Genomic DNA, 70,426 nt, shown 5'->3' with positions numbered 1-70,426 from the left:
AAAGGTTTACTAATTTGGTTTCAGGTTGGCACCCCGTGACATTTGTATTCCTGCTGCCACCTCCGGTGCTCACAGCAGACGATGAAAGCGCGGGTTGCTGTCCCCTGTCCCCAAGGGTCCTGGCCACTGTGAGCCGCATGGCCGGTGACTCCGAGCCTTCCCGCTGACTGTCCAAAGCAGCAGATTTCACCCCTGGGGAAGCGGCTCCAAGGAGTGGAGAGCTTGCTCAATATCTACCCAGCCAAGCGATTGGGAAATGACCATGTCCTCCCCGCCTACCTTCTAGAACATCCACCAAACCCTGCTTGAGAATTTCTCCTGTCCTGAACATCTTTGCCAGCCTTCTTCCGGCCCTCGAGTTCCTTCCCCCCCGCTGCCTGTCACAGTTGCGACCCCAAGGGCTACGGCGATGGGCTGAGCACGGGCTTCGCTGGGCCATGCTTCCCGCTTTGCGGATAGCTTGCTGTGCGGTCTGCAAGCCTGAGTCTAAACTCCTCTTAACTTCCACGTAGAGAAATAAGTCGTTCTTCATGAGGACGCTGGGAGATTAAATCACAGAATGTATGTGAAAGGGCCTAGCCACATGGCCCCAGAACAGGTCAGCAGAATACTTCACCTTTGTTCCCTTCTATCTCCTTCATCTTAGGCAAGGACCATCCCCTTTCTGAGCTTCTTTCTTAGTTTCTAAGCCAGGGAGCATAGTAGCAGTGACAGCCTGGCGCTGTCAGAAGCAATCCCTGTGCTGAGACCGTAGCGGCAGTAATGACCTTGACTCACGTGACTGTTGACTCCACACAGACAAGCTTCTGGGAGGTTAACTATACCTCTAAGCCTTCCCAGAGACTTCTGCCATGAGTGTTAATGTGGCAGCTGTGAAGGTAAAGTACGAGAGTAGCTACTTCAAGAAGGCCTGGCTCTGGGCTAGGAATATGGCCTAGTGGTAAAGTGCTCGTCTCGTATACATGAAGCCCTGGGTTCGATTCCTCAGCACCACATATACAGAAAAACAGCCAGAAATGGTGCTGTGGCTCAAGTGGCAGAGTGCTAGCCTTGAGCAAAAAGAAGCCAGGGACAGTGCTCAGGCCCTGAGTTCAAGGCCCAAGACTGGCAAACAAAAAAGAAGGCCTGGCTCTGTCTGGTGTTGGGGGGTTAAGGTCTTGGTCTATAGGTGTCACAAAACACCTATGACCAGGAAATTGGTTAAGAATAAAGGTGTTTGTTTCGTTTGATTTCACCGTTCTGGAAATGTAAGCACAGCCGTTGGTTTCGCTTCTGGTGAGATTCTTGCTGCAGAAAGCTTAAGGGAAGAAAGAGTGTGCGGGAGAGGGGTTTGGTAGGGCGGGAGATGAGAGGCGGCCCGGCTCAGCCTCCTCCTGTGCCCACAGACCGGCTCATCTCCCCGAGGACTCTGTCTCCAAGACCCAAATCCCTGCCTCTGGGCTCTTCTCCCAGCACCGCTGCACTGACCAATTCGTCTCTGCAGAGGGTCCCTGGGCAGCCCCGGGTCCTCAGGGGGCCTATCAGGCCGCCTGGGTGACCTTTGTCAGGTCCTGGGGTCTCTCTGGACCTCGGGGTAACCAACCATGACCGTTTGATAGCATTGGCAAGTGAGTCTCCTGGTGAAATCTAGTTACTCTAGAAACAGAAAAAAAATCCCATGTTGCTGTCCTTTTTTTCCTAGGACAGAAAGTGAGGTAGTGCCCCCCCCATGGGGATTGATTTGACCCCCCGTCTGCCTTTCGTGAATGCACAAATGCCTTGTTGTGTGGCAGAAGGGTGCCCTCCCCCCGCCCCAGCTTAAAACTGAGAATTATGGCTGCCCTGCTTAAAGACTGTGGGTGAGCACCTGTCCTTAAGGGCCACTCGTGTGCCAATTACACATGGCCCAGGGCCTTCTCCTGGAAACTGGCTTCTTCCGGTCCCTCAAGGGACCAGCCACGTGTTGGGAGAGTGGCTGAATCGTGACACTGCTGGTGATCCCGTTCAGCCAAAACAAAACGTGAGCCACGTCACTTCCCTTCCGTGTATCCACGCTGTGCGCGTGGTATGCGCCCACGCGCTTCTCTCGCTCTGTCTCTCTGTCTCTGGGTCTTTGTCTACCGCTGTTTCTCTCTGTGTCTCTGCTCTACACACCGCTCTCTGCCTCTGTCTGTTTCTCTCTCCTCTCTCTCTCTCTCTCTCTCTCTCTCTCTGTGTTTCTCTCTCTCTAAACCTCTTGTGTCAAGCATCTTAGCATTCTTCCCATCAAGGCCTGGTGAATGACAGGAGCGAGCGAGGGGAGGGCCCCAGGCCAGTGCCAGTCCCAAAGCACTACTCTGGCCAGCAGCAAGGAAGATTCCAGAATGGTAGGCAAGTGAGTCCTTCCAGCCATTAGGTGTCTTTAACATAGTAGGATAAATTCCCGTGTCAAGTTACAGGCAGAGAAAGAGAGAGAGAGAGAGAGAGAGAGAGAGAAAGAGAGAGATTTCCCCTCTGCAAAAGAAAATGAAAGGACTAGACCATTATCAGTTACCATGACAACTGAGATCCAACTCATGCTTCCTTCATCCCAACACGGTGGAGAAGGAGAGGGGGAGCACTGAGCTTCTCTCTCTGCTTCTCTTATTTTGAATTTTGGTGGGGGTATTTTGGTAGGGGTTTTTGTCAACTATTTCAAAATGACGTGAGCCTGAAACACCTTTATAAAAGTACAAATAAGATAAGGATGTGTGTGTGTGAGAGGCAGGGGGGAGGGCAGAGGAGAAGAGGGGAGGGAAGAAGAGAGAGAGAGGAGGAGGGGCGAGGAGAGGAGAGGGAAAGAGAGGAGAGGAGAGAAGAGAAAGGAGAGGAGAGGAGAGGAGGAAGAGAAAAAGGGGAGTCACAAGCCCAGCATCTATAGGACATAGTTGCAAACAAAAAAACAAACCTCACTAGGACTGACCAAGTCGGTGCCAAGGAAACTGAGACAGCACTAAGTATTGACTGAGCATCTACCACACACCTGCCACGCTTACCCATTCACATCCAGGGCCTCACGGAGCCCCTGGTGAGGCAGGGAAGCGAGCGGCTACAGCACGAGGGGACACGGCCTTGGGGCCCCAGGACAGCACAGGATGGCAGGTGGTGGGTGTCCTCCCCACAGGAAACATCGACGCTGAGCCGTGGAGAATGATTAGGGAAGGACAGGTGACAGCGTGCAGGGTGCCCAGGGCCAGGGACACAGACAGAGACCTGCAGGAGAGAAAAGGCTGGGGTTGGGAAGACGCCAGAGCTCATTGTAGCCAGAATGGGTGGGGAGTGAGAGGACTTGGCACGGAGGAAGAGTTTTAGCTGGAGAACTTCGCTGGAGCTCAGCAGTGAAGGGGCTTACAGTAAGCCCGTTGAGGGGGGGCGGGGGCACCAGGGAGGTAAAGCATACCTGGAAGATACAGAGTAGTCATTCGGGTGTTGGAGAGAGGTCGGTGACAAAACTCACTCGAGCAGCAGAATGAAGGGTGGCTCTGGTACCAAACAGTAATGGTGTTCGTAAGGAAGGAGCCACCGAAGCCACATCTGGATGACAGATTAGACCGAATTCATGGCAGGAGAGATGGATGTGGATGAATTCTAGAGGCTTGATGAACGTAGGACCCACGGGTATGTTCTTGTTCTAGGACGCAGTATAAAACCAAGCCCAGGGGCTGGGGATATAGCCTAGTGGCAAGAGTGCCTGCCTCGGATACACGAGGCCCTAGGTTCGATTCCCCAGCACCACATATACAGAAAACGGCCAGAAGTGGCGCTGTGGCTCAAGTGGCAGAGTGCTAGCCTTGAGCGGGAAGAAGCCAGGGACAGTGCTCAGGCCCTGAGTCCAAGGCCCAGGACTGGCCAAAAAAAAAAAAAAAAAAACTTAAAAAAAAAAACCAAGCCCAGTGTTGCTGGGTGACCAAGTGAATAGCAGGTCATTTGGTGGACAGGGACCGGAGATGGAGGTGCAGTGCCAGCCACTGGGCCACTTATAAAGAAGCCAAGTCGCCTACATTCTGCTAAGCCTTTCGGATGGCACTAGTTGAGAGACTGTGCTGAGCTGTGTTCAGAGTTTGAAACAGGTCTCGTAAGCATATTGTGAGACGTTGACGGTGTTTAGCTTAGAAGATTTCTAAAAGGAAATTGTGTGGAGACCCCACCAGCAGGTACGTAAGGGCCACCAACAACAAAATAATTTAAAACGTCTTAGTCTGTAACCAAAAATCCAAATGCCCACGGCTCTTACTACTCTGCCTCTACACCAAAGACTGCAGGAGATTGGTGTTGCCTATGCTTGCTGATCTTCAGGAGACTTGCAGACTCTTGGTCAGGTGTGGAGGAATTTCTGGTGATGATAACAAAGGCAGCCTGTGAAGGAATCCAAGGAGGGTGGGATGGGGCCTGGTTGAGGGGTTGACCAGTTGACCAGCTTCCATCTGTCACCATCATCTGTGCTTGTCTGTCTTTGTGCCTCTCTTCCAGCAAATCCAGTGCTGAACTCATCGGCTTCTAGTAGTTTTCCCCCCAGCTTGCTCCAAAGGCTGCCTCCCTCCCTCCATTCAATAGGGAGACTTTTTGGTTTCTGCTGTTTGAAATGCTAAAGATGCTGGCAAATTCAGAGCCATTTGGCTTTGAGAGCCTCTCTCAACTCAAATGAATCAAATATCCTATTGCAAAATGTTTCCATTTTCCCTGTCCTTTTCTCCACTGGCAATAATAGTGTTAATAGTGGGTCCACCCAGCAGGTGTCAGTAAGGAAGACAAGCCAGAGGCAGGAGGCAGGACCTACAATCATAGCATGAAGATAAGAGCTGGATTAAAGAAAGAGGAAGAGAGGCCTCTCTCCACAGCCCTGTCAGCTACTACCTCCCCCCACCTCCATGTAGACCTACAATTTTCTGGGACATGTTCTCTTAGTCATCTGCCTTTTTTAGTAAGAGGGTTCTAAGGTCCAAGAAGGTAGACTTCTACACGTGTTAGAGTAACACACACACACACACACACACACACACACACACACACACACACACACACACGTCTGCCCTCCTATCAATAAGACATTGAATGCATAAACTCCTGTCACTGCCCGGAGTAGCCTACCCGGATGACAGCATTTACAGGGTGTGCGGTCCCGGGTAAGCCACTTGGCTTCTGAGAGAGTCTGTCCCTTCAGCTGTGAAGCAGCAATAATCCTTTCCAAATGTTGTTTTAAAGATTAGAGAAAAACGTATGCCACAGGCCAAGGGTGGGACCTAGGCCCAGAGCTGGTACTCGCTAAGCCACGGCTACGTTGCTTTCAGTTCTAACCACACAATTCTTGGCCACACAATAATTTCCTCTCGTTCTGAGGGAGACATCTGAATTCAGCGGTTATGAAACCAACCACAGTCAGGGTGGAAAACCCCCCCAAGTCTGGCTCTAAATGCCGGGCCTGCTGGAGAAGCTAGCTCACGGGGCCGTGGCTGGCACCCCTGAAATTGGCCCTGGTACTGACAGTGCCCCTGCTGCAGGCAGAGGACAAGAGGCCGGGGGCTCACAGAGCTCTTGGCGGAGCCTCTTCTTCATACTGAGTTGGCTGTGTGAAGGGTGGATGAAGGGTATTTGGTTTTAATTGGGAAATGCTATCAATTGTCCTAGGCTCATTTGAAAACCCATTAGAATCAGGAAGTGGACAGATTAAGTAATGAGGGAAGGAGAAGAGAAGAGCTGTCAGCGGCGCGCTTTGTAGGGAAGGCTCGGGCTGTCCTGAATGCTAAGAAGCCCGCAGAGTGCATCTCAAGACGCTGGGGGAGGGGGAGGAGGTGTCGGGGCCAATTCACATGTCGGCCCGGGCAGGCTTGTTGTCCTCGCAGCTTCCAGAGACGATAATGCTTCCATCCACACTGCAGGCGGGGGCTTCCCGCAGCTCCAGCGAGGGGGGCACAGAGCTGCTCCCCGCTCATCCCGGGAGCCAGGAGCCAGGCTGAGGGTCAGAGAGGAGGAAAGTGCCGGAAGGTGGAGGGGAAGAGGGCCGGGAGGGAGGGCTGGGGGGGACGGCCGGGGGGGGAGGGCCGGGGGGGGGTGGGCGCGCTATCTAGAAGTGGATGAAAGAGATCTATAGGAAGGCTGTGTGCTCCTTGTGTGGCAATTCTGTAGCAAATCACCCCAAACGGGGTGTCTTCAGTGACACAAATCGAGGCTCTTCCTCTCCCACAGGCTGGAAACGTGAACTCAAGGGGGCAGCCGGGCTAGGCGCCTTCAGTGCCCCCAGTCCTGGTGGACATCACTAAGGTCACCCCCAGGCTTACAATCCACTCTAATCCAGTAGGACCCCATTCTCTAAACAATGTCGCCTTACCGGAAACTAGAGGGCAGGCCCTCCACACATCTCTGCAGTGGGCGAGGCACCATTCAACTCTTAACGGACGATTTAAAGGGCGACGGCCTCCTTAATCCAGCACAGCCCAGTAGATGGGGCCGGGAGCTCACGCCTGTCATCCTAGCTACTCAGAAGGCTGAGATCGGAGGATGGCGGCTCAAAGCCAGCCGGGGTAGGAAAGTCCGTGAGACTCTTAGCTCTAATTAACCACCCAAAAGCTGGCAGTGGAGCTGTGGCTCAGGTGGTAGAGTGTTAGTCTTGAGCAAGAAAAAAAAAAAAAAACTCAGGGACAGTGCACAGGTTCTGAGTTCAAGTCCCAGTGCCGACACACAGACACAGACACACACACACACATGCACACACTGCAGAGGCCAGGCAGGTAACATAATAAGCCCTGGGATAATAATAATTAACAATAACAGTAAAGTATTACGATCCCCTGGTCAGGAGCAAAGGCTGCTCAGCTTCTGTTGCCTTCCATGGGCTCAGGATTGTCAGATCACACGAGGAACCCCAAAAATCCAGATTTCCACCTGAAATCTCCCAACTGTTCTGAAAACTCAGGCCGCCATCCACGGTCTATCTGCCAAGAAAGCCAAGGGATGCGTAGCCCATTGGTCGGCACCAGATTAAAATTCTAAGCTTGTCGCTCTCTGTGTGACCTTGGGCGGTTCACCTCCTTTCTCTGGGCCACAGTTTACTCATGAGGGATGCGATGCCTTTATCCCCCTCGCCCCCACCCCCCCACCCCCAGCGGTGGTGAGTGGAACGATGGCACCCAGGTGTTCTGGTCCTTATGTAAGTGGCCCCATTTAAAGTTGCACGAGAAGGCCTCTTCCAGCCCAAGGCCGAGTATGACCTTCCCTGTAACCCGCCGCGGCCTCCTCCCTGAGGAAAGCCGTTCAGCGCCGGGGTTAGACGCATGAGCTCTGAGCATGACAGCGTGCGAACATTTCTTGCAGAAGAGAAGCAGCAGTAGAGACGGCAAACCTCCAGTCCTGGTTCTAACGCTACCAGCAGCAGCCGCCAATCACTAAGTGTCCTGTGCGGGAGGCGTGGACAAAGAGCTCGCGTGGTTGGCTTTTGCTCATTGCCTGGCGCTCTACCACCCGGGCCAGGCCTCCGACCCTCCTCAAGGTTCTTCTGCACGTAGAGAGAAGCCAGGCAGCGCACCTGCCCTTAGTGCACTGATGAGCGAACAGAGAGGTTGTGTTCTAGACTTTTAGGTGAAATCTCCTAATTCCTTGAAATTGGGACAGCTAAGTTATTCTTTTTTCATGGTGAAGTCTAAATTGTAAATCTATCTGATAATTGGGCTCAGCCTCTGAGCCAACCAATACGCGATCCTTGGTCAGGAGCCTTGGCTTCCGGTCCCAACTCTCGTCATTTCCTGTGTAACCTTGGGTGGACACAGAGCTTGCGCAAGGCTACGCCCAGCAGTGGAGCCCACGCAGACCCGCGTCACTAAGCTGGACCACTGTCCAGTGTTCCGTAAATGTTCCTGACACTGTTCTCAAATCCTCCCCCCAGCCACCCCACCGGGATCGTGTGTTGGTTAATACCAAACACCAATGGAGGGCACTGAGCATACACATGAAAGGAGGAGGACACCTAGAGGGGGAGGGTTCCTTCTTGGCTGGCAGTCAGCTGACCTCAGATTGCTTCATGGCCCGCCCCTCACTCCGTCATGTGACAGTGTTCATTCATGCTTCACAGTAAGAGAAAGCCGGCCTTCACACTGCGGATCATTAAAGTCTTAAAAGCTCTCGAAGCTTTTGAAGCTGCCCATTGGTTTTCTTGTATTTATTTTTGGCAGAGAACCATTTGCAAAAGGTAAAGCCTTGCCCAGAATGTGAGCCAAGGAAAGAGAACCGGCGGCGTCTGTTGTGTGCTTGTAGACATGGTCAGAGTGACAATGGCAGCTAAGTGTCACTGGGAACCTGGCCACAGCAGGAAGTTAAAATGGGAGGATCACCGTCCGGACACAGCCCCGGGGACAAAGCAAGACTCTACTTCACAGTAACTCCCACAGGGATAGAGGTGTGCGAGGCCCTGAGTTCAAATCCCAGTATCACCCATTTGCTTTGTAAATGACGCTTGGGGAGTGGACTCCCCACAGGCTCCTCAGCTTTGGCATTCCTCGTATGTGAATGGGTGGAGAGTTCCTTGCTGCGGGGCCGTCCCCTGGGTGGAGAAGCGTGGTGAGAAATACCCCTGGCCTCGGCTCACTCACTGCTCATCGGTGCATACCACACCCGGCCATTCGTGACCAATTAATTGTTATTTATTTATTCATTTCCGTCGGTCGTGGGGCTTGAACTCAGGGCCTGGGTGCTGTCCCTGAGCTCCTTTGCTCACGGCCAGTGCCCTACCACTGTGAGCCGCAGCGCCACTTCCGCTGGAGAACGCTGAATTCGATTATTTCAGAGGTGTTACGTGGTGACAGTCCTGTGACTCCAAAGATATTTTAGGTGATGTTCAATTTTGGGGGGTTAAAAAAATAGCTCAGTCTATTCCTGCGTGTCTGTTAAGCACGTGCTCTGGCCGGCTGCCGGCTGCTGGTCTGAGGTCCGGCCGGCGTGGCTCACTGTTACTCGGCTTTCTCTAGACCGCGACTCAGCCGCTCAAACCTTTTTTAGTTTCACCATCTTAGACTGATCTCTCTCACCAACTCCCTTCTCACTCCCACAGTTGTGACACCAGGAGAAAAATGAAGAGAAGCATCTGGAGAACTCTCCCAGATAGGGGTTTTTTTCTTACTAAAATGCATCCTTAAATTCATTTATTCTTTATTAGTTTGGTTTTTGCCTGTCCTGGGTCTTGAACTCAGGGCTTGGGCTCTATCCCTGAGCTTCTTTTTACTCAAAGCTAGTGCTCCACCACATGAGCCACAGAGCCATTTCCAGCCTTTTCTGAGTAGTTTATCAGAGATAAAGAGTCTCATGGACTTTCCTGCCCAGGCTGGCTTCGAACCGAGATCCTCAAATCTCAACCTCCTGAATACCTCAGATGACAGGCATGAGCCACGGGCGTCCAGCTATCCTTTATTTTTTGATAGACATTATTGTGAGATGAACTTCGGGCCGTGTTTATTTGGGTACTTTGAAATGGTCTCTTTTCCTCCCCTTTCCCCACTGCTTCGTTACTTCAGACGTACATTCTGTGTCAGCACAGGTGTAAAGAGCTGAAATTCATTCATTAAACCACAGTCTAAGTTGGAGTCCTAGCTCATCTGTGCATCGACAGTGCCAGGCCCTGAAACCTTCAACTCTGGTTTTGTTATCTAGGAAAATGGGGACAGTCATGGTAACAGCCCCTGAGGGCTAAGCTATGAACATAATCCAATACTGTGTGCAGAGTGCTTAGGCAAGTACTACCTAGACCGTCAGCATTCCCTGTGTATTGTTACCGCTATCCTCATTACCCATACAATTACTTCTAATTATCCCTTTATTTCCCCTTCCTTCAATTTCAGCTAGAAGTATCTGGAGGTAATGACTTTCAGGCAGCCTGGGGGTTGCTTGAGGAATTTCTGTTGAATTTTTTTTTTCTGGTGCTGGGGCTTGAACTTGGGGCCTTGGTGCTGTCCCTGAGCCTCTTTGAGCACTCTACCACTTGAGCCATAGCACCACTTCCAGCTTTTTCTGAGTGGTTTATTGGAGATAAGAGTCTCACGACTTTTTTTTTCCCCAGGGCTGGCTTTGAACCACTATCCTCGTATCTCAGCCTCCTGAGTAGCTAGGATTCCAGGTATGAGCCACCAGTACCTGGATTGATATTCTATTTTGCATAAGTTCATGAAAACATCCTTGATCTAATAAGAGACCAGATAGTGCTGAGACACTAGATCTGTCCCTGATCAGTAAATTATTTTAATCCACTGTCAACTTCTGCAACATACTGTCTTGTCAGTCTTGTAGTTAAAATCCCCTTCCTATCACGCCCCATAAAGATGGAGATAGGTTCAACGGAGCTTCAGGGCTAGAAAGGACAAAAGATAAGGCCCCCTGAAAGAGATTTGCGGCCTCAGCTGTTGCCATATTTGTTTCGGGGGATAGGAGTTGACACGACAGATAAGCCCCAAGTCTTCTTGCATGCTCCTACACAAGGAGAAGCTATGGGAAGAGCATCCCTGAAGGCAGATCAAGCCAGGGGGTGGATTAGGGACAACCATAGCTCTGACCCCTAGTCGATTCTCAGCCCTGTATGGGAAGGGACCCGCTCCCCTTGGGCCTCATCAGGAAGCTAGCTAGAGCGAGGCAGAGCAGTGGACTCTGTGAGAGGCACAGACCTTCTGTCTGCATTGCTTCAGAGCTGATGGTCTTCCCTTCTGGGGCTGGCGCTCAGGGGGAAGGAGCGTCCCGAGGCTGACAGCCGGCCCGGCAAGGCTGACGGGGCGTGACCACTTCCCGGCCGGGGAGAGGGCTCCGTCCACCACGTCCACCGCGCGGGAGGCAGCAGAGACGGCTTGCGGAATAAACGGGCCACTTCTGCAAGATGGTTCCTGGAGACTGCGTCGCTCCCTTGAGGGAGCCAGACAGAGGGGAGCCAGGATTCTTTGCCCCATTTCTTCCTGGTGGAAAGACGCTTCCACCTGTCTCCATGCATGGAAAGTCTCAAGTCCTGTGCCTGCCCGCCCCCCCCCCCCCGAGTCCTCTGCCCTCCTCCAGACGCTGCTGGCACCGCGAGTCCTGTTGAGCGCATAGTTTATGCAGGTTTGCAGCTCAGTGGCCTGTACAACACAGTCTCCCCCTCGGACCCCATGAAGCCCCTCCGCGCAGCAGGGCAGGACTGTCTTGTCACCGTGACAGACAGACACACAGGTGAAGCTGAGAAGAGAGGATGGTGGGAGGATGGAAAGAATGCTGCAGTAAGCTTCCCTTTGGAGCTCAGAACTGGGGTTATTTTGGGGGGGGGCAGTCCTGGGACTTGAACTCAGGGCCTTGGTGCTGCCCCTGAGCCTCTGTGTGCTCAAGGCTAGCAGTTTACCACTTAAGTAAGCCACAGCTCCACTTAAGGCTTTTTCATGTATTGTAGATAAGAGTTTCACAGACTTTCCTGTCCAGGCTGGCTTCGAACCACGATCCTCAGATCTCACCCTCCTGAGTAACCAGGATGACAAGTGTTAGCCACAGGTGCCTGGCTCCATCAACCGTATTCTAGCCAGCTGGATTTTCCAGAATGCCCACAAGGGGACCGACAGCCCTCTTCCTCTGTTCACGTATCTCCAGAGAACATTGACTATCTCCATCATGTCAGTTGAAAATCCTCCACGATCTGAAGACTTAAGGGACCGAATGGTGATTCCATTCGGGATCTACAGGTGACAGACTGATACCAAGAAAGACAGAAGCTCTGCGAGGTACTCCCAGAGTATTCAGAAAATGGGCAGCAGCATCAAAGACAGAGCCGGGCATCTCTGTGGCTTCCATGCGCAGAGCCTGGCTCCGGAGCCCCGAGCTTGGACTCCGGCATCCCTCGCTCTCCCATAGCTCATTCCCGGGGCTTGTTTCTCAGACAAGGATTCGGCCAGGCCGCTCTGTTCCCACCGGCCAGAGCTCCTCCAGTGAGGGTGCACCTACGCCCAAGTTTCTTCCTGGAGAGTGGATATAGCGACATTCAGAGTCCACACCTCCCGTGTAGTTGATGCCGGGCTAGTACCAAGTAGGCAGCCAGCAAGTGTGAGCTATTCCTTGTAGCCTATTCCTTGTCCTTCCCTGCTCTTGCTTTTCTTCTTCTTTCCGCTCTTCTCGACCCTCCTGTCTCCTCTTTGGATGGGAGGGTGTCCCTTGCCTTGCAGTAAGGAAGAAAATGCCAAATTCAAGGAACCCCTGTCCTTGAAGCATGCTTGAGAGATGCCGGCTCTCCAGACAGTGCCTGACAGCCTTGTCCAGGGCCGGGAAGACTGATGCTAACACCTTGTAATGACTTAGCACCGCTCCGGGTCCGGTGTGAATTGAAGATGAAAATATGTTTTCCAAAAATACCCAAGCCACTGCCAGTGTCTGGGCCTGATTCGCCTGTGCTAAAGTCTCCGAAGAGAGGCCCCGCACCTCGTCCCGTGCTCTGAAAACACAGGACACTCACTGTACAGACGAGTCTCAGGCGCACTACAGTAGCATTGGCCACATTGTCACACACACACACACACACACACACACACACACACACACACACACAATGGCACCATCTATTTGTATTTGGGTCGCCTCTTCATGCCTACATCACAATCCTATTTATTCTTGTCTCTTAGATGACGCACGCATGCCGCCGCACTCCAACGTTGGTTGACAGAGAGTCTCACTAACTCTTACGTACAAGATTAAAAAAAAAAAAAATCAAACCACGATCCCCAGATAACCGCCTCCCAAACACCTAGGGTTATAACCATGAGCCACTGCACCTGGCCCTAGCAATTGACTGTACATGTTCAGATACAGGAGTAAGAGGAATAGGACAGTGAAACAAAAGTTTCTGGCCAAGAACTCTCTGCCACCATTGTCTTACCTGCCAAGTGGGGGAAATACCCGAAGTGATACTAAATGAATAAATAGATGTTTTAAATGCTGTGAAAGTTTCAATGAGTTCACGTTCCCGAGATGCTCAGCCTTGTCTCTGGTACATCCACAAAGTGTGTGTCAGCTACTGTGACATCGTCAGGGTTATTTTGTGGGGGGGCAATAGGTGTTTGAAATCTGAGCCCCGGCTGCTTTTCCCACCTGCGCCACCCCTCCAGCCCTTTAAGTGCCTTTGGAGAACCAAGCACAACCTGCCGCGATCGCCTTCGCCTCGTCTCCTTTCCCCTTCCCACCAGAGCATGGGCCAGGACCTCGCTGTCTCTTGAGGTGCTGGCGATTGAACTCGGAGCCTCACGCTTACGCAGCGAGCTCATAGGGTTCTCGCCTTCGCCTTCGCTCGAAGGGTATTTATGCAATAGAACAGGAGACGACACCAGCAACCTTAATGCCTCATGGCTGTTGACATGACGTAGCTGTGGTTTGGTTCGTGCATGCACCCTTTCTCATCCGTGGCCTGGGAAACTTTGGTCATGGCTCCTCAGAAAACTCTTCTGGATGGTTCTCCCTGGGTGGATGGAAAGTTCTAGCCATTATGAACCAGCCACAAGAGCTCCGAGATTACAAGAGCTCCTGGCGCTGCAATCTGCAACCAGGGGCACAGGGTGTTCTCTAATTAGCAGAGCCCTCCCGGCCTCCATCCCCCCCCCCCGCCGTACCCCGTCCTGCTGCCAGGGTGTCGCCCATCTCCGGGCTGGCCTGCCTCTCCCAGGATGCTTTGCCTTGCTGCGCATGGCTGCGTGAAGCAGGCAAAAGGGCAGAGGGCCAATTAGATTGAAACGGCGTCTGGTCTTTGGAGGCCCTTGTCAGGGTGAAGGCCGTTGGAGATTGCAGAGATGACAGCTGCTGCTTTATGTAGGCTGATCTCGGGGCTGGAAGGTCATTTGTAAATAAGATTTGCTCCATTTGGGATGGCAAGTGCTGTTCTCTGTGCTCTTTTTTATTTTTTTTTTTAAACCCTGAGTCTTTTTCTTTTTCCTGTGTATGGACAATGTTTGCTACCAGCAGAAAGGCCATTGGGTCCGCGGTGGATATTCCAAGTCCTTTGGAGGAGCTGAGGGAGCCGGCGAGCGTGAGGCCCAAGGCCCATTTGTGAGGGTAGTGATGGCCCTGGGCATGGGGAGAGAAAGAATGAATGGGAAGATGAATGAATGAAGGCATGAAGGTGGAGGGTCATCGCCCCCATCTGAGCTACAGGGGGGAGAAGGAAGTGAGGTTGCGCTAATGAGCCTTGACGTTGGAGGTCTGAGTTTCTTGTACAGTTGATATTTCATGCAGTGTAGTCTTCAAGGAAACCGTATCCCATTGTGAGGACAGACAACAGACTGTGATCTAAGTTCAGGGGTTTTGAAGAACCTGCGGTCTGTCTGAAACCTGTCTGTCTGGATACGTTTAGTTAACAACCACTGTAAAGAGACCAACTTACGCTGGGCACCGGGTGGCTCACACCTGTAATCCTAGCCACTCAGGAGAATGGGATCTGAGGGTCGCAGTTTGGATCCAGCCAGGGCAGAGAAGTCTGTGAGACTCTTTATCTCCAATTAACCACCCGAAAAGCCCGAAGCAGAGCTGTGGCTCAAGTGGTAGAGCACTAGTCTTGAGCACTGAAGCTCAGGGACAGAGCCCAGGCCCTGAATTCAAGCCCTAGGACCAGCACATAAAATAAACTTTTTAAAAGACCACCTTACTACAACTGAGGCTGTAACTGCTCCAGTGCTTTAGAGATGCTGTCTCCTGACAGCCTCACAACCTCAGTCAATATTAGTGTGATTCCTGCACTGAGCCAGCCGTGGGGGTAAGTGCCTGTAACCCCAGTTACACGGGCGGTGGGGATAGGAGGGTCACAGTTCAAGGCTGACCCTAAGCAAAAGCAGCTTAAAAAAAAAAAAGACTAAAGGGCTGGGAGCGTGGCCTAGTGGCAAGAGAGCTTGCCTCGTATACATGAAGCCCTGCATTCGATTCCCCAGCATCACATATACAGAAAACCGCCAGAAGTGGCGCTGTGGCTCAAGTGGCAGACTGCTCGCCTTGAGCAAAGAGAAGCCAGGGACAGTGCTCAGGCCCTGAGTCCAAGGCCCAGGACTGGAAAAAAAAAATAAATAACAACTTTTTAAAAAAAAGACTAAAGCAGAAAAGCCTTAGGGGGCATGATTTCAGTAGTTGAGTACTGGCCTAGTCATTAGTCTCTGGGTTCAAATCCCACTCCTACTCTCTAGGTATTCTGAGGAACTTGATGACCAGTTATCAGGCCTGGCAACAAGTTGGATGTGAAATGCTATGCGAGGTCTAAATAGAAAGGACTTTTATAAAGAAAGGAATCCCAAGGATCTGAGATTTCCCCCAGCAAAGACAGCAGTGGGTTGTGTTGGCCACTGGAATCCGGCCATGGGAAATCACTGGGGGGGGGGGGGGTCCCTGTAACCTTTTGCCTGGACCTGGGGCTTTCTCTCACGGCCTGCTGGGAACTCACCCGGCAGCTGGAACTTGGCAGCCCCGGTGGGCAGGCCTTCCCCCGCGTCCAGCCCAGATCCGCAGCCTCTTCCCGGGGCTCCTCAGTTTCCCTTCCTCCTGTCTCCCGGGCGGGGCGACCGCAGAGGTTCCGCAGGTACTTAGAAGCTCCCCTGACCATCCCGAGTTGCGCACTGCGCCTCTGGGCACGAGACTGGGGGTGCGCTTTGTCTGAGGCGTGGCCACCATAGAGACTTCGTTCCTTGGAACGTTTATGTTCCCTTGGGCAGTAACCAGGATTCCGAGTCAGATCCACGTCACCATGACCTCCCACGGGTGTTCATGACCCAGGAAGCGTCACCGTCCCGTGGGAGCAGAACCCCGCATTCCGCGGGTCCTCAGAACTTCTGGAACCTTCTGCCCTGCAGTTCAAACAGGCTGAGGCATCTGCGGGGTCCCCAAGCTAGGAAGGCCCGCCCCGTCACTTTCCATAGTCAAACCGTATTTCTCACCATAAAGAATGTGCAGTGTATGCACGCATGCGCACACACACACACACACACACACACACACACACACACTTCCCAGCAATCCCAGCTCCTATTGACAACTCGCCAACTTGCAGAAAGCATGCCAGTTCCGAGCAGGGAGACCTGGGGCCCTGCCAGGGCCATCAACCGTCGGGAAGGAGGGGCCCTGGGCTGCCGTGGCCTGGGACGGCCTGTGTGGATAGACGGGCAGTGTTCCCCCTTCTCCCCCAGAGCCGTCACACTTCCACAGAGTGAAGAACGGCTCAGAGGCGTCCCCGGCTCCACAGAAGACGGGCCGAGCAGAGAGAGACGCCTGCAAGAGTGCTTTCTGCCCCCACACCAGCATCCACGACTTCCATTCCAACTGGGCTCCGAGACCCTGGAGTACTGGAGACTTCATTGCACTCCGGGTTGTAAAAAGCAAGAAAAAGATTACACTGCAACCTTTCCACTTGCCCTTCGCTTCTCTTTCCTCTCTCTCTCTCTCTCTCTCGCTTTAATAAATGTTTGCGGAAGCAGGTATTGAGAAGGGCCCACTTTTCCCCTTCATTTGCTTCCATGATTCGCGTTGGTATTTTTATGGCGGACGGGGTTTCCGTAAGCACTTGCGCTATCACACCAATGGGAAATAAAGGTTTCCATTACCGCTGCTAGATTGGCCAACCGAAAATAATTAGGCTGGGATGGCAGCAAGAGGAGCCATAACGTCTCCCAGTGCCTTGCAAAGGTATTCCAGAAGCTTCCTCAAGGGAACACGCAATTTCTTTCCTGCCATGTATGGGTGTGCCCACAACTCTATGGCTGGTTGCAGCCTGTTTTCCTTCCCTGAGAAAATTCTAGAATCAACTCCTCAGCATCCGTGTTTCCCACCCCACTTGACCAATCTGTTCCCTCCTTTGTGCTGAACCAGGAGCCCAGTGCCCTTAACCTTGACCAGGCTCCGCCCACAGTTCCCGGTCCCAGCGCCCCGCCCGCCCCCTCGCAGCCTCGCCCGGATGTGTTTGCCAATGGGTGCGCTCGCTTTGCATCGCTCCCAGCCCCGTGGACTTTGAACAGCCTTTTGCACCCATCAGCTCCGCCCTGACTTAGTCAGCTTCTGTGTGCAATTTATTCCCTTTTCACTAGACCCGACTTAATTGTTTTTTGTCAGTAAAAGCAACCCAAGAAGAATCTATAAAACAACTTTTAAGTGTGATCACATTTCTGCCCGGAGGGATATTAAACATGAAATGGTGCATCTCATCGTACCTGTCTCTTAGAAGGCAAAGCTTGCCTGCCTTGTCTCTTGGTTTCCATTGGGAAGATACTGGGAAGATGGAGGTTGGAATCGAGGGAGAACGGGGAACCGGGCTGCTCCGGTTTTCCGTGGAGGGTAAGTAGAGTCTCAGGCAGCTTCTCCCTCTTTGCTCTGTGACCACTTCCACTTCAACAGGAGTTAGGAGTGGTTCTCAGGGTGATGACCCAACACGATCATCTCCAGTTCTCTCCATTTTCCCGCAAGTGGCATCATGACATCCTTCTTTCGGGCTGTGTAATGCTCCCTCGTATGCGTGTGCCGCGCGGCCACGGTCATGGCGTGTCCCCTGCGTGTTACTGTCCATCCCTTCAGGGCGTTCTCACGCGTGGTACAGCGGCCTCGGCCGATGCAGACGCAGGAGGCGCGGGTGACGCGGGGGTAACGCGGATCCACGGTTTCCCTTTCGATCAAAGTCACTTCCGTCCGTGACTGTTTTTAAAAGAGCAAAAGGTCGAACTCCTTAAGTTCAGATAGCCGTGCTTTTGAGCCAAGCCGAAGTCAGTATTTAAGCTTTTCCTAGGGAAATTGACCAAAGGCAGACCACTTTTAATTAAACAAATGACACTGGGGTGTGGTTAAAAAGAAATAACAGGAGGGGGGGGAAATGATTCAAGAACCGTTGCACCGTGAGAGTAATGGCGGCAGCTGATTGGGGGTTGGGCCAACTGCAGATCTTTTCTTCTAATGTATTTGTTGTGTGTTACCCAGTTTTCTTAAGAGAAGAATTATTTTTGTACAGTCTGTACATTTTATGTAGAGAGCGCTCTGAAAATGTCTGTGGCTATCTGGCGGCCAGTATTCCTTAGATCCGATATCAGCGTAATGTACTCTGTCAAGAGGTATAGATTAAATGTAAGCACAGATCTTTACTCTCCCTCCTGTCATACCCTCATCCCTCCCCATCTGGGTCTCAAATAATTGTACCGTGGCCAGCTGTATACCACGAACCAAGCCTTTTTCCTACGCCTCCCACATAGCTGGGGTTATAAACAGGTACCACCACCCTCAGCTGACTCAGTGAGATGAGGTCTTACTGATTTTTTTTTTTTTTTGGTCCAGGCTGACCTCAAACCACAGTCCTCTTGATCTCTGATTCCCAAGGAGCCAAGATTACAGGCATACACTGCCACACTCTGGCAGACTTTCAATTAAAAGAATCTATGCTTGACTAGTCAGTCCTTCTTTAGCAAACACTTGGTATTTTTTACCGCTTGAGCCATGCCCCGGCCTTCATGGGGTTCCTGTTGAAGAAAGCCTATCTTACATTGCTCAAAAATACAAATAAAGGACATGATTATGAGAAGTGGGTGCGTAATCTACTCCACCTAAAATGCCTTTGTCTCCCACATCAACCCAGTATCCACCCCATCTCTTCATTCAGAGATCATTGAGGGTTCTGCCCCCCAGAGCACCTTCGTGGAAATGTCACAAGTGTCACACACACACACACACACACACACACACACACACACACACACACGAATTAAGCCAAAGAAATCCTAAAGCAAACACTCTTTCTATCGTTTTAAAACCTGCCCCCAGGCCTCGGGGACCTCACGCCTCCAATCCCAGCTCACACGTTCAAGGCCAGCCAGAGCAGAAAAGCTCTCCGAGGTCCCGTCTCCAACAGGAGGGTCGTTCCGCTTTGCACTGACCACGGCCGTCCCCGTGTCCCCCCTCCAGACCGTCGGACCCGCCGCTGGCATGGCCGTCTCTGTGGACTCCTCTTGGTGGCGATGGCGGCGGTGGGCCCAGGGTGGCCGCCTCGGGTCTCCGTCGGAAGCCACCCCGCTGCTGGATTCCCCGGGGAGGCGGCACTACGGCCCGGCACAGCGGCGGGTGGTGCTCCCCAACAACAGCGTGCGTCACCGCGACTGGGAGAGAGTCTGCGGCGGCTACTCCAGCAACGCCATCCGCACCACCCGATACACCCTCCTCAGCTTCCTGCCCCGCTCGCTGTGGGAGCAGTTCCACAGGTTCGCAGCCCCGGTCCCCACAGAGAACACCACCCCCGCCCCCCCACCCCCCACCCCCGCAAGGCTAAGTCACTCACTCAGCTCCGGGGCCCTGTTACCCCTAAGATCTGTGTGCGTACACCCGAGAAGTCTGATTCATCCACTCGTATATTCAATACGTAAACATCAGGCTGAGTACAAAAGAAACTCGCTGAGAGTTGTCTAGCGAAAGAGACAGACATTATTTGGTTGGTTGGTTTTGTTTTTGTGGCCAGTCTTGGAGCTTGAACTCGGGGCCTGAGCACTGTCCCTGGCTTCTTTCTGCTCAAGGCTAGCACTCTGCCACTTGAGCCACAGCGCCACTTCCGGCTTTTTCTATATCTATGTGGTGCTGAGGAATCGAACCCAGGGCTTCCTATATGCACGACGAGCACTTTACCACTAGGCCACCTTCCCAGCCCGACAGACATTATTTGTAAGTACATAAATACTTACAGAACTCTACGCAGGCTACGTCCCAGCAGGGAGAGGCGGGTCAGGATGGAGGGGAAGAGCTGGGCAGAGCTAAAGAGGTCAGATGAGAGGGTCTTTGAGGTAATAATTGAAATATAAGCCGGGAAGAATAGAAAGTCTTCGCTGAGGGAAAAGGAGAAGCAAAGTGTCAGGGAAGAAAGGAATTTGTCAGCGGATGGGCCTGCGTGTGCAAAGGCATGGGTACAAGCGGGACTCAGACACACTTGCAAAGCTTAAAAACATAAGCCATTCTTTTGACACAATATAGGAAATAATCATTGTTGATTATAAATTAAGATGTGTACTTTTAAATTTTAAAAAAAAACTTATGGGGGACTGGGAATGTGGCCTAGTGGCAAGAGTGCTTGCCTTGTATGCATGAAGCCCTGGGTTCAATTCCCCAGCACCACATATATAGAAAATGGCCAGAAGTGGCGCCGTGGCTCAAGTGGTAGAGTGCTCGCCTTGAGCAAAAGGAAGCCAGGGACAGTGCTCAGGCCCCGAGTTCAAGGCCCAGGACTGGACCCAAAACACAAAGCCCAATCCTGCAACGTTGGAGATACGACTGGATGTCATCCAAGTTGGTAAGGACCAGCGGGAGGGAGGACCGAGGGAGCTGAACGCCCCGCTTCCTCTCCGTGACCCCCACACCGTGCTCGCCCTTGCAGGTGGGCAAACCTCTACTTCCTGCTCCTGGTGGTCCTGAACTGGGTGCCCGCCGTGGAGGTGTTCCACCGGGAGCTCACCGCGCTGCCGCTGGCCGTCGTCTTGCTCATCATCACGGTCAAGGACGGCGTGGAGGACGTGAAGAGGCACCGCTTCGACAGGGAGATGAACGGCGCCCGCACCCGGGTCTACCAGAGGTAAGGGAGCTCCCGCCGCAGCGTCTCCTCCAAGGAGGCCCTCCATCCTTCCCGGGACCCAGTCAGGGCCTCGATACGGAACTCCGGGACTCGCCGGGAGGCGACTCGGGCGCCCCGTGAACGCGTGCTACCGTGGGGGGGTCTTTTTCTTGTCACGCTGGTGGGGAGCTGCCCCTGGCTGGCGTGCAGGGGGTTCACACCAGCATCCATCCACACAGACAGGCGCCACGTTACAGTGAGGACTTATTACAGCCTCCAAAGTGTCCATCGCGCTGGGGCTGGAAACCGCAGTTGAACCCAGGGAAACACTCGTTTCCTTCAACACAAGGGTGTTCAATCCTGTGGGACAAACGGTCACACCTGTAACCCCAGCTACCCAGGAGGCTGAGATCTGCGGTTCTCAGTTCAAAGCCAGCCCAGGGAAAAAAGTCCATCAGACTCTTATCTCCAATTAACCACCAAAAAAAAAAAAAAGCCAAACGTGGAGCTGTGGCTCAAGCGGCAGAGCACTAGCCTTGAGTGAAAAGGCTCAGGAACGACACCCGGACCCTGAGCTCAAACCCAAAGGGAGTGGCTTGAAGTTTAACTCTTGAAGCTTCCAGAGTTGAACTCTAGCATGGTCAGCTTCGCTCAGGAGAGTCATTTCAGGAGACTCTCCCTGCAGGGTCGCAGACCGTGTCCCTCCCACGTGAACCTCGGTGCCATTTTGCAATCCTCAAGAGTTTCTAGGGAGGGGAAAAAGTCCTTCCTTTTAGGACTTAGGCAGGCAGGTGTTAGGACCCAGCATCGGTGCACCTGTTGCTGGCTGCCGGCCATGGAATAAAGAAGACACCTGCGAGGGGCGTGTGCGGGCTCACAGGTGGAGTCTGGAAGGCAGAGGAGGAAGTGGCCGGCTGAACGCCCCGCCATTCCTGCAAGTTCCTGCTGCCTGCTGGCCTGTCGTTCTGAATTTTCCTTTTGCAGAGAGAGAGAGAGAGGGAGAGAGAGAGAGAGAGAGAGAGAGAGAGAGAGAGAGAGAGAGAGAGAGCGCAAAAACTTCCTGGCAAAGAAGGCAAGTAAAAGATGAGGACCTCGTTATGAAAAGTCAAGAGGGAGGGTTGAGCAGAGATGAGAAAGGAAGGGAGGAGGAAGCGAAAGCGCAAAGAGGACAAGAAACGGGTGATCGTCTCCAACCTGCCTTTGGAAGGCAAACCCCACCAAGACAACCCCAACCGCCATTACTGCGGGAACCAGATTAAGACCAGCAAGTACACCGTGCTGTCCTTCGTACCCAAGAACCTCTTCGAGCAGCTGCACCGCTTCGCCAACCTCTACTTCGTGGCCGTGGTGATTCTGAACTTCATCCCCGTGGTGAACGCCTTCCAGCCCGGGGTGAGCGTGGTTCCCGTCTGCATCATCCTCGTGGTGACCGCGCTCAAGGACGCGGTGGAAGACTTCCGCAGGTACACGTCGGACAAAGTCATCAACAGCCGGGAGTGCCTCACCTACCGCAGGTAAAGGGCCGCGGGCCTGGCGGGGAGCCGGTCCGGAGGAGGGGACCACGCGGAGACCCAGAGGGGCGTCTGCGTCTCAGGGTTCGGTTCTCCAGGGGATGATGACGGTCTGAAAGGCCTCACTGTGGGGAGTGGCCTTTGCTGTTTGAAATGGATCCACTAGGAGTGGCCATGGGGGGGGGGGTGGCTTTTCGGGGAGCAGGGTGGAAGGGGGTAGCGTTGCGCCAGCAGAAGCAGGACCTTGCCCGGGGGCTCACGAGCCTCCATCTCCCATGGCTTTGGTGGGGAAGGGAAGGGATCTCTCTCCGTCTCGTCTTCCTCTCCGGTGGCCAATTAGGAGCCAGTTCCTGCGGTGATCGTGGGGATTACCCCAAGATGATTCTTGGGGGGGGGGGGACGCTGAGTGTCATGCCTGGTATGCACTGGACGGCCAAGAACCGCAAGCCGCTAGGCTGTGTGGACAGGAAGAGGCCAGTCCTCCCCGCAGGGACGCCGTCCTTGAGGACAGTGTCTGGTGCTGCGGGTGACAAAGCGCGCACCACACCGGCCCCCTGGGCTCCGCTGCCCCTCGCCTTCCCCGCACGTGGCCGTTCACTCCCCCCTCTCTGGGACACCCACAAAGAGAGCCGCTCTTACCTCCAACCCAAGGACTTGAGCTTCTTCCTGTTTTTGTTCCCGGCCAGATCTGGTTGTCCTGGAGTTTAGGAGCGCACTGGCTAGCTAGCGACAGTGACATTTTTTTTATTTCTCCCCATTGAGTGAAGGTATTCGAAAGAGAGGAAGAAACGCTTGCTTTCCTTTGAAAAGCCGGTCATTGAGGAAGCATTGGTTTTTCTTGGGGTGGGGGGTGGGGCCAAGCTGTCCATCACTTTTCCTTTTCCAACCTATTCTCCTTCATTGTTTTAGACAGCGTAGGGGCAGCCAGGAACCCGGGTCCTTGGAGTGGAGGTCGGAGAGGAAAAGGGGGATTCACATAGGCCACTGTGAACTCTGGCCTGTCCTCTGTCTAGAGACCCCCAAAATAATGATCATTTTCTTAGGGCTGGTCTTAGAGTTAGGTGATTGCCAGACCAGCCAGGGCCAGCCTGCTCCTGTCCTGTTCTCCAAAGAGATTGTGGGGAGCGCAGGAAAACCAAGACGATCACTTAGGCCTGGGGTCAGGGACCTAAGTCCAGCAGCTCGCTGGCAGGAAGGGACATGGAGATCTCCCTGCTCGGATTCCCCGAAGCTTCCTCAGTGGAGTCACCAAGAGATACTTTGTGAAAAGACATCCGTGGCCAGAAAATGTTACGCCCTATGTCGTGACTCAATGGGCCATGAAGGACTGAGAGAAGGTACCCGATAAGGACACGTGTTTATCTTGGACCCAGCCCGTGTTGCTCTAGGTGTTCTGGACCTTGACAATACGTTCAAGAGCTGAGTTGTGGAAACTTTCACTTTTTTCCGTTACAGTTAAATAACTGACAGTTGGGAAGGACAGATAACTAAAACGAACGGAATGTTTTTCTCAAGCACTGTGGCTCCTATTCATGGGGGGGGGGGTTGTGGGGTGGTGGGGGGCGGGGGGGAGGGCCATGTGTTCACCCCAGTCGGCAGGACTGTCCATTCGGCCAGCCTGGATTGCTACCGTGTAGAAGCAGGCCTGGTGTCCGTTAGCAGATTGTCTTGAGTTTTACGAGGGGAGCCAGGAACTGCCATCTCCCTTTCCATGTTGCTGACTGATAACGAGCAGGTCTAACGCCCAGGCCTGTCTCTTGGGCTGTGTGTGCATCTCGCGAGCCCCTCCTTCTCACTGTGCAGCGTAGGAGCGGGGAAGGTGCCGTCGGTTCTGGGGAGATTCTTCCAGCAGGAGCAAGGGTCTGCGGGCAGAGAGGAACATGACCTTCAGCTGAGCTACCGGTGGCCTGTACTCCGGGTCTGTCCCTGTCAGTAGCTCGGGAATGTCACCTAAAGCTGCAGGTCTCAGTTTCCACTTCTGTCAGACCTGAGAGTCAGACCACAGGGATGGAGGCCACCGCCAGTTAAATGTGGGGACGAGGGTCTACTGCGGGCTGCTCTTGAACCTAGCAACGCGCGTGAATGTTATGTCGGCTCTGAGATGACCCTCTATCCATCCTGTCTGATTCCATTTGGCTCAAGGGTGGTCTTTGAGGTGTTCTCCCTTGTAGGCAGCAAAACCCCCAACCCAAAGAGATTTAAACCAAGAGAACTGGTTGGCCCGCACCACTGCAAGTATCCTGAGGGGGATGGGGCTTAGCCCCTTCCCGGCAGCCTTCTGCACCCAGACTTGGCAACCCTTTCTTCATTCAGCCCGTGTCTGTATCACCCTAACCCTCGTGAAGCTTTGCCTCATGGCAACAAAAGGGCTGCAGCAGAGCCAGCTCCTGCAACGACATGGAATAACCCACCATAGGGAAAAGAAAGATACTTCCAACGACGCTCTTAAAAGACCAAGGAGGCTTCCTCCTAACTCCTCTCACATCTCAGCGGGCCCAGATGCGGTGGCAGATGCGGCAGCCGCGGCCACCTCCAAGCCCGCAGGACCATCGCTTCAAGTATTTGGGGGCCTACGTGTAAACCGTTTCCCAGGGGTCAGCAGGCAGATGCCCGGCTTAGAACCTTCGTACCAGCTGCCCCTCAAGCCCGCACTCTGAAAGCCCCAGAGAAAGCCAGAAACACTTGGTCTGCTCTCGTTACCATCGTAAAGGAGGAGCCAAAGAGCCCAGTATCACTTTGACCAACTATCCGTGCCACACTAGGGGTTGTGATTGGAGACAACACCTGCTCTGGGTGCGAAGCAGTGCCAGTGCCTGGCAGTCTGGTCCCAACCACACCCCTCCTCTCACTCGAGAAACCCCAGTTTTGTGCAAGGGAACAACCAGGCCCATCGAATTTTGCTCACCACCTCCTGCCCAGACTTGATCCTACTGTGGAAAAAAAAACAAAAATGTCGTGTGTGTGTGTGTGTGTGTGTGTGTGTGTGTGTGTGCAAGTGGCAAGAATGCCTTGTTAACAGAATTACAATCCCGTTACAGCATTTTTTTTTAATATGGCAGCTGTGCTAGTGGTCTAAAGGTGACCCATTAATCAGATTTATGGAATGACTACAAGGAGAGATTAGCTCCAAAATTGTATTAGCTTAACTTCTCCCAGGGCTCCGTTTAATGAATCTACAAACCCTACCCAGCAAGAGGTTTGAATTTCTCCAGCCAGCTTAGTGAATTTGTATTTGTATTCAGAAAGTATGCCTTACAGAAGGGAGAATGTGATCGGGGGCAAATCCAAGGTGGCTTTTCTTTCTTTGTTTGTTGTTGTTGTTGTTGTTCCCCATGTTGAAATGGAACAAACGCCCTCACTTAGTATCCATTTGTCAAATACTAATTCAGGACTTGCTGTGTGGCCGCCATCTTGGTAGTGGGTGGCCGCCATCTTGGTAGTGGGTGGCCGCCATCTTGGTAGTACACACTCAAGACCTCTCAATTCCTGACTCCTGGGGAACTCACAAACCACAGCCAGATCCCGGGTGCTTTGGGGGCAGGGGCCATAGAGGCCAAGGGAAGCTTTCCCCGAGAGGTGACAATGCCAGTGGGCACTGAAGGAATGACGTGGAGGTAGACCAGACCCTACATCGCGCTGTGTGTGGGGGGCTCCTGCAGGCATCAGAAAGACCAGCACCAAGAAACGTCAACCATTTCAGAGCAGAATAACCCAGGCCCCATTTTCATTTGCTGTCTGGCTTTTTCTCCAGACATGGAGATCCTCCCTCCTAATGACCTGTGTGACCTTGTCACCCCAAACAGTCGGGGCCCGTGGGATCCTAATCTCTCTCAGGTCTATTTTATGACCGGCGGTGAGGATGACAGACAAGAGGGCGTGAAGCAACATTATTATAGAAACAGACTAGGAGGCAAGGCCACGGGGGAAGATGGGGTGGGGGGGGTCCTCAAGATGGTCTCCCCTCCCGGCCATGAAGGACTTTGCCTCTGCACTGGCTGCAGCTCAGAGCTGCCTAGCTACTGGGCCCCCATTCCCTCCCCTGTAACTCCCCAATTACAACACCCACAGGCCAGGGTCTCAGGCTAATGAGGCCATCTGTGCAGACCATTTAGCTCAGTGGACCAGTAAGGAAATGGTTTCCTTCCCAGCCCTCGTGACTCTGACTTCCTCAAGTGGCAGGGCCCTTCTGAGCTTTCTGTTTCCACCCAACTTCCAGCACTGACTGTGCGTGAGATATCATATGTGTGTTGATAGAGAAGCTCTCCATTCTACTAGTTATTTCCCCTGAATCCCAGCCCCGTGGCAAACCAAAAAGGAGGGAAAGGTGACGGTGGGGACTGAACTTCAGATTCTCCAGGCTCATCCTCACACTGCAGTGCCACCTGGAAACCCACCTTTGCCTAAGACCACACCCGAGCTTGCTTCTGATATTAAGGAATGCATAGAAGACATTGAGCATGGAGCCAGGAATGGGGGTGGCAGCCCCGGAGTGTTCGCTGAAACATTGTGGGAGCGCGCGCTCGTTCTTGCTAGTCGGGGTTCACCGTGAGCTGGGCGTGAGGTGAGTAGGAAAGACAGGGCTGGAGCTTGGGAATGCGTGAGAGCGTGCAGAGGCGTTTTCAGCATGGAATATAGCAAAATGGGCCTGGTGGGAGAATCGGAAAAATTGGATAGAGCTGGAGAAAGGCCCAAGGGTGTTTGAAGCGTAACTGCAAGTCGTGCAGATAGCACAAATAGTACAAATCGTGCAGATAGTACAAATGGTACAAATCGTACAGTTGAGTGGAGGTCACAGAGCAACAAACTGTGGCCTCGGGCGTTTGCTTGGCCGCTGCCACCAGCAAATCCTGTCCTTCTAGAGGCATCTATTTCCCAAGCCACCTTCCCCCAACACACACACACACACACACACACACACGCACGCACACACACACGCACACACTCACGCTGTCTTTCCCCATGTCTCCAGAAGGCTATAAACCATTCAGGTCAATTCCGCTTGCCATTCCACGAGAGAATACTTTCAGTTCTCCCCCAGACCCACACTAGGCCCACGTGGTTCCTTTGGTGGCGCATTGCAGGCTTGCTATACTGTACAGTACGTCCGTGATACACGACCATGTTATTAGCAAAGAGGTCTCTGCTGTTGTGTGTAACAGAAAAGGACAGGGTGAATGTTAAGATGGCTGAAGATTCAGAACCTCCCTCCCGCCGTCCTGTAGACAAATCTACACGAACTGGGTGGATAAACATTGCCTGAGCGCTCGCTGTGGGCCAGACACCGTGCCCCAGTCGTAGGCCCGCCGCTGTAAGAGCCAGCTCCCACGGGCAGAGCTGAAAACACAAGATGCATTAGAGCAGTGAGCACCCGGGCCCAGCAGGGGGGGGGGCAGCCAGAGCAGCCACAAGCTGTGCTGGGCAGAGTCCAGAGCCCAGGGGTGCGGGGGGGGGGGGGGGCGGATCTGCACCTGCCCAGCTTAGAGGAAGGGGGCTGGGCGGCGGGGTGTGCTCTCCATACCCTCAGGCTGCTTCTCCATGGCCGTGACCGGGCAGGACAGTGCCCGGGAGGCTCCCCACGCATGGCCAGCACCTTGTGGTGACATTCCGTGCTCTGCGTTAGCTTCCTGCTGGGTACAGGGGGCCCAGCCGGGGAGGGAGAGTGAAGACCTCAGTGACAGCGTTGCTTTGGGGGTTACGGATTCCTCACGCGCACCCTCAAGCCTCCCCCACGTAAAGCTGACCATCCATACGGGGGGACCACCCCGCGGGTCTCCCCCAGTGCCTCCAACCCAGCCGGGGCTCCTGGCTTCCCGAGGCTATGCCTTAGGCCGCAGCTGTTTTCCTTCTAGAGCTTTCCTAAGTCCTCCAGGTCTGGACTCCCACACGATGGTCTGTAGGAGACAGGCAGGTGCAGGGGCCTGGCTACTGAGGGGGGAGAGCCTCTGCCCGCCCCGTCCTCAGCTGCCAGCCCTCGGAGGGACAGTCTTGTCACGCCATAGATAAAGAAACGGAGGCAGGAGGGTGGGGGTGGGGGTCACAGGCACCCCCACACCAGCCCCAGGCCCTTGGTTCTCTTCCCGGGGGCCGGGAAAGAGTGGAGGGTCCAGCCTGAGTTGCGTGACAGCGCAGCGGGCCAGGCCAGCCATGTCTCCTCCTGGAAAATGAGGGTAGACTTGGAGATCTATCAACTACATCCGCCAGAGTCCACGTGGTCAGGATGACATTTCCAGAGTGTTCCACGTGTGGAGATTGGATCCCTCCAGTCTGGGTTCTTTATTATTATTATTTCAGAGTGTCTACTGTGTAGAGGTTACAGTTGTACGGACTCAGGTCACAGAACGTAGCGACGAGCTTGAGCGGGCATCGGAGGCCAGCACGGGGCGACGGCAGCGTGGGGCAGCCCCGCGCGTGGACGTCCCGGCGGTGACGTCCGATGGTCCTTACCCCAGTGGATTCCACGAGGGCTCAGGCCCTGCCACCAGGCACGCCGAGAGCACCTTGGCCCTCCGGATTCGTCTCCAGGACTCGAGTTCTCCGCAAGTCTTTTCCAGAACCTCCGAGTGTCCTTAAAGCGCCCGGCACGGAGTTGGGGCCGAAGCGCTCTCCTCGCTCGTTTACCTTTTCACAAGTCCCATCTCCTCTCCCAAAGCTCCTTCGCATCTCACCGCGCCACTTAATTTCTCCTCCAGGCAGAAGCTTCCAGATGGAGCCTTTCATCCCCAGCCCCATGGATGTGTCTTATTTTTAAACAGCAGTGAACCTCGCACGTCACGGAAGCCGTTGATCGGCTCCCAGGTGCGGGCTCGGCGGTCGCGGGGAGCCGCGTCCACCTGGGGCGGCGGCTGCGGACGGCGGGGTAACGAGGGAGCGGCGCACATCTGCGCACAGCTGCGGCCCACATCTGGGCGGCACCGGGCTTCGCTCTCACGCCTGGCTGGGCCCCCCGAGGGATTCGCAGCTCCGGCCCCTGCACAGACACACTCCTGACAGCCGGGGAGCCAACGCGCCTGTCCCTTGACACCGCACCTGCTCTCTAAAGCACGTGCTAACCAGCCCCCCCCTCCAGAAATCATGATCAACGAAGGCACCCAGATCGTGGGGTACTCGGAGCTTCTGGGCACCCACCAGAGAATCTTGTTTGAGAAAGACGGCCCCAGGGATTGGATGTCTGTGTTTGGGGGTGCCCAGCAGTGACAGGAAGTGTTATTTTACGATGCTCACAAGTCACCCAAGGAGCACAGGATTGCTGCTGACACAAGGACAGGTAGCCTGTTGCCAGGGCGGCCCCCTCAAGCAGCAGAGGCCGGTCTCACTTACAGCACGTGGGTTGACCTAGCGCGTGGTCGTGGAGGTGGACAAGACAACGTGGCTGCCCGAGGCACAGAAGGAGCTGTCCACACCTGTAATCCTAGCCACCCGGGAGGCTGAGATCTGGAGGATCCTAGTTCAAAGCTGGCCTGGGCAGAAAAATCTGTGAAACTCCGTCTCTAAAATAGCTATCGAAAAGTGAGGCTGGAGGCATGGCTCAAGTGATAGAGTGCCAATTGAACAAGCAAGTCAAGCAGGTGACTTCAGGGAAGGGAGGGAGGGAGGGAAGGAGGAAGGGAGGGAGGAAGGAAGGAAGGAAGGAAGGAAGGAAGGAAGGAAGGAAGGAAGGAAGGAAGGAATTCCTCTGTCTTTTTCTCTGAGAGTCCCTTGCTCGTTGAGTTTGTGGCACACACCAGAACCTCAAAGATCTTACACCTGAATATTTAACTGTTGATTTGGGGACTATTGTAAGAAAACCTGCTGTGTGGAAGTGGAATGAATGTCCCTGGGAGAGGGGCCCACCTGGGTTAAATGAAGCCGAGCAGGGGCTAGGACTGCACCCGACGGGAGGCAGCAAACTCAGTGGCAGGAAATGGGTGTGTCCATGTTGTGTCACGTTGTATCCAAGCCCAGATTTCAGCTCTGCTCTGGAGAGACTCGAGGAGAAATGTTTTGATGATCTTCCTTGTTTCCTTGTTTGTGAAATGGGAGGTGATAATGTCTACACACGGAAGTGAAATGTTAATAAATACTGGTGCTCAGCCTCCTCCAGTGACAAACGTGCCATGTTGTGGCTACCGCTATTGTCTGAGCTTGATAAATTGGATGCAGTGGAAAAGGAAGTCCTTGCCTCTGAGTTCTGTCATGCTCTGATTCTACTTTTACCTTGTGTCTCATCCTGCCAGACGTCATGATGCATTCACGTCAGTGTCTTGTCTACAGTTTCCTGTTTCATCATTTCCCAACTTTCATAGACATTGTCCAGTATCAGAAACTACCATACTGTCACTCTTATGCCCATAATTAAAAACTACCCTTTCAGCCAGCCATGGGTGGCTCACGCCTATAATCCTAGCTACTCAGGAGGCTAAAATCTAAGGATCACAGTTCAAAGCCAGCCCCAGGCAGGAAAGTCCACGAGACTCTGTGTCTCTAATTAGAACACCACAAAACCAGAAGTAGGTCTGTGGCTCAAATGGTAAAGCGATAGCCTCTTGAACACAAAAGCTCAGGGACAGCAGCCGGGCCCTGAGTTCAAGCCCCAAGACTGGCAATAAATAAATAAATACAAGCTTTTCTCTATCCCAACAGTGTTGCTTTCTTCACTGATGACTTGCTATGCTGGTAGTGGATGTTCCTATGACAGCATAATTTCCTGTTCAAATTTCTTTCCTTGGAGGATGCAGTGGTTGAGCAGAGAACTTGGTCAATAGCCAGTAGTCTGTCAAAATCTAATCACAAAGACCAATCTGTTACTCCTGGGACTCTGTAAATCGCATTTACCTGTTCCAGAGAGGTTATAGCCATGGTCCATTGGAACAAGGTGGAATTTGGCACCATCTCCTGATAACTTGACCTGGGAGATACTTAGGCGTGAGTGGGACCTTTCTCCACTCCTCTGCTCGTCTCCTGAGACCTCGCTCTTTCTCTCCCCCAAGGCTGGAGCAAGGCTACGTGACGCAGCGCTGGAAGGACGTGCGCGTGGGGGACTTCGTCCAGATGCGCTGCAACGAGATCATCCCAGCAGACGTCCTGCTCCTCTTCTCCTCCGACCCCAGCGGCATCTGCTACCTGGAGACCGCCAACCTGGACGGAGAGACAAACCTCAAGCAGAGACGTGTGGTGAAGGGCTTCTCGCAGCAGGTAGGCTCTTTCTGGCATCGTCAGTGGTCAGGAAAAAAAAGCCAAGAAGCAAGCTTGTGCCCATGGGATTTGTGGCACGTTGGGGTTTGGATCTACCGCTTGTGCTTATGAGGAAGGTCCTTTGCTGTTGAGCCACGCTCCTCACCCTCTTTTTGGCTTTACTTATCTTTCAGAGCAATGCCTTTTTCCTCAGGCAGCGACCTTCCTATCGATGCCTTCTGGGTAGCTGGGGTTACAGTATGCGTCGTCATGCCTTACTTGTTGGTTAAGATTCGGTCTCATTAATTTATTTTTCTGGTTGGCATCACATATAACCCTTCTGATCTCCACCTCGTGAGAAGCTAGGATTATAAGCAGAAGCTACCGCCCAGAAGAATGTGTCGTGGCTTCTGTCTATAACGTGGTAGCCATTTGTCCCTCCAATATCCAACACGTACTAATTCAGGGAGATGGCGGCTGTGCTTCTGGCCCATGAGTTCTCCATCAAGCAAGGGAGCCTGTAACGCAGGCAAATACGGCACACGCCACAACAGGAGCTGTGCCAGAGCCTTGCGTGCCAAGAACCTATGGCAGCCTCGTCAGAAGCAGACTGGACTGGGTGTTCCTTCTCTGAATAAGGATGATGGATGAAAGAGGGTTTCTGATTAAAGAGGGAGTGGTGGTAACAAAGGGGAAGGACGGTGGACATTATTTATGAATATTCACAAGAGTGACGAGTATCTGAAGACTGTGCCAGATAAACTGCGCTGAATACCCACCGCCAAGCCCCGTGAACCGCGTCCTTCCTTGTCTGCTCATGAACAGTGCCCACCGCGTGGTTCATGGCGAGAACCAGGGCCAGCTAATGTGTGCATGTTCTCAGGAGTGACAGGAACTGTACAGAAGAGACGCGTCCCCACCGGGGGGTTGACCAGTTGTCTCCATCTATGGTGGAAGACCAATGACAGATTGAAGGTTAAGAGAGAAACACCGTGGCGTCGCATCGGGGCCCGAGGAGCAGGATGAGAAAACGAAGGAAGGCTGGGAGCAGGAGGAAGCCGTCTTGAGGAGTCCTGGAGCCTGGGCCGGTATTGTTGGAGGAACAAGAATGTCGGGAGAGGGCACTTGGGGCAAAGAAAGAAGTATACGCTTATCAAATCCAAGTAAACGTGTAGGAAGGAGCCTTGGAAGGGACTCGTGGAGGACCCGCGCTCCTCCGGGGCTGGATCTGAATGAGGAAGCAACAGAGTCCTGCTGAGACTGGGTTGCTACTCTCCAATCAATTCTGCTTCCTCCTCCACTGAGCGTCCATTTGCTCTCATGGGGCGTGTTGCCAAACTGACTTGGGGCGGCCTGGGCCTCCAGCCTTTAATCATTAACCTCCTGTCTGTACAGTCACAGCAAGACCGCATCAAAGGAGGCTCAGTTCTGACAGGTCCTAAAACACCGAGCCTAGGCCTTAGGGCTTGGTGCCGAGCAGTTACACATTAAGCAGGGCCTCCGGCTGCCACCGTAGCTGCTGTTGCTCCCACTGGAACTAGGACATGCCGTCGTCATGCTGCTGTGATTATCAAAGCTGTCTGTCTATTAGTCTCCAAACTCTGAGTCAGTCTCTGAAGCTGAGATTGGCCTCACCAAATCATCGTCGTCGCCATCCTCCTCCTCCTAGGAAACAGAATTATTGTACAGCAGCGAGTGACATGTGGAGAGCACTCAGTAGCAAACGTGATAGAAATTTGGAACAACCTGTTGGAGGCAAGACCCATCAAAAAAAAATTGTTTGTCCCTGGGTCTCAGGGCAGGTAAGGTGGCAAAGATAGGCAGCTGCCTTTTGTTCTCTCCAAGGCTGATTGTCCCTGAACTAGAATGGTTAACAAAACTTCTCCTGCCTGGCTCATCTCTCGTGTCTCCCACCTTCCAAGAGAAATATTCCTCTGTATAAGTCTACTAAATCCTTCCATCTAAATCCATTCGATTCTTCCATCTGAATCTACTAGATTCTTTAGTCTAAATCTACTAGATCCTTTTATCGGAATGTACTAGATGAAGTTCTCTCATACACTACAGATGATTCAAAATATAATGACTATTTCTGACCGAGCACATGGTCAATAGCTAAATAGAAATGACACTCAGTGAAGAGTTTTGAACCTGAGAAACATGCAGATAAGCACAATTATTACATCACTCAATGATGCGCTAGGCAGTGCTTTGCAAAGCTAATTAATATGCACCATTTTGTTAAAATGGGGTCACTCTTGGGGTAGGCCCTGAGGTTCCATTCCACTGGCCCTTGGGGGGCGGGGGGAGATTTAGGCCTTGACACACTGAGACACAGAGAACCAGTGACACATATAACTTCAAGTACTGAGGAGAAGATTTCATTGCTGGTTCTCTGGCTTTGGGAACTTTTCCATTTATTGAAAGGAATGGCTCAGTGTTCAACCATTCGACTAAACACCCTTTTAAAGAAGAGATTCTGGATATCAGAATGTCAGCCAAGAGAAAGCTGTATAATTTAATTCTCTAATCAAGCTCTCTTGCCTGCTGGGTTAGCATAATACTTGGTGTTAAATTCATTTCCTTTCACCTTGTCCCCAGCCACGTGGTATGGGAAGTCATTTTTCACAAATCGCTTCATGACTTTGTGATTTCAAAGGTGGCTCTTCACCACACAGGTTCTGACTAACAAAAAGCACTCGGGCCAAACTGAGCACTGAGAAAAGGTTTGGGACCTCACAGACCCTTTCAACATGGAAAGGACAGCCTTGGGCTGTAGCGACTGTCACCTTGTCTATAACTGTCCCTGAGCTGTGATCGTGCCTGTACCACACCCTGGGTTAACATTTCCAGAAGAATGTCAATACTTATTTGTGCTCAGAATTGGTTCTGAGATCAAATAAGTTTTTTGAGCTCACATTGATGTTTAAACAGACTTGGTGTGTCCTTAAGATTTTGTAAAGGGGGGCTGGGGATATGGCCTAGTAGCAAGAGAGCTTGCCTCGTATACATGAGGCCCTGGGTTCGATTCCCCAGCACCACATATACAGAAAATGGCCAGAAGTGGCGCTGTGGCTCAAGTGGTAGAGTGCTAGCCTTGAGCAAGAAGAAGCCAGGGACAGTGCTCAGGCCCTGAGTTCAAGGCCCAGGACTGGCCAAAACAAAAACAAAAGTTCTTGTATTTTTACAAGAAATGTATCCAGTGCCTAACGTATGAAACTGTAACCTTTCTGTACATCAGTTTGATAATAAAAATTTGAAGAAAAAAAAAAAAGATTTTGTAAACGGACATTGAACCCTCCAGGAAGGGTGCATGAGACACTAGTTTGCTTTGGCCATGAACTCTGTTTTTCCAGAATTTTCCCTTGGGATAAGAATATGTAATCTGTGGGGCTGGGAATGTGACTTAGTGGAAGAGTGCTTGCTTTGCATGCATGAAGCCCTGGGTTCGATTCCTCAGCACCACATATATAGAAAAGGCCGGAAGTGGCGCTGTGGCTCAAGTGGTAGAGTGCTAGCCTTGAGCAAAAAGAAGCCAGGGACAGTGCTCAGGCCCTGAGTTCAAGCCCCAGGACTGGCAAAAAAAAAAAAAGAATATGTAATCTATTATCATCCTCAGGATAGTGGCAGTCATAGTGGGTGTATGTATAAGGTGGAAGCTTTCTAAAACTCTGCGGTTTATTTTAAAAAAAGCTCTTTGGGACAATAGGGATTTCTAGGAAAATCCATTAGCAAGATACTCATTATATATTCTTATTTTATGCCGCTACTGGAGCTTGAACTCTGGGCCTGGCAGTCTGATGATCTATACCTTGAACCTCAGCTCTCAGCCTCCCGAGTAGCTAGGGTCCCAGGCATGAGCCACCAATGCTTGGCCTCCTAGGGTTATTTTAATATGCAATCTACATGTAAGCCTCTTCTTTTCTTACGTGTTTGGGGTTCTGTTGCTTCACAAGCCATGTTGTTCTAGAACCATTTCCCGCTGTATGTGTTTGGCTGGTTACCTTGTCTTTCCAAGGGACACAGTGACTCCCTGCTGCGCCAGCCCTGTAGCCCCGCTGTGCTCGGGTCTGGAGGGGTGATTTCCAGCACCCCTGTCTCTCCTCATTGTCCACACACTCCTCTCCTTCCTGACCTTTGCCCTCTGAGCCCTTGCTCGGTGCTTACACTCAATCATTTCTTATCACTCAGTCATGACGGTTCAGTGGATGCACTTGGTTATTGTGCCAACACCCTAGGAGCTCCTCCTGTGGCTAGACGCCGTGCTGGGCGTCTCTGGGTGTCCCTGGTCAGCAGCAGAGGGAGGTGTGATCTTCCGCGAGTCACTGTGAGGGTCTCACAGGAACTTGGGGTCTCCCGCCATTTTTTTTTTTTTTTTTTTGGCCAGTCCTGGGCCTTGGACTCAGGGCCTGAGCACTGTCCCTGGCTTCTTCCCGCTCAAGGCTAGCACTCTGCCACTTGAGCCACAGCGCCACTTCTGGCCGTTTTCTGTATATGTGGTGCTGGGGAATCGAACCTAGGGCCTCGGGTATCCCAGGCAGGCACTCTTGCCACTAGGCTATATCCCCAGCCCTACTCCCGCCATTTTTAATTGGCCCAATTGCGGAGAATAAGGAAAATGGGTAGAGAAAAAATGAGCCTGGGCAATAAGAGACGTAAGAGGTCAATGGGGACATAAGAGGCCATCTGGGGACAGACACCCATTATGTTAGGGGTTATAACCTTGATTGAGTCATTCTTCCATCCATCCATTCATTCTCCAAATATTCATCGAAGGCCTTCTATCAGATAGGTATGTAGAATGTTCTGGAGGTCTTGAAAGTGAGAGATAGAGGCTAGGACTATATACTCTTAACAGACAGTGATTAACAGTTACACTAGTAATCAATTCCTTATAAATTAATAGAAAACCATCCTCTTTGTTGCATTTGCTCCGAATGTCAACCCTCTGTGTCAGCAACCTCCCGGGTCAGCAAATGTCATCACAAGATCTCAAGATTTGCCACCCCTGAATAACAACCAGCTCATCTGTCTACTTTTAAACAGGAACCCAGAGTGTCGCTCGAAGCCCTGCAGCTGTGAGCTTTGGGGAGGCAGTGGGGACGGGTGGGGTGGGCAGGCCGGGGCCCCGGGGGATCTCACGTAGGCTGTTGCCTTAGGCAGAGCTGGTGTGGGTTATCTGGAAAAGAACTTTCTCCAAGCGGGAAGCAGCAAGGCTAGGGAGCGCTGGGAACCCCCGGACCGTGTATGTGACTTACTGGTACTCCTACCCGCTGACTGGCTTGTTTGTTTGTGAAATAAAGGCGATTTTGTAGACCTACTGTAATCGCCACATCTAGCCATTGGGAAATGATTGCCATTCGAAAGTCTTAACTATAAATGGTTACACATGGCAAGCGAGTGATTGGAGAATAGGAACTGCCCACCTTCAAAGGAGCAACCTACTGGAAAAATAAGCCCGGAAGAATGTTCTAGAAGGCGCGGGCCAGGCTACCCGAATGCAGGCCTCTGCGTGCTTCCCGCCAGGCGGGGCCGTGTTCCTGGCTCTTCCTGAGGCGAAGGGCAGCGAGGGCGGTGCCCACCCGGGCCGTGACTGTGCCCTGCGTGGCCTTTGGTCCACTTCCCTTTGCTGGCAAAGGAACCACCATGGGGAGCGTTGCCGGGTTCCCGGGAGCAGGCCTCGCCCCGAGTCGGGGTTCCTTGTGTGCCATCCTAAAACCGCCCTTGCCACGGGCTACCTGAACCCCAACCAATCTCCACGGCCTGCTGTTCAAATGAGCTGTCCCCCAGAAACCTGGGGTGGGGCGGTACAAAAGGCAGACCGGCTGGAGTAGAAAAGATCTATGGGGAAGAAAGAAAACCCTCTTCAAGCAGTACAGTCGATTCAAAGCTGCTCAGTGGCTCCCACCTGTAATGCTGCCTGTTGAGGAGGCTGAGATCTGGGAATTGCCGTGTGGAGCCAGCCCAAACCCACAGAACGGTGACACACTGATCTCTGTTGAACCAGCCAAAGCCAGACTGGAGACGTGGCTCAAGTGATAGAGCGTCAACCATGAGTAAAAATGCTAAGCAAGAGCTCAAGGCCCTCAGTTCAAGCCCCGTCACTGGCATACACACACAAAAAAAAACACCTGCTCAAAATAATTTTTTTTGCCAGTCCTGGGGCTTGAACTCAGGGCCTGAGCACTGTCCCTGAGCTTTGGCTCAAGGCTAACACTCTGCCACCTGAGCCACAGCACCACTTCTGGCTTTTTCTGTGTATGTGGTACTGAGGAATTGAACCCACGTCTTCATGCGTGCAAGGCAAGCGCTCCACCACTAGGACACATTCCCAGCCCTCACAATAATAATTTAACTTCTATCCATAGAATTTGTAGATGGTTGAAAAGGCAAATGTCTTTGAAAGAGGTAAGCGGCTCTGCGTATTAGTTACCATCTTTTAGTATGTTTTCTATTTAAGAGAAAAAATTCACCTAGTCTTTTATTTTTTTTTGGGGGGGGGGGGTTGTGGTGATGGTGGTCCTCGTGGGGCTTGAACTCAGGGCCTGGGCCCTGTCCCTGAGCTCCTCTTGCTCAAGGTGGCACGCTACCACTTTGAGCCACAATGCCACGTCCAGTTTTTCAGTGGTTAACTGGAGCTAAGAGTCTCACGGGGAGTCTCATAGTCTCGTGGCTGCAAACCATAACCCTCAAATTTCAGCCACCTGAGTAGCTAGGCTAACACAGGCCGGAGCCACTAGTGTTAAAAATACACCTACCCCAGGAAGTGCTTTATTCACCGGAAGTGGTGAGAGAAGATAGGACTCAAATGCCAGTCTTCCCAAGCCCCCCGGGGGTCCAGCTAAGACAGACTGCGTCATCATTTCTTCCACTCAAACCTCCCCGCCCCCAACAACTGTGCCTTGCAGACCTTGATAACCTATTTGCCCCCCCACACACTAAAAGCTGTACCCAGGAACTCGCAACACATCCCCCCCTGAGCACCACTGCCTTCTACGGGGGGCACACGGTTCAAAACTGTGCTCTGCCGATGCTGTCCTCAGAGGCACAGACCCAGCAGGCAGGTGGTATCCGCCCATGCTACAGATGGGGAAACTGAGGCTCCAGAGTCAAATATGGGATTCGTGAATGAAGAGTAGAGTTAGAAGATAAGATCATCTCGCTTTTAGCTGCGTCTCGTGCCCATTTGTTCTACTAGAAAAGTTTGTACAACAAAAGTACTAAAATCAAACACAACAAACAAGAATCTGGTTAAAGTCCTAAGCTACTACATGCCTTTGGTCCAGCAGCTGGCCTTCTGGGGGGGGGGGGTAAAAGCCCAGCCCATCTGTCGCTGCTCTTGAATTCGAATCTCACCCTAGGGTCGCCTTGGGCAGACTCTGTTCCCTTTCTGAGTCACACATCTCCTAGCATTAAAAGCAAGAGAATTCAATTTCCTGCAGGATAGAATAATCGTAAGCTCTGGTACAGTATTTATTGCAGGACCCAGGCCTGGTAGAAATGAGAGGTCGTTAAATTTGAGGAGGATAGGGGTCGTTTGTTTTCCAAGCTCTGATGGTCACTGTGTTTTTATAACAACAAAGCAAATTGTCAGCATGTAAATATTTAATAGTGAAATGTTTAAAGGGAATAGTGTTCCTATAAGCTTCTTCTGAAGTGTTCCTGGAGTGATGAAAAAGTAATATGCAAACATCTAAAAAGATGCTTAAGGTATAAAACACTGATCCGTGTTTGAAATGTGTATCTATGTATATGCATACCTGGGTAGGAGAGATTTTTTTTTGCCAATCCTGAAAGTTGTCTATACATAAGCACATTAGCCATAACTGTCTCTAATTAGTGTTGCTTAGAACCCTTTACTTCATCTTCCAAGAGCTCGTTTTGGAAACACTTCTGTACATTTTTAAACCCTTTGGCTCATATACTCCTATAGTACCCAAGGTCATAGCAGTGAAGCTAGCCACAGGGACCAGCTAAGTTAAATCAGATTAAATATGAACCGCAGTTCCTAGGACAAGCTGCCCAACTTCCTGCGCCCAGTGGCCATGTCTGACTGGCGGCTGCCATATTGGATGGCAGCCATATTTGATGATACAGACTTAGAACCCGTCCAACATGGGGCCGCTAAATTCAGGTCCAGGCCTCGGAAGGGAATAGTGGCCGGGGCAGCCACCTTCCTTTCCCCTGCATTGGCTTCCATTTGTATCTACTGTCGCCTCCTTAAGGACGTTGAACGCAGTGACAACTTGGTCCCAATGGGACAAATCAGGGATTATCTGCTTTGAAATGATTCTAATCAATGACTCAAGACCAGAACGCACAATGACCTTCCCCCCCCCCTCTCTCTCTCTCTTTCTTTCTCTCTCTGTCTCTCTCAGGATGTCCAGTTTCAACCAGAGCGTTTCTGCAGTACAATCGTGTGCGAGAAACCCAACAGCCACCTGAACAAGTTTAAAGGTTATATGTAAGTGCCCGGTGCCCCTGCTTTTGCCTGTGAATCCTGAGGACAGGGGGTCCGGGAGGGGGTCCCTGGGTTCGGCAGTTCCCTGCCCTTGGCTGGCTCCCGCCCCCCCCGGCCAGGCCTCCAGAGCTGCACTTGAACTTGAGCTTGAGATGGGACCCCAAGCTCCTGTGACCCTTCCAAACAAGGGAAAGATGGGGGAGGGGTTCACTTGCCACCCCTCGATCCAGGACACTAACCGGGGACCCCCCCCACCCCGGGGAAGCCACCAAAGCACCCACGCGCGCCTGCCGCCCCCCCAGGGAGCATCCTGACCAGACCAGGACCGGCTTTGGCAGCGAGAGCCTGCTGCTGCGCGGCTGCACCGTCAGGAACACGGAGGTGGCCGCGGGCATCGTCATCTACGCGGGTGGGTCCTCGTCCCGTCCCCCCCCCCCCGTCCCCGCCCCCTCCCCCTCCTCCCGGCCCCTCTCCAGGGGCAGCAGAGCCATGGGGCCCCCAGGGATTTCCCCAGCCAGGTAAACTGAGGCATGGCTCAAGCCAACAGCAGCATCCGTGCACCGTGAGGGCCGCTGGCTCGCGCTGGGCAGTGCCCCGCCTGGCACGGGGCCCCGCCATCTCTCTCTCTCTCTCTCTCTCTCTCCTCTCTCTCTCTCTCTCTCTCTCTCTCCCTCGCAAAGGCCATGAAACCAAAGCCATGCTGAACAACAGCGGGCCCCGGTACAAGCGCAGCAAGGTGGAGCGGCGCATGAACCTGCACATCTTCTTCTGCGTCGGCCTGCTCTTCCTCATGTGCCTCACCGGAGCCATAGGTATGGAAGGTTCTGGAAGGAAACGAACACAGTCACCTTCTGTGTCTCAAGGCACATGACGTCAGTCCCCCGAGCCTCCGTTTCTCCGTCTGTAAGGCAGAGCTAGTAGCCCGATGGGGGGGGTGGGGGGTGGGGGGGGGGCTCGAGCCTGGACACCCCCGCTACTCAGGAGCTGGAGATCCGAGGACCGCAGTTCAGAGTCCACGCAGGCAGAGGCGTCGGCCACACGCCATCTCCAAGATCGCCAGCAAAAAGCTGGGCTGGAGACGTGGTTCAAGTGGTAGAACGTCAGCCATAGAAGGACAAGGCCTAGTGTTCAAACGCCAGTACTGCCAAGAAAATCATGGCTGAGTGTCCGTGTGTGTGTGTGTGTGTGTGTGTGTGTGTGTGTGTGTGTGTACCCCTAGCTAAGGAAGCTGATACCTGAGGATCAAGGTTCAAAGCCAGCCTAGCCAGGAAAGGCCATGAGAATCTTATCTCCAATTAGCCACAAAAAGCTGGAAATGGAGCTGTGTTTCAAATGGTAGAACACTAGCCTCGGGGGGTGGGGGGGGAAGCTCAGGGACAAAGCCCAGGACTTGAGTTCAAGTCCCAGGACCAGCTCCCCGCAAAAACTCATTTTTGCAAGTGAAAATCTGAGAGTTGCGTGTGCCCCTAACTAGCAGGCGTGTCACAGCGCCCCCCGTGGTTTATGTGTGGGGGTAACTGATACGGAGCACAGGCGTTCTCTTTGCATGGGAAGAAAGAAAGCAAGAGGACTTGGTCACAAGACTGGTCCTCACAGTCTAGAAAAATCTACCGTCAGTCCTGCAGGGCGCAGGTACTAACTAGCTCCCAGTCTCCGCTGTCAGCAATGGACGCACCGAGCAGTTCCCGGACAGCACTCCTGGGCCAGGGTGTATCTTGGAAGGAAGACCTTCGTCAGTGTCCCACAAGGAGCGCCGGCCAGGGGAATCCTTCTTTCCCTTTTGTTCTTAGTCATAAGGGTTTGAACTCTGGGCCTTCTCTCTGCGGGTCAGGCGCTCTTCTGCTGAGCCATGCCCCCAGACCTGTTTTTTGCTGGCCGCTTTTCGTTCGTTTGTTTGAGACGGGGTCTTGCTTCCGCCAGGACTGTGGTCCCGTTTGGGGCTTAACACTGTTATTGGGGTGTCTGGCTGGGTTCCTCCAAGCCCCCCCGCCCCCATTCCTAGGGTCAGGTCAGGGGCTGAGGTCACTGCCAGCTTGAGGACCGAGTGGAGGCGTTGGACTCATCCCCCCCCCGCCCCCCGCGGGTTCTCCTCAGGTCACAGCCTCTGGAACGGGACCTTTAAAGAACCGCCTCCCTTCGACGTGCCCGACGCCAGCGGGAGCTTCCCCCCTCCGGTGCTCGGGGGGTTCTACATGTTTCTCACCATGATCATCCTGCTCCAGGTAGGAGGCCCGGCCGGTCCCAGGCGTCCACGGACCAACCACGGGGCAGACCGAGCCCTGCGGGTCCTCCCTGTAGTACCGGCCTCGTCTATGAAGATGGCCTCGGCCGCCCGCATGCACCTGTCCTCAGCTCCCCCCCCCCGAAGGCCGGCGCTCTCCCGCTTGAGCCACGCCGCCACTCCTGGCTTTTGTGGGGGTTCCTTGGAGATGAGAGTCTCGCAGACTTTCCTGCTCGGGGCCGGCTTTGAACCCCGCTCCTCCGATCTCCGCTTGGAGAGGGCCGTTCTCCCCCGCGTAGAATCTTCCAGGGAGGTCCCGACGGCTCAGAGTCCAGCGCGCCCCTGGGGGGGGGGGGCCGTGCGCCCCGGAGCTGCCCCCCCCACCCCCGCCCCACCCCCCCCCCCCCCCCGCTGACGGCGCCGCCCTCTGCCCCCAGATCCTCATCCCCATCTCGCTGTACGTGTCCATCGAGCTGGTGAAGCTCGGCCAGATCTTCTTCCTGCACCTCGACCTGGACCTGCGCGACGGGGGCGCGGGCGGCCTGCAGTGCCGCGCCCTCAACATCACCGAGGACCTGGGCCAGATCCGCCACGTCTTCTCCGACAAGACCGGCACGCTCACCGAGAACAAGATGGTGTTCCGCCGCTGCACCATCGCGGGCGCCGAGTACCGCCACCACGAAAACGGTACGCGCGGCCCCTTCGGGGGGGGCCACCCGCACCCCCACTCCTTCCTCACAGAGGCCCTCTCCCACCGGCGCCCAGGCTGGCCTCCGAGGGCAATCCTCCTCCCTCCTGCCTCCCAGGAGCCGGGATTACAGGCGTACACCACCACGCTCTCCTAATAACCCTGCGGCAAGGTGTCTGCTTCCTGTGTCCCTGGGGGTCTACAGTACCACGTCACCACCAGCACACCTTCATTTGTTCACCAGGCTAAGGCGATCGCGTGTGTCACACACACACACACACACACACACACACTTTGTAACTAGGAGAAGAACCCCTCCGGGAAGCAGCGCTCGTTTGTTTGGGGCAGGAGGGCTGGGGCACGCAGGAGAAGGTATTACAGGGAGGTGCACCGCAGCCCCTCCGCCGTCTTCATAACCGCAGAGCCCCTGCCCGTTCCCCCCCCCCCAGCGCCCGGCGTCACCCCCACCTCGGTCTCCTCCCTTGCAGCCAAGCGACTGGAGACGCCGAAGGAGCCGGACTCGGACCCCGAAGAGTGGGCCCAGTACCACAGCCTGTCGTTCCCCCCGAGGGCAGCCCCGAGAGGGCAGGACGGCGCCCAGCCCCTGCGAGGAGCCAGAGCGCCCGCGTGCCGCTGCAGGGCCACCGCCGGGACAGCCCGCAGCCCCCCGTGGCCTTCAGCAGCTCCATCGTAAGTGCTGCTGGCTTTGGTTTGTCCGTGCGTTGTCGGGGGCGGGGTTTGAACTCACGGCCTGGGCGCCGCCCCCGAGCTGCTACCACGTTGAGCCCCAGCGCCGCTTCCAGCGTCCTGGTGGATCACTGGAGACGAGAGTCTCATGGACTCTCCTGCCCCGGCGGGCCTCGAACCCGGATCCTCAGACCTCAGCCCCCGAGCAGCGAGGATGGCAGACACGAGCCGCCGGCGCCTGGCTCGCGCCTCGGTGGACCTCCCTGGGGTCAGACGTGGAAGCTTCCAGACGTGGAGACGTCGGGCTTCCCCGCCCCGCCGGCGGCTCAGGTCCTAAGTCCACCGGGGGCAATAAGGAAACGAGTCCGCTTCCCACGCGGGCGGGGTGGGGACGCGCTCGAGTCCCGGGGCTGCTGCGGCCCCTCGCGGGAGCGTGTCCACTCTGCGCCCCTCGGTCGAATGCACGCACGCACACGCACGCACACGCACGCACGCACGCACGCACACATGCACGCGCACGCACGGCCCCTCTTGTGTCTGTGTTGGGAGAGGTTTTTCTGTTGCTTGTTTCTTCTATTCTTTTACTATCAAAAATAAGGAAGCACGCGCAGTCGGGTCCTCATTGCCGCCATGAAGCCCGCGCCTCTGCGGTGGGCGATGGACGCGGCAGCCGCGCTGCCTGAGCCAGGGTTCCATGGCCGGGCAGCGGGAAGACAACACGCCTTAGAAAAGCCACTGCCTGGGCTGGGGATATGGCCTAGTGGCAAGAGTGCCTGCCTCGGATACACGAGGCCCTGGGTTCGATTCCCCAGCACCACATATACAGAAGCGGCGCTGTGGCTCAAGTGGCAGAGTGCTAGCCTTGAGCAAGAAGAAGCCAGGGACAGTGCTCAGGCCCTGAGTCCAAGGCCCAGGACTGGCCAAAAAAAAAAAAGAAAAGCCACTGCCTGCCCCGGGGTGCCCAGGACCCGGCGATGGATGGAATTCTCACTGGGTGCCTCTGATCCGCACCCCCCCCCAACAAAAGGCGGTGAGGGGCTCGCCCGCCCCCATCCCACCCCCCCCCCCAGCTGCAGCCGAGTCCTGATTTGATGACTCCCTTCCACCCCCAAGTCCCACAGGAAGGTGGAAGGTCAGAGCTCTGGGCGGCTCCGCCCACAGGAGGTGGGGTGGGGTCGGATATGGACACACCCTCTTCGGGAAAGGAATGGGGTTTGAACTCAGGGCCTTGGGCTTGCTAGGCAGGCGCTGTACTGCTTGAGCCACGCCTCGGGCTCTGCTTTGGGATCGGGTCTGGTTCCAGTCACCTGACCAGCCTCAGATCAAGATCCTCTTGCCTCTGCCTCCCCCGGGTCATGGGATTCGAGGCGGGCGCCCACGTGTTCAGGGTCAAAAGTCCCCTCCTTTGGGGCACCAAGACCCCTTCACCATTTCGATGGACTGTGTCTCATTGGGAAAAACCTTGCCCTTAACCGTTGTGTGCTGTTTGGGTGGGTAGAGGGGCGCCGGGGCGCCGGGGTGAAGCTCAGGACCTGGGTGCTGTCCCCGAGGGATTTTGCTTTTGCTTTTGCTTCTGCCACGTCCGTCTGGGGGTTCCTTGCAGATGAAGAGCGCATGGGGCTTTCCTGCCCCAGCTTGGCTCCAAACTTGGGTCCCCCGAGCTCAGCCTCCTGAGCGGCTTGGATTCCACCCCTGTGCACTGGGCTTTCCCAGTGCGTGCTCCTTGAGCAATCTGTTCCTGTGACAGTCACCACCGCCCGGCCTCGGATCCCCAGACGAGCCAAGTGCCGCCCTCCGCCCCCCAGGGGCAGCGCATCGCCCCCAGGGCTGCGGGGGAGAGTCCCTCCTGGGGGACCCTGGGGTGGGGTGGGGGCGCCCTCGTGGCTCTCTTTGCTCGCGGTGATGGGTTCCCATAGCAACCAGGCCCCGCCGCCCAGCGGTGAGCCCTCCGGGGTGAACTGGGCGCCTTGGGGAGTCTGGGTGGAGAGCAGGGGGGAGGCCGGCCCGCGTGCCCCTCCCAGCCTCCAGCTCCACCCACAGCCCCGGGCCCCGGCCCTGCGGCTCTCACTGCGATCGCTGGGCCACAGCGCCGGCAGCGTGGGCAGGGAGGCCTTGGCATCCGGAAGAGCTGGATTCGAACGCTAGCGCGCCATGGGTGACCGTGGCTTTGAAGAGGGCATGTCCGGAAAACCACATTAGGCCAGAGACACGGAGTCAAGGGCCGGGTGGTGGTTTGGGCCGTGAGCAGGCCAGGGTGGGGGAGGGGAAGAGGAGGGCGAGGGGAGGGAAGGGAGGGAGAGGGGGAGGGGAGGGAGGGAGAGGAGATGCTCGCCTGGGATCATCTGAGAAGTGAGGGTCGGCTCTCAGATCCACCGCTGCGCCACCCCATCGTGCCCTCAGCTGACCCCCCCCCTCCCCACCCCGTCCCATTTCCGGGGCTCACCTCCCCTGCCTGGTGCCCGTGGCCCTCAGTTCAGACGCTGGGACTGTGATCGACCGGCGCGGGGGCGGGACGTCAGGCACCGTGTGATCAAGGGGTACGCGTGCAGCCTGCGCCGATGGCGCCGGGCCGGGGCTGCGGGTCCACCCCGAGAGCTAGAGCGGGGGGGCGGGGGGCAAAACAAAATAAACAAGCTGTGTTAGAGGTTGGGGCAGAAATCCAAGATGGCGCGCCGGAGAGGAAAATGTGCCTTAACCAAGACAGCAGGCCCGCCAAGAATCTTCTAGAAGGGACCCTCCTCCCCAGCCCCTGACGCGGGCGGCTCCTCTCTTCCAGGAGAAAGACGTGATTCCAGATAGAAGCCTCCTGAGCAAGGCGCAGGACGCGGCCCTGTGGCTGGAGTCCCCGGCCGAGGCCAGGCCGGCCCGGCCCGCGCCCGCCAGCGCCGCCATCGCCGACTTCTTCCTCGCCCTGACCCTCTGCAACTCCGTCATGGTGTCCACCACCACCCAGCCCAGGCGGAGGGTGAGCGCCGCTGCGGGCCGGGGGCCGGGGGAGGAGGGCGGGGGAAGCGCCCTGATCGGACAGACATGCGCCCTGGGTCCCTACCACCCACGAGGTCGGCCCGGGAGAGGCACGGCGCCCGCCGCCTCTGTTCCCTCATTTCTAGTTTGTGCAGGAGGTTTTGTTGTTGTTGTTCCCATCCTGGGACTTGAACCCGGGGCCTGGATGCTGTCCCTGAGCTTTTCTGCCCAAGGTTACTACTCCAGCACTCTGGGCCACGGCCCCCCTTCCAGTTCTCTGGTGGTTCACGCTGGCTTCCGCGGCCATCCTGATGGCATCGGGGCAGGGAAGGTGGCCGGGCAGGTTTCACGCCGAGACGAAGCACGCGCGAGTGCCGACTGGGCACTCCAGGGCCTGGGTTCTGATCTCGCGTGGCTGACTTGCATCTCCATAGCTTTCCCTTTGAGCATGCTCAGAGTGGAATAAAACAGAGGGGGGGGGGGAGAGAGAGAGAGAGAGAGAGAGAGAGAGAGAGAGAGAGAGAGAGGAGAGAGAGAGAGGGAGGACAGTAAGCTGTTCTAGCTCCCTCATCTTATGAGGGATCGCTGAGGTTCACAAGAAGAGAGGTGACTTGACCATGATCCCCCCAAAAAAGCCCAAAGAATCCACCCGGGGCCCGAGTCCCTCCTGAGTGTCACGCGGACTCTCCTTGCTCGGGCGCAGGTCACCCTCCCGCCCTCCTCCAAGGCGCTGGGCACCTCCCTGGAGAAGATCCAGCAGCTGCTGCAGAGGCTGAAGCTCTTGGGGCTCAGCCAGTCCTTCTCCTCCACCGCGCCCTCCGACACGGACCTGGGGGACAGCCTGGGGCCCCACCTGCCCACCGCGGACTCGGAGGAGAAAGACGGGGCGTCGGTGTGCAGCGGGGGACTCCTCCTCGGACTGCGGCTACCGGAGCAGCGTGTGGAGCAGGGGGACGGCCTGGGGTCCAGCTCGGGGGCCCCTCCCTGGAGGAGGGGGGGCTGGACACCCCGGGGCTCGGCCTGACCGCCTGCGAGCTGTGCTACGAGGCCGAGAGCCCCGACGAGGCCGCCCTGGTCCACGCCGCCCGCGCCTACAGCTTCACGCTGGTGTCCCGCACACCCCGAGCAGGTGACCGTGTGCCTGCCCCAGGGCACCTGCCTCACCTTTGACCTCCTCTACACCCTGGGCTTCGACTCCGTCAGGAAGAGGATGTCCGTGGTGGTCCGGCACCCGCTGACCGGGGAGATCACCGTCTACACCAAGGGCGCCGACTCGGTCATCATGGATCTGCTGGAAGACCCCGCCCGCGGTGAGTCGCCCCTTCCCAGGTGCGGGCCGGGGCCGTGGGGTCAGGAAAGGCCCTGCGGAGTGGCCAGGACCATCCATCCCCACTGTCACCCAGCCTAGCAGGCCCCAGCTAGAACAGCAGCCTGGAGGAGCCTGGAGGAGCAAGGTGTTCCTTGACCCGCTCCTCACAGTGCTCATTAGCATCGCTAAAGATCCCCGCCGCCTCCCGCAGGTTTCCCAACTCCCTTCTTCACCCGCAGTGTGAATGCCCTCAATACACACACATCCCAGCTCCTGAAACCCTGGGAGCCAACCACAAACGGAAGCCATTCACCAGATGGGGGCAGTCAGCGTGACACGCTCCATCCGGGGTCCTGAGTCCTCGCTCAGTGCTCTCCACCCGTGCTTGCGCTGGGCTTGATTTATGGGGGACGCCTCCGCGTCTCTCCTTATCATCTTATGCCCCGGCCTTCTCCCCCATCCCACCCCAAGATGGATTTTCAGAAACCTACCACTGAGCCAGGAGCATGCGCCAGAATTCTCGGCCTGTCTGCCGCTCCATGATTGCTAACGAGCGGGAGACGGTTATGAGGCTCTGATTCTCTCAGGACAGTGGATGCCAGCCAGGCTTGAGAATTGTCCCCGGCAGTCCCGGGCTTCCGCTGCTTGCTAAGTCAGAGGGTCCAGGGCATTCTGTCTCTGGGCAATAGCCACCCGCCTTGCCCGAGAGATAAGTTTGTTTACACCTTCCCCATCTGATTGTGCAATGGATGGGAGATACTTCCACTGAGACAACCGTGTTACTGTCAACACCAGAAGCAAAACTCTGAAGGGAAAAGGAACTCTAGGCTTGATACGGTGCCGCCCTTGAACATTTCAGTCTGACACTGAGCTTCCTGGCAGCCTGGGCAAAAAAAAGGTGAACTCAAGACCAAAGGGTAAAGGGTTCAAGGCTTTTGTCCCAGCTCAGCTTTGCAGAATATTGCAATCAGTGATACCTAGTAAACAGCTCTGACAAAGGAAATGGTGACAACATCTGTCCTGCCCCACGACACAGACCCAGACTGAAAAAAAGCGTCCTATCTGATCATGAAAAGTATTGAAATCTCAAGAGAAAGAGGTTTCTTCTGCAAGAAATGTATTATATAGAATGTCAGCAGAAGAGATATTTTTGAATATCACACTGGAATATTTTTCACCCTGGATTTACAGGAAATACAAAGTGTGTGTGTGTGTGTGTGTGTGTGTGTGTGTGTGTGTGTGTGTGTGTTGAAGAGTATCTCTTAACCCTGAGTGGTGACAAACTTGAGCTCATGCTATCCAATCCAGGTTGGTAAGCTGTCTTAGGACTTGAGTTGGCACAGGTAACCAGGAGAGTATGCATGGCTAATGTTCAATTTTTAGTCCTAGAGACCAATTTCCAAAGACATCAGGACTGAGCTGGGTACCGAGGGAAAGCCTCGGTTAGACTTCTGACCATTTCATTTTCCTTTCTTTTGGTCAGCCGTGGAGCTTGAACTCGGGGCCCTGTCCCCGAGCTCTTTCACTACCATTTTGAGCCCCTTTCCATTTTCGGGTGGCTCACTGGAGATAAGAATCCCGTGGCTTTCCTGATCCTCAGCGTGTAGCCTTCTGCATAGCTAGGGTTACAGGTGGGAGCCCCTAGGTGCCTGGCTACTTCTGATCTTCCAGTTCAAGGGGGCCCCCTCTCTACTCAACCCCATGGCCGATTAGATTCTCATGTGACTCTCACTACCCTCCTCCCCCCAAAAAACTGCCTGAGAAATGGGTGCTGTCGGCCCCCTCCCTTCCTTAAGCAGTCCCGGAGAGCAGCCAGGTTAAGGACCCTTGTGGGGGGGGCTGGAGGCGGGGCGAGGGGACCCCCTCCTCTAAAGCATTGGTCAGCTGGGACAACCAGGACCCCCAAGCCTGCAGCCAGAGCTTCAGGGGAAATGATGATTCCTTTGACAGCGACTGATGTGAATGAGGAAAAGAGGCTGAAGAAAATCCGAATCCGGACCCAGAACCACCTGGACCTGTATTCCCGAGACGGCCTGAGAACCTTGTGCATCGCCAAGAAGGTGAGAAGACATTGTCCTCAGCCCGCCCGCCACCCGCACACAGCCCAACCAGCCAGTCAGGCTTCTTATGGAAGAACCCGTCCTTCGCCTTCCAAGGAACCTTTCCAAGTTTGCATTCCAGCCAAGAGAATGCAGCAGCCTCTATTCCCAGCAACTCCCCCCCCCCCGCCCCAGCATGCTCCAGAATCTCATCCCCTTTTATTTTTATCACCTGCGTAGCGTTCCTTTAAGTCTTCTGCTGTTTTACCTACTTGGCTAAGGTCTGTGTCTCCCTCCATCCACGAATAATGCCCAGGAAACTTGTCTCAGCCCCAGATTCTTGGTGCTCATGGCACAGCAGAATCAATCTGTTACTGAGTTACGTCTTTAAACAGACATCAGCGCAGGGAACGTGTCAGCCATGACCCGGTGGACCTTGGAAAGGCCACGGGTGACGTGGTGGGCGGGAGAGGAGGCGCCTTGCACGGCCGGGCCCCGCGCGGTGATTCACAGGCCTCCTCCCGCCCCGCGCGCAGGTCCTTCGCGAAGAGGACTTCCGGAGGTGGGCCAGCTTCCGGCGTGAGCCGAGGCCTCCCTGGACAACCGGGACGAGCGTCTGATGGAGACCGCGCAGCACCTGGAGAATCGGCTCACCTTGCTGGGTGAGCTTCAGCTACGCCGGGGGCTGGGGCCGTGGCCTGGCGGCAGAGCGCCCGCCCCGCACGCACGAAGCCCTGGGTTCGATTCCTCAGCACCACATCCACGGGAAAAGACGGAAGGGGCGCTGCGGCTCGAGTGGTAGAGAGCTAGCCTTGAGCCAAAGGAAGCCAGAGCCACGTGCTGTGGCCACGAGGGCTAGACTAGGGAAAAAAAGAAAGAATCTCCCATAGTACACCGAAAATAGTAAGCTCGATGATAAAACACCCGGCTTCCAGGTTGGGGAGGTCGTTTCTCTTAGGTCATCTTATGCGATCCTATGCGCATAGCCGTTGAGCTCTGTGACCACCTGCTAGGACCGTCCTGGACGTGTACTCTGGGTATTTCATATATTCCCATCTGAGTTAGGGAAGGGAAGGAGACCATTAACATGGTGAGACAAAGGGCAAAGGGCAAAGCAATGCAACAGCGACATTTACAAGATAATGTTGTAAGCTATACAACTGTGGGGGGGTGGGGGGGAAGTTAGAGAAAAATGGGAGGGGGGCATCAAGTTGGACAAGACACGTACTCGCTTCCTAATGTGGGGTAACTGTTAACCCCTCTGTACTTGACTGTGACAATAATTTTTTTTTTTAAGGAGACGTTGCTCAGGCCCTGCATACTAGCGTACCCCAACCCCTCCCCAAAAAAGGGCCATGGTCTGTGAGAGGGTGGGAAAAGCACACTTAGGGCTGGGAAGGTGGGCTCCGTGGTGGAGTGCTTGCCTAGCACGCACGAAGCCCTGGGTTCGATTCCTCAGCACCACAGAAGAGCCGGGAGTGGCGCTGTAGCTCAAGTGGTTGTGTTAACCCTGACCTTGGCCCAGGGCCCCGAGTCCACACCCTGAGTTCAAGCCCCGGGACTGGCCAAAAATGAATACATAAAAGTTTACAGAGGAAAGGGCGCCTAGAGCTGGCTAGCAAAGTGGTGAAGGGTCAGACGTTGCCGTCTGGATCCCTCGGGCTGCGGAGGCCGCTAGCTCGCTGCCGTAGACACAGACGCCCGAACCAGAGGGGGGGCCCGGCCCGATCACACAGTCCCCCATGAGGCGCTCAAAGCCCGCCTGTGCTCCTGCCTGCCCGGTGGCTCCACGCGGCTGCGCAGTCTCGGCTTTGCAGGCTCTGCCTGGGGGGGAACGGTGGGGGGGTTATGGGGTTGATCGGCAATCCCCCACGGGCGCATCAGAGAGAGGCCTGGGGAGGGGGTTCCGCCTCCCAGAACGCCTCAAAACCAAGTGCCAAGTCAGCCCTGGCCGCGCACCCCCACGTCCTCCGCTCTACCCCCCTCCACCTCTACCCTCCACTCTACCCCCTCTGCTCTACCCCTCCCCCACTCTACCCCCTCCCCCACTCTACCCCCTCCGCTCTACCCCCTCCCCCACTCTACCCCCCTCCGCTCTACCCCTCCCTCACTCTACCCCTCCCCCGCTCTACCCCCCTCCCCCACTCTACCCCCTCCACTCTACCCCCTCCCCCGCTCTACCCCCCTCCCCCACTCTACCCCCTCCGCTCTACCTCTCCCCCACTCTACCCCCCTCCCCCACTCTACCCCCTCCCCCACTCTACCCCCTCCGCTCTACCCCTCCCCCACTCTACCCCCCGCCCCCACTCTACCCCCTCCGCTCTACCCCTCCCCCGCTCTACCCCCCCTCCCCCACTCTACCCCCCTCCTCCGCTCTACCCCCTCCTCCGCTCTACCCCCCTCCTCCACTCTACCCCCCTCCTCCGCTCTACCCCCCTCCTCCGCTCTACCTACCTTCCTCCACTCTACCCCCCTGCTCTCCCCCTTCCCTCTCCTTCCTGCCCCTCCCCCCTCCTCTCACCCCCTTCCCCCTCCCAACTCCTCCTCCCTCTCTCCCCTGCCCCCTCCCCCTTTCTCCTCCTGCTTCCCAATCTAACCCTGCTACTCTCCTCCCCCTCCTCCCATACCTCCCCCTCCCTCCTCTCCCTGCCCCTCTCTCCTTCCTCTTCATCCCTCCCCTCCACCTCCCCCCCACCCTGTTCCCTGCTCCACCTTCATTCCTCTCCTCACCCCTTCCCCTTCTCTTCTTCCCTTCCCTCCCTCTGCCCCTCCTCCTTCCCCCTCCTCCTCTCCCCTCTCCCTGCCTTCTCCTCTCCATTTCCCTTCTCCCCCCTTCTCCTTTTCTCTCCTCCCCCCCTGCCCCCCCGTCCCCTCCTTGGGCCTTGCAGTGCAGTAGGGGCCTCTGTCATGGTTACTGGACGGTCCGTGAGCTCTGGGCGGGGGGGGGGCTATGGGGGGGGGGACTGGGTTGGGGGGCGAGCGGCCAGCGGGGCTGCGGTGTGAGGAGGTGACGGGGCTGCGGTGGGTCCCCCAGGAGCGACGGGCGTCGAGGACCGGCTGCAGGAGGGCGCGGCGGGCGCGGTGGCGGCGCTGCGGGCGGCGGGCATGCGGCTGTGGGTGCTGACGGGGGACAAGCGGGAGACGGCGGTGAGCGTGGCGCACGCCTGCCGCCTGCTGCACCCGACGGACGCCGTGTACACCGTGAGCAGCGAGAGCGCGGTGAGCGCCCGGGGCCCCCGCGCGGGGCTGGGGGACGGGGTGCGCCCCAGGCCCCGCCCACGCTGCGGCCGAGCCGCTCACCCCCACCGTCTGGGAGGACAGGGCCCGGGGCGGGCCACCCCTGGGGGGCAGGAACTGCACTGGGCACACCTCATCTGCCTTCCAGAGAGTTCCGGAAAGGGGGCCATCCGCACACCGAGGGGCCTAGGGTAGACGTAGGTGGTGGCGGTTGGGTGTGGAAATAACCAGAACGAGCCAGGCACGGGTAGCTACCCGGGAGGCTGAGAGTGGAGCCCTCCCTCGGTTCAAAGCCAGCCCGGGCAAGAAAGCCCGTGAGACTCTTCACCCCCAGCTACTCACCAGAAAAGCCACACGCGAGCTGCGGGGCTCAAGCGGTAGCGCGCTAGCCGGGAACAAAAGCAGCTCACGGGGAGCTCCCAGGCCCTGAGTTCGAGCCCCAGGACTGGCACATCCACACACAGAAACCCCGGAACGCACAGCCGGCATAAAATACTGTCATCGTCCACCACCACGTGCCGACCACTTATCATTCCATGCCAGCCTGTTCCACCGCCACCTCCCTGAGCCGTTGCTATTTCTACTGCCAAGCAGTGTCTCCTGCTGGGGCTCCAGGTTAACGTGGCTCCCATGTCATTTCAGTTGCCAGGCAGAGATGTAACAAGCCAGAGAGAGCGAACGCTGCCCCAGTCAATCCCACCTCAGGAGCCCCGGTAGATAATCAGCCTCGACCTGCCGCTAACCCCTGCCGTATCCACCTCTCCAGGAGACCTGCGACTCCATCCTCACCTGTGCGCTGGAAGAGGTGAAGCGATCGCAGGAACGGCAGCAGCCGCGCGCCGAGACCGCGTCCATTGCCGCCGCCGCGCCGGGCGCCGCAGTCCCCCAAGTCGGACTGGTGGTGGATGGGAAGACGCTGAACGTCATCTTCCAGGGACACCTGGAGAAGAAGTTTCTGGAGTTGACCCAGTACTGCCGTGCTGTCCTGTGCTGCCGGTCCACCCCGCTGCAGAAGAGCATGATGGTCAAGCTCGTGCGGAACCACTGTGATGTCATGACGCTGGCCATAGGTGCCCGCTGGGTGGGCTGACATGGGAGGGAGGGGGTCCCATCGCCTGAGGAACCACAGGTCCAAAATGGCGGCCTAGGTGTGCAGCTCAAGGTGGCCTCCAGGAGACTGATCATCCCTTCCCCGTCACGTGACCGTAGTGATTGTCCCTTCCCCTGTCACGTGACCATAGTGATCATCCCTTCCCCCTGTCATGTGACTGTAGTGACTGTCCCTTCCCCTGTCACGTGACCGTAGTGATCATCCTTCCCTGTCACGTGACTGTAGTGATCGTCCCTTCCCGTCACGTGACCGTAGTGATCATCCCTTCCCCTGTCACGTGACCGTAGTGATCATCCTTCCCCCTGTCATGTGACCGTAGTGCTCATCCTTCCCGCGTCACGTGACCGTAGTGATCGTCCCTTCCCCTGTCACGTGACCGTAGTGATCCTTCCCCCAGTCACATGACTGTAGTGATCGTCCCTCCCCCTTGTCACGTGACCGTAGTGATCATCCTTCCCCTCACGTGACCGTAGTGATCATCCCTTCCCCCATCACGTGACCGTAGTGATCATCCCTCCCCCATGACGTGACCCTAGTGATCGTCCTTCCCCCTGGCACGTGACCGTAGTGATCATCCCTCCCCCGTCACGTGACCGTAGTGATCATCCTTCCCCCTGTCACATGACCGTAGTGATCGTCCCTCCCCCCTGTCACGTGACCGTAGTGATCATCCTTCCCCCTGTCACATGACCGTAGTGATCATCCTTCCCCCGTCACGTGACCGTAGTGATCATCCTTCCCCCTGTCACATGACCCTAGTGATCATCCCTCCCCCTGTCACGTGACCATAGTGATCATCCTTCCCCTGTCACATGACCGTAGTGATCATTCTTCCCCCTGTCACGTGACCGTAGTGATCCTTCCCCCCGGCACGTGACCGTAGGGACCGACAGATTGGGTTTTCTTCTGGCAAGAAGAAAACTGCAGTCAGCCGAGCCCCAGTGGCTCCCCCCTGTCATCCTAGCTACTCAAGGCTGAGAGCCGCGGGTCCTGGTTCAAAGCCAGCCTGGGCAGGAAAGTCCATGAGCCCCTTACCTCCTCTCCTGGAGTGACGGGACGGGACCTGCTTCGTTGGCCGTGGAGTCTCTTTGTCAGTCCCCCTGTTTGCTGCCCGTTTCATGAGCCAGAACACGCGGGAAATAAACCTCACCCAACAGCCCCTCCCCCTGACGTACCTCCTCAGGCCTGGAGTTACACCTGCAGCCCACTGAGAGCCCAGAAGCGATGGAGACGACGCTAGAAAGACACGGTTGATAGGGGTTTGGGTTTGCTTCCGCTGTGCTCGTCTTAGGGGTTGAGTTCAGGGCCCGGGCACTGTCCCTGAGCTTTTTACACTACATTTGAGACACAGCTCCACTTCCGGTTTTCCTTTTTTTGGGGGGGGAGGAGTTAATTGGAAATAAGAATCTCACTTGCCTTGCCTTTCCGGGCAGGCTTGGAACTTTGATCCTCGGATTTCAGGCTCTTGATGCGCTGGGATGACAGGCGTGAGCCACAGCGCTGGGCTCCGTTCATAGGTTTTTAAATAACTTCTATGGCAGCATATGTTCAACACTGACTGTCATGTCCTCTTGTTAGTGAAAATGTGGGTCATCTTTTGTTGTGCCTGATTTTTAAACTTAAATGCAATTAGCTATTTTTATTACAATAATTTATGATAACCTAGAATACATAATAACTTGCTAGAGTTATGCGTATACAGGAAAAGCACATCTAGGGCTCAGCACTATCCATATTTTGCCTCCCCGCTGGGTGTTGGGGGGCACCTCCTACAGGAACACATTCTACAGATGGCACGGACAGAGAATTTCCTTCCCAGCATTGGGTGAGAACGAGCTCATACCTAGGAAGCCGAGGCAAGAAGATGGAGAGTTCAAGGCTAACCTAAGCTACTGAGACTTTCTCCAAAAACAACTGTGGAGGGAGAGACGGGAGTGCTTCTATAGCCTTACCTCAAGCCTCCAGAAACTTCTCCATTCGTTGCATAAAAAACTGTAACTGCTGGGTGTCACTGGCTCACATAGATCACCCGAGCTACTCAGGAGGCTGAGATCCGAGGATCATGGTTCAAAGCCAGCCCTGGCAGGAAAGTCTGCAAGGCTCTTCGCTCCAATTCACTACCAGAAAACCAGGCTCAATGTGTTAGAGGGCTAGCCTTGAGCAAAAGCAGCTCAGGAACAGCGCCCAGGCCCAGAATTCAAGCACCCACCGGGGGGGGGGGGGAGAGCACTGTATAACTAACATGAACAAGGTCGATCTCATTTCCCTCTATTCAGAAGCAAGGCTGCCGACACCTCCTTCAGGCTCCTAGCTTTCTGATTGTTGAGACACGGCCAGTGTTTCAAAGCACACTGCATTGAAGACATGACATTGGCTCGAACATCAAGAAGAGCTGAGTTCCAGTCTCTTCCATTCCCTCTCCAGACGCCCTGCCCTTCCCCAAGCCGCTGCTCCGATTCTCTGTTCCTTTTTGTAAACTGTACTCGCTGATCCTGTGCCCAGAAAAAGACCCAGCAGACGACCCCCGTTGCTCGAGTGGCAAGGGGAACGCAGGGCTTTCCTGCCGTGACCTCCCGCGGCGCTGCTCAAAGCAGCGTGCCCAGGATTGAGCCGTGGGAGCCGTGCCCTTGTCACCCGGCCATCGGATGAGTGACCTACCTCTCTCCTTTCAGGCGACGGAGCCAACGATGTCAGCATGATTCAAGCGGCCGATGTCGGCGTCGGGATATCCGGACAGGAAGGCATGCAGGTACTGCGTGCTCCAGCTGCTCCCACCCCCCGCCCCCGCTTCCCTGCTCTCCCTCCTCCGCGGGAGACATAAAGCTCCGCGGGAGCCACCTTCCCCCGTGGTACATCACAGTACGACCGGCTCCAGGGCCTCCCTGCCTCGATTGGCCTTCCTCACCTCCCTCCCGGCCCTTCAAAACCACGGGGCTCCGGCCTTGAAAGAAAAAGCCAAGTGAGGATGCAAGGCCCCGAGTTCAAGCCTCAGTCCCCACCCGACACGCGCGCACACAGTCTATGCTGAGCTGCTTTCCTTAAAGACCCCTGGGTGGCTGTGTTCCTCCCGCGGCCGTGTGTCCGTCCGCACACTGGCGTTGCCCAGCTCTGTCAGTGAGGACGAAAAGCCAATGGCCGGAGCCCCACACGTGGCTTTGCTGCCCTCTCGGTGTGCGGCCTAAGCCGGCACTGGACATTCATCATCTCTTTCCACTCTAACACTCGCAACGCTGCATGTTTAGAGATTAGTCTACCTTTCAGGGAAACTGAGGCTAGGGGAGTCCAAATCACCTGCTATAAAAACCAGGCACATTCAAGCCTTATATTGGCTATTTTGGGGGGGGGGGTGTGGGAGGGAGATGGCAGAGGGATTTGAACCCAGGGCTTTGCACTTACTAGGCAGGTGCTCTACTACTTGAGCCCTGCCTCCAGCCTTCAGCCTCATTTTTTTTTGGTCAATCATGGGGCTTGAACTCGGGGCCTGGGCACTGCCCCGGGGCTCTTCCGCTCAAGGCTAGCGCTCTACCACTTTGAGCCACAGCGCCCCTTCTGTTTTGCTGGTGGTTCACTGGAGCTAAGAGTCTCAGGGGCCTCGGGGAGGGGCCGGGGGGTGGGGGGGAACGGGGGCTCTGCTCTGGTTGGAGCAGTAGCTGGATGGAGGCGTCGGTCTCCCCTCTCCCCCCGCAGGCGGTCATGTCCAGCGACTTCGCCATCTCCCGCTTCAAGCACCTGAAGAAGCTGCTGCTCGTGCACGGACACTGGTGCTACTCGCGCCTGGCCCGGATGGTGGTCTACTACTTCTACAAGAACGTGGTCCGTAGCCCCAGGCCGCCTCCCTCCCGGGTGTGGGGTCCCGGAGAGCTGCCTGCCCCCCCCCCCCCATCATCCCAGCGACTCAGGAGAGTCCCTGAGACTCTCATCTCCCATGCACCATCCCAAGGAAGCTGGAAGTGGCGCTGTGACCCAGGCGGTAGAGCGCCAGCCCTGAGCCAGAGCTCAGAGACAGCGCCAGGCCCCGAGTTCGAGCCCCAAGACCCTGGCAGAGTTCTTGTTTGCAATAGTCGGTGGTGACCGGCAGTGGGTATAACCACAGGGCTGCGGTAAGGAAGAACTCCCTGTGCCAGGGCCTCTGGAGCTCATCCTCCCCCCTCTCTCTCTCTGCTCTCCAAGCCAGTGCCCTTAACTACATCGGCATGTTTGCCTCGGTGGGTTCCCGTGAACCCCCAGAGGTCGGGGTTCAGGACAGCCCCCTGCTCACCCGCCCCCCTCTGCCCACAGTGCTACGTCAATCTGCTCTTCTGGTACCAGTTCTTCTGCGGCTTCTCGGGCTCCACCCTGATTGATTACTGGCAGCTGATCTTCTTCAACCTGTTCTTCACCTCCTTGCCGCCCATCATCTTCGGAATCCTCGACAAAGATGTCTCTGCGGAAACGCTCCTGGCGTGGCCTGAACTGTACAAGAGCGGCCAGAACTCTGAGGTAAGGAGCTCCTGGGGGGGGCCGGGGGCAGGGGAACCCCGACATCGCCCCGAACTGCGAACCTCCCTGGAGGCCCGGAGCCCTGCCTTGGCGCCACTGAGCTACCAGCGAAGCTCCCGGGCTCTGACGCCCCTCTGCGTGCCCGGCCCGGGTCTCCATGCAGCTCAAGGCCGGCAGACGAGGCGAGTGAGTGGATTCTCTCTTAATAACCGCACGACGACGTGTCACAAGTTGTCGCTCGATGACCTTCGTTCACGAGAGAAAGGGCACGCAGGTCCAGCAAGGACACACTCAAGGCCCAGTTACTAGTCTGTTTTCTGCTTGTTTTGCTTCGGTTTTGCCGCTCATAGGGCTTGAACTCGGGGCCTGCGTCGCTGAGCTCTGTTGCTTAAGGCTAAGGCTCTACCGCTCTGAGCCTCAGCGCCACTTCCAGTTTTCTGGTGGTTCACTGGACATAAGAGACTCATGGACTTTCCGGCCCAGGCTGGCTTTGAACCGCCATCCTCAGATCTCAGCCTTCTGAGTAGCCAGGATGACAGGCCCCCGGCGCCTGGCTTGTTCTCTGTCTCTATAAAGACCTGGAACTGGGTGGTAGATTAAGAAGTCTCATTGAGTTCACGTTTGTGAGGGCTGCAGTCCCGCCATCAGACCATCCCCACGTGTTCAGAGGAGGGGAGGGGGGGTCCCCAGGGCCTCATCCCCTCCGGGAGATGCCCGCAGCCGGAGAGGTTCGACTCCCTCTTGTGGGAACTAAGTCCCTCTGAGACCAGCACCCTCCGTGACATGACCCCCCTCACCAAGCCCCCACCCCTCAGTATCCCCACACCGAGGACCAGGCTTCCAGAAAGAAAAGAACACCACGGGGGGCGCATCCTCGAACCAGGGGGAAACCAGTGCAAACCAGAGAAAGGCGGAACCTAGAACTCAGATCACACTTGGCCTAGTACTTGCTGGGCCTGGAAAGCCTGGAAAGCCATCAGGTGACTTTCTAGAACTCTCCTGGGCCAGCAGAAGTCTTCGAAGGCGCTGAGGTTGCTCCAGCTAGCCAGAGGAGACGAGAGGGCCCGGCCGAGCCCTCCCTCCCGCTGAGCCCTCCCTCCCGCCGAGCCCTCCCTCCCGGACACCCGTGGGCCCAGCCGGGGTCAGCATCTTCCTTCCACCTGCCCGTCTCGCGCGAGCATCTCTTCCCGGACCACAGAGGCCACAGAGCTGACGGGTGATCAGTCACTCAACGGCTGAGGACTTCCTGGACACAAGACGCAATGGCACCCAAGTCCCCTTCCTGCACCTCCCGCAAGGAGGGAAAGAGGGCTCTCGCCCATCTCCCGTGTTTCTACGCCAGTCCGCGGGCCTGCCCCCCACCCCAGGCCCGGGCCCTGTCGTCAGCTCGTGGCTGATGTCCACCACCTGCCCAGGCTGCCTTCCAGTCCCGATCCTCACACCTCCTGCTACCGAGTCACTAGGATTGCAAGTGTGAGCCACCGGCTCTTCTTACCCACCGTTGTGTGTACAAAGGCAGATCTCAGAGTAGTTCAGCCACGTTTCTCAAGGTCGTACAGGAAGGGCCGGGGCTGGGACTTGATCACTGCCCCCACACACACACACTCATACACTCATACACACTCGCCTGTGCTCCTCCTCCCCCCCACCCCAACCCACCCCCCACACGCTGAGCTGACGGGCCTTGCCAGTGGCCCATCCCGCCCCCCTCCACACCCGGGAGACACTGCGGCCCGGTGCTAACCCAGGCTTGTCCCTCCTGACAGTGCTACAACCTGGCCACCTTCTGGATCTCCATGGTGGACGCCTTCTACCAGAGCCTCGTGTGCTTCTTCATCCCTTACCTGGTGAGTGGCAGGTGACTCTCCGGATCACGCAGCCCCGAGGGTTTGAGGAGGTAAAGCACTGTCCCCGCACCCTTCCGTTTCTGATGGCTCTTCCACGCCCCAGAGGCTAGTTCTCATGGTCACAGAGCGTTTCTTTTTCCCCCTGGCAAAAAAAAAAAACCAAAGTTGACTTGTCGGCCCGCTGGTTTGTGTTGTCTACCTTGCCTCGGTCCCGCTATTCTGTCTCCCCTGGGGTTTCTTTAAGGCGTTTACTGCTCGATGGTTGGTGGCATTTGAGTTTTGAGCCCTTGATTTGAACCTACCATTTGTGCTCCCGGGGTCAAAGCTGCAAGTATTCCAGGAGTCATTTTTGCTACTCAGGGAATACTAGTTATCTTAATTAATCAGCAGTTGCAGAGAGGAAAGGCGATCGGCTTCCTCTACACCCTGATCCCCAGTTTAAATAGGATTGACAAGGCACAGGACGTGGGAGCTGCCATCCGTGGGCTTTCCCTGCCGCACCCCCGCACCCCCCCCCCCGCCCCACGGCTCTTGTGTGTTCAGCTGCTATCACTTCCCATCTGTGTCCTCTGTCTTTGCCCTTGCTTCCACTAGAGCTTCGGCTTCCTAAACCGCACCACTATCCTTGAAGTGCGCACAGAAGCCTCAGCAATCCGCCTGGTGACTGGCAGGTGCTCGGGAAATCTTTCTTCCTATTTTTTTTCTTTTTTTGGTGTTTCTGAGTTAGAAATGAAGGTATTGTACTCACTGGGCAGGCAGGCTACCCCTCGAGCTAGTCTCCCGGACCTTGTCGCGGTGGTCGTTTTTATTGAGATGGGATCGCGTGGACTGCGATCCTCCTGTTTGCGTTTCCTTAGCTCACCTGGGACCACACTGCACCCAGCCGGTCACCAGTGCTGCTCATGAATCTTCATGCCCAGACTGGCCTAGAGCCCCGTCCCCCTCGACCTCTGCCTCCCGGCTAGCAGGGATGGACCGGTTTGAGCCACCGCACCTGGTTCTAGGTGTTCCTGGTTTTGGGGTGGTCCTTGGGGCTTGAACTCGAGGCCTCACGTTTGCTAGTGGGCCTGTACCAGCAAGCCACACCTCCGGCATCTTTCCACTCTGCCTTTCCACAGTGTGATTTCACACTCTTCGTCATGGCTTTCCTCCGGGCCGTTTCCTCCTCGTCACTCGCTTCTCAGCCTGGTTGTTTCCCCGGGGGGTGCACGGAGATGCTTCCCACCATTCCCCCTCCCCATGACACCGGCTTGGTCCATGCCCTCCCAGAGGCAAGGCCTACCTCCCACGGCTCGTGCGCTAATGCCCATTCGCTCCTCCTTTTCAGACCTACCAAGACACGGACATCGACGTCTTCACCTTCGGGACTCCGGTCAACACCGTCTCTCTCACCACAATCCTCTTACACCAGGCCATGGAAATGAGGACGTGGGTAAGGGCGGCAGAGCCCGGCCGCGAACCGGGATGGCATAGAACCAGCTCCCTGCTAGATGACTAGACGACTCGCGCTCGTTCCACCGACCTGTCACTCCCAAGATCAATAGGGGACCGTGCTCCAGGCAAACAAAACAAAGACCCTAATCGCAGAAACAACCAGAGCAAAGGGGGGCTAGATGTAGGACGCGAGGAGCTCTCTGATTAATCCGCTGATCCCTCTTAACCTTTCAAAATGCCGGACCAAGTGCGCGCAGTGCTCAGTTACGTACTAAGTGGGTGCTGAGCCTGAGGATTCTCCGTGCTTGGCCACTTAAAGCGCAAGCCATCTGTTTCTCAACGCATGTGGCCATCTGTTGCAAAAAATGGGTGCTAAAGCGGGGCATGAGTGGCTCACGCCTGTAATCCTAGCTGCTAAGGAGGCTGCGATCTAAAGTTCACAGTTCAAAGCCAGCCTGAGGAAGAAAGTCCGCGAGACTTTTTGTTGTTGTTGGTGTTGGTCATGGAGCTTGAACTCAAGGCCTAGGAACTGTCCCTGAGCTCTTTGTGCTGAAGGCAAGCGCTCTACCACTTTGAGCCACAGCCCCACTTTCTGGTTTTCTAGTGGTTAATTGGAGGTAAGAGTCTTATGGACTTTCCTGCCTAGGCTGGCTTTGAACTGTGACTCTCAGATCTCAGCCTCCTTCGTAGGTAGCTCAGATTACAAGCGTGAGCCACTGACACCCAGGCTCATGAAGCCCTTATCTCCAATAAACTACTCAGAAAAAGCCAGAAGTGGCGCTGTGGCTCAAGTGGTAGAGCACTAGCCTGAGCCAAAGCAGCTCAGGGACAGTGCCCAGGCCCTGAGTTCAAGCCCCAGGACAGGAACACACACACACACAAAATGGGGGTGCTGATCCATCTGTATTCCTATCCCAAACAGCTCCTCCATACGAGGTACCCCAAGAATTATTGGTGATTCCTGATACTCTCTAGAAAGAAAAGAACCTAGCTCCTTTAGAGGCGTAGCTGAACTGCTACCCTGGGTAGAGATGAGAGAGAGAGAGAGACAGTTACTGGGGTTTGAACTCAAGGCCTTGTGACTTCTAGGCAGGCCCCCCCCGGTGGGCCACGCTTCCAGCTTTGGCACACAGCATTATGACTGCTGGCTTCATGGCGGCCACTGAGCTAGACTGTAGCGAGCTCTCCATGGTCCAGCTCCGTGGCAGCCGCACGGGCGTTTGCGTTACAGCGACGCCACTAAATTGCCCTCGTGCCTTGAGTCCTTCTGGGCATGTCGCCGTCCCCCAGAGGTTCAAAGCTAGCCCAGAAGCCACGCCACCCTGAGCTGGGGTTACGTGAGCCCCAGCCTGGGTGACTCTGGTGTTTCCTCCCGCAGACCGCCATCCACGGGCTGGTCCTGGGGGGCAGCTTCCTGATGTACTTCGCCGTGTCCCTCCTGTACAACGCCACCTGCGTCACCTGCAACAGCCCCACCAACCCCTACTGGGTGATGGAGCGGCAGCTCTCGGACCCCACCTTCTACCTCGTGTGCCTCCTCACGCCGGCCGTGGCTCTTCTCCCCAGGTGCGTCCCGCCGCGGTCGGCCCGGTGCCAGGCTTTGAATCCTGGCTACTCAGGAGGCTGAGATCTAAGGGCCGTGGTTCAAAGCCAGCCCAGGCGGGAAAGCCCACCACACTCTTGCCTCCCATGAACCACCAGAAAACGAGACGTGGGGCTTCTGGTTTTCAGAGTGGTAGAGCCCTAGCCTTGAGCAGAGAGAGAGACAGCGCCCGGGGCCTGAGTTCAAGCCCCACGACCGATGGAAAAGAACAAGATCCTGGGTCCTTTTTGGACCCGGTGAGTGCCTTTCCATGTTGAAATCCCAGAAATGGAGGAGAAATCAGAAACTGTCCTTCACGTTTTATTTCCTGCCAGGTTCTTTATCCTGTCTCTGCGCGGGACTTTCGGGAAGTCTTTGATCTCAGTAGCTCAGAAGATTGACAAACTCCCCGCTGACAAAAGGAGCCTGGAAATCCAGAAGTGGCGAAGCAGACAGAGGCCCGGCCCCGCCCCCGGGGGGGCGCAGCCCACCCCCCGCCCCGCCCCGCCCGCCCCAGCGCCCCCCTCACGAAGCAGCACCCCGAAGAGCGGCAGCCCTCCCCGACGCAGGCAGAGCTACAGCAGGGATGACGCCTGCCCCGGAGACAGCCTGGCGACGCTGTCCTCCGGGGAGCACCTCCTGGGCCCCCGCGGGAGCACCGCCCCCGGAGGGGACTCCAGGGAGCGGGGCAGCCACCGCCGATCCCAGAGCTCGCTGACCATATGAGAGGCGGAAGCCGCCTGCACCCCACCCGGCACGGGGCCCCCCGCCCAGCCCCCACCAGCCCCAACTTCAGGAGAGGAAGGGAGCGGAAGCCCAGCCAGCCTCCCAGCTCCTGCCGCTGCCAGACAGCAAACGGCGGTTTCTAAAGGAGGCCATGCTTCGCTTGCACTGAGTCCTCAGCGAGCTTTAAACCCAAACTCATCCTCGTGGCCTCCGAAAGAAATAGAACCTTACAGCCCTGGGGAACTGAGCTGGAAGTTTCCAGAACTCCAAGAAGTGGATCAATCCACAGCCACATGACAGGGTATGGAAATCACTGGGCTGGTCACAGCCACCGCCTCGCCCCTGGCTGCCAAGAGCTCGGCTCTGAGAAGAGACTTGAACGCACCTGGCCTCGCGGGGACGGCCAGGGTGACACCTCTGCTCTCCAGGGAGCTGGGCGTGCTTTATTGTCTCTATGCCAAGAAGGGACACAGCTGAACGCCAAAACTCTAGATTTGAACTCAGTACCATAGACAGTCCTAAGGGATGTAGGGTCACAGCTAGTTTAGAAGCAGACCTGCTGAGGACAGGGGCCCCAAAGATCCTGCTTCAACTGGGGGGCTCTGTGTCCCACCACCCACGAGTCTTCACGTGGTCATAAACAACGATATTCTTGTTAAAGCTATTTATTCTATTTATTTTGAAATACAGTGATCCGTCCTCGTGCCGTTCTCTTAAAACAAGAGAAGTCCGGGGTCAGAAGATCTCAGCTGTGACCCCCTGTGACCCCTGTGACCCAGCACCTGTGAGCCCAAATAGTGACACCGTGTAAGACAATGTCACCCCCGTCTCGTTCACCTTAAGCCCAGCATGGGGCCCCATGGATGACAGCCGGTGCCTCAGTTAAATTAAGGGACCAGAGGAAGTCTCATTCCCCAGAGAAAAGGAGGATTGTGTATACTTCATACTCCTGAGGTGGTAAATGCCAGAAAAAAAATCAAAATCAAGATAGTATTTAAGTAAAGCAATGGATGACAGACTGGTCATTGACTGTCAGAAGGAACTAGCTGCCGGGCCCTGGTGGCTCACACCTGCCATCCTAGCTACTCAGGAGGCTGAGATCTGAGGACCAAGGTTCAAAGTCAGCCTGGGGAAGAAAGTCTATGAGACTCTCATCTCCAGTGAACCGCCAGAAAACTCGAAGCGGAGCTGTGGCGCAAGGTGGTAGAGCACTAGCCTTGAGCACAAAAGCTCAGGGATGGTGCCCAGGCCCTGAGTTCAAGCCCCACAGCTGACAGAGGGGGAGGAGGGAGGGAGGGAGGGAGGGAGGAGGGAGGGAGGGAGGGAAAGAGAACCGAGCTCTCCCGTGGGTGATGGTAGCCTAAAACAGTGCTCTCAAATCAATCCGGAAACATCACTGCCCACCCCCGTACACTAGTGCCTTACATGAGGTCAAAAAAAAACCTCAGGGATGGAGACAAGTGAGACTAGCCTGTGCCCCCAGCCATGCGGAGCCCCCCCCCCCCGCATCACCCCACCCCCCACCCCCGCCACACAATCTGGGGCTCAGCTGTGCCCACAGGCAGAGTCCAGGGGGCAGGGGAGGAGCACACACAAACACACCTGAGACCTCGGGCAGTCGAAACGTGGATCTCAGGGCCCCTTCTTCCCCCCCCAGGATTCCTGCCTGTCACTCATAGCCAAAGAAAGAGCCCGGCGGAAAATTCTAGAAAACACAGAGCAGTCGACTCAAGAAACTAAAGTGTGACTCTTAGCTCTGGCCCCACAGTCTTGGGTCTTGGGGTGCCATGTACTTGAAATGGGGTCTTTCTCCTTGGCACGCAGAGGGGAAGAGGGCCTGGGAAGCAGAGGGAAATAGCTGGCGGTTTTCCCTGAGTGCCAACACTCCAGGGCTGCTCGTGGTGTTCAGTGGCCGCCATCTTGGTTGACCTGAGACCTTCCCACGTCACAAAGCCCCTCAGCCTGGACGCTGGGCCAAAATGGACACGCCTGCTCTCCTGCTCTTTCCAACTGTGACCGACCTCCCATCTTCCTCCAGAGGGGGGGGAAGTGAGACCGCTCCTCAAAGGCATTGCTGGCAGCCATACTCGACGTTTTTATATCTGCATGGTCCGTACCCCATTACCTGGAAATATGTCATCATTTTTTAAGGAAAATGTAATAAACACGAAGAAACCTGAAATTCCTATTCTTCTTTCTTTACCTCATCACAGGGCCTGAGTTCTCCCCTTCATCCATCTCCTCCTCCATTCAGCCTCCTTTCCTTCCTTATCTATTGACCCTCCCATCTTTTCTTCACCCCAGTAGCCTCTCATCAACCTCCTACTCGATACCCAGCAGCATAATGGAGGCCACGTGGACGTCAGCCCTGGCCAGACAGTGCCAAGAACAGGTTTGGCCCAGGATGAGCAGGACGCAAACCGCAGGGCCCTGGGGATTTCCTGTTTCGGGGCCCGTGAGTTAGGGGAGACCTGTCTGACTGTGGGGATCCTTCTAGAACTCCTCACATCCCCTAGTCTGCGGAAGGGCAGCCGGGGGATGGAGGACGGGGTCTACCAGCCAAGGGTGAGCCACCTGTGCGATATATGTAGTACATTATATGTTACAGATCATATAGAATATACTGTATATTGTGTATTACATATAATGTGTACCTGATGCATATTATATATGACATATAACACTATATTGTGTTATATATGTATGCACATCTGTGTGTACATATGTACGTATGTGTATATACACATATATATAATAGACATATGTCCTTTTCCCAGAGTCAAAGACAAACACGTGAAGAGAAGCGTTTGTTTGCTGGCTAGCCTTCTATTCCTGGAACGTGGGACATAATTAGCGGGGCTTGGATGTTCTGGAACCTTCTGTCGTACCTCCCTGCTCCTTCCTCAATCCCCAAGTCACTAATTAAACCATGGCCGCGAGTGAAGCGCGCTGCTGGCGCCGCCGTCGGGACGAGGAGAACTGAACCGCACAAAGGAGAAGAGCGAAGCGCTCTCTGCACCCCGGGGGGGGGGGGCTGCGGGAAGTCACCCCCGGCTCCCTCTGGATTGCACACGCACACACACACGCACACACACAAGCCAGGCCTAGTGACACACGCGTACAACCCCAGCCCTGGCGCGCGGGGCTAGGATGGTTACCGTCGGGGCGCAGCCCGGGCAAAACCCACCGCACCTCCTGGGTTCAAAGCCGCAGGAAGCAGAAAGAGCGAGTGGGCGGAGCTCTCGCCTAGCAAGTCTAAGGCTCTGAGTTCAAATCCCAGGACCGCAGTGAAGCTGCTTCCAGACACACCAGGAAAACAGACTGCCCAGGTAGCACTGCCTGCCCCAGCCGCCCCCCCCACCACCCCCCCCCGGCCCCCCACAACCCCCCCCCGGCCCCTCCATTTCTCCACCCAGAGCCGCTCTTCTTTTTCCTCCTGTTTCCACAGTCTTCGTCTCTGACTGCACAGAACGCTGGGCGCTTCCCGAGCTATGGCGGAGGCCGAGATTCCAATACAAACACCTCCCCGCACCCCCAAATCCATCCGTCTGGGGAGCGCGGGCTGGTCCCGGGGCTCGGGGGTGTTGTGAGCCGATGTATTCTGTTGCCCCGGCGCGCTCAGCCCGTGGTAACGGAGGAGGCGGGAAATGGATTCTGATCGCGGGGAGGACAGGATTTATCGCCCCCCATTAGGCCTCCGGGACGCCGTCCAGGTGAACCCCACTGCGCGCAGAGCCAACCACGTGTCCAGAGAGAGTATCGGGGGACTCCACATGAACCCCACTGCGCGCAGAGCCAACCACGTGTCCAGAGAGAGTATCGGGGGACTCCACATGAACTGGAGATGTGGCTCAAGCGGAGAGGGCCAGTGCCTAGCGCAAACGCTGAGCAAGAGCACAAGGCCACGAGTTCAAGCCCCAGTGTCAACGCGCCTGCGCACACACGCGAAGATGTAACATTTGTAAATCTCTACGAGCCAATCAGAACACCCGAGTTTATAAAACAAACACTGCTGGACCTGAAGAGACAGACTCACGTGGACTCACCCCAGGATTTCCACACTCCACCGGCCTCCGTCCATCAGACAAAAGGACAAGACACAAAACACAAGACGCGTTAGACCGAATCTGAATTGAGAGCCCGTGGACTTGCAGACACGCACAGAACATTCCATCCACCGACTGCAAAATCTCCAACAGTGTCTGGAACTTTCTGTCACACACAGCCCCCAAGACGAATCTTCACCACTTCCAAATAACTTCAAATCATAGGCTGTATCTTCTAATCAAAACGAAAGCCAATTAGAAAGCCAACCACAAAAGCGCTTCGTGAAGTATTCACAGGGAGAAGGCTGAATGAGCAGCAGCGCATTCATGAAGTCAGAGGGGAAATTTAAAGGGAAAACGACAATCCCAGCGAAGAGAATTGAGGGGAAGGGAGAACACATTTGTCACCTCTTCATGTGTCACGGAGGTCCTGTCTAGAATGCAGAAAGAGCTCAGAAAATTAAACGCCCAAAGAGCAAATCAGCGAAGCAAAAGCCTGCGTGGGCAAATGAACTGAACACATACTTCTTGTTGTTGGTGTTGTTGTTTTCCAAATGCATCCGTACAAATAGCCGACGGGTTTGAAACGATATCCAATACTTCCAGGTGTCGGGGAAATGCAAGTTACAACTACACTGAGATTCCATCTCACCCCACCCAAGAAAGCGAGCACTGGGGCTGGGGATACGGCCTAGTGGCAAGAGCGCTTGCCTCCTACACATGAAGCCCTGGGTTCGATTCCCCAGCACCACGTATACAGAAAACGGCCAGAAGGGGCGCTGTGGCTCAGGTGGTAGAGCGCCAGCCGTGAGCTGAAGAGCTCAGGGACAGGGCCGAGGCCCAGAGTTCGAGCCTCAGTCAGGACTGAGCTCTTTCTTTGTGTGTGTGTGTAATCTTCAGTGGAAATAAGGCGCGAGCCACCGGCACCCAGCGACGTCTGTGGGATTCTCCTCTCCCGTGAGCTAGTAGAAAGCCAGAAGTGGAGCTGCGGATCAAGCGGTAGAGAACCAGCTTTGAGTGGAAAAAGCTCAGGGACAGGGCCCAGGCCCTGAGTTCAAGCCCCAGGACGGGCGTTTATCTTGTGACTGCCACCCTCATGCTCATGCAGAGACACAGAACCCCGGAGCCCCCCTGTGACTGATGGGGGGGGGGTGATTTATCTTATTTCAGGGGCTGTCGGTGTTAAGGCCAAACGCAGGGAGGGGCGTGGAGGCTCTTGATTTTGGGGGACCCACCCCCCCCACACACACACCCCTTCCCTAGGCCTTGTCTTCTCAGATACTCAAACAAAAGGCTCTGTCCACTCACATTCAAAAATCTATTCATAATTGGGAAGCGGTTCACATTATGTCCCGCTAATTACCCTAGGAAGGCAGTAAAAATTAATAAGGAACTACAGTTTAATTGTTCCTTAATGACAGGGAGTTCCAAAGTGCCCTCTTGAGTAATAAAATTAACATTTAAACTAGTTCAGCCCAAGTCCCTTACATAGAACTCTCCAGAATGAGCGGCGGCTTATTTATGCACGTCGTCCTGGGAAAAACCACGGGAGTGTCAGGGATCAGTGGGTGAATGGTGGAAGGGCCGGGCCCCGTCCACGTGCAAGCACACACACGCACGCACACACGCGCACACTCACGCACACGCTACGATCAGGTGGTCCTATGCTCCTCCGATGCATCGGAGAGAAGCCGGGGTCCCCCCCCCCCCCAACGCGCTGAGCTTCAAAGCGTGTTCTAGAACATCCTAGCACGTGTCAGAAGTGGACATTTGGCTGTGACACCGTTCTGTCCCATGGCGTCTCCTCTCTCTCTTCCAGTCTCTTGAAGACGGGAGTCTTCACGTAAAGATGAGAGTTCAAGACCAGCAGCCGGCGGCTGCCATCCGCAATCAGGTAAACCAGAGCCACGGCGGCCAGGGCCACGCCCCTCCCGGGGCGGCTCCTCCCTGGCTCCTGGCCACGCCCCCGGCTGGGCTGCACACAGACAGACAGACAGACAGACAGACAGACACCTCTGCTTCCAGCACCAGGGAGGAGCAGAGGGTCCCAGAGGCAGGACTGCGGTCTGCCCAGTTTATACTGAGCCAAGGGGTGGGGTGGGGGGGGCGAGGGGGGGATGCAAAGGTGGAGGGGGTGGGGGGGCCCCTGATCTGAGCCCAAGCAAAGTCACACAGCAGGCGGGGCGGGGGGGGGGGGACCCAGCCCGGGCCTTCTGATGGCGGCACACGTTTCCCAGGCCTCGCGCAGGTTCCTTCCCCACCAGAACCACAGAGCCCTTCCCACGCGCGCTGCCCACACCCCTGCCCACACCCCCGCGGGAGCGCCGACAGGCGTGGGGTGAAGCCAGCCAGGTAAAGCTCACCGCTGGCCTTTGAAGGGAGCTGCCGGGAGGTGGCGGGTTCAAACCCTGGCCCAGCTTCGCCTGCAAAC

The 70,426-nt window shown here is 55.6% G+C and overlaps 1 protein-coding gene across 1 annotated transcript; it reads left to right on the top strand.

The window, feature by feature from the left end:
• Window positions 1–18,897: 18,897 nt before the first annotated feature.
• Atp10b (ATPase phospholipid transporting 10B (putative)) lies at window positions 18,898–63,949 on the top strand. The gene is given in 27 exon segments (XM_048334152.1): window positions 18,898–19,169; window positions 20,330–20,524; window positions 30,981–31,185; window positions 39,543–39,628; window positions 39,928–40,034; window positions 40,306–40,437; window positions 41,720–41,847; window positions 42,284–42,533; window positions 43,023–43,139; window positions 43,142–43,224; window positions 45,998–46,186; window positions 46,889–47,085; window positions 47,087–47,156; window positions 47,158–47,304; window positions 47,306–47,495; window positions 49,445–49,554; window positions 50,070–50,115; window positions 50,118–50,195; window positions 52,568–52,752; window positions 53,537–53,840; window positions 56,554–56,630; window positions 57,569–57,694; window positions 58,160–58,360; window positions 60,127–60,207; window positions 61,535–61,639; window positions 63,020–63,207; window positions 63,559–63,949. Coding segments are annotated over 27 exon segments (4,260 nt in total).
• Window positions 63,950–70,426: the final 6,477 nt, after the last annotated feature.

Source organism: Perognathus longimembris, chromosome 25, assembly GCF_023159225.1.
Source record: "Perognathus longimembris pacificus isolate PPM17 chromosome 25, ASM2315922v1, whole genome shotgun sequence".
Taxonomy (NCBI): domain Eukaryota; kingdom Metazoa; phylum Chordata; class Mammalia; order Rodentia; family Heteromyidae; genus Perognathus; species Perognathus longimembris.
This window is presented reverse-complemented; position numbering and strand designations above follow the sequence as displayed.